General features: G+C 45.3%; 1 protein-coding gene across 3 annotated transcripts; it reads left to right on the forward strand.

Annotated features, from left to right (window-relative positions):
* Positions 1 to 4,520: 4,520 nt before the first annotated feature.
* Positions 4,521 to 55,258, forward strand: TMOD4 (tropomodulin 4). Of its 3 annotated transcripts, none has more exons than XM_077259398.1 (10): positions 4,521 to 4,642; positions 27,133 to 27,286; positions 36,489 to 36,645; positions 41,214 to 41,336; positions 43,862 to 43,951; positions 44,373 to 44,503; positions 44,605 to 44,712; positions 52,795 to 52,938; positions 53,705 to 53,849; positions 54,627 to 55,258. In XM_077259398.1, the coding sequence occupies exons 2-10, from the start codon at positions 27,167 to 27,169 to the stop codon at positions 54,650 to 54,652; spliced, it is 1,044 nt and encodes a 347-aa protein (XP_077115513.1). In that variant the 5' UTR covers positions 4,521 to 4,642; positions 27,133 to 27,166; the 3' UTR covers positions 54,653 to 55,258. The 3 variants fall into 3 exon arrangements, with proteins under 3 accessions (XP_077115513.1, XP_077115523.1, XP_077115531.1); XM_077259408.1 differs by lacking the exon at positions 4,521 to 4,642 and adding an exon at positions 5,509 to 5,586; XM_077259416.1 differs by lacking the exon at positions 4,521 to 4,642 and adding an exon at positions 23,602 to 23,738.
* The last annotated feature ends 16,831 nt before the right edge of the window (positions 55,259 to 72,089 follow it).

Below are 72,089 nucleotides of genomic sequence, written 5' to 3' on the forward strand. Positions count from 1 at the left end.
CCAGCCCAAATTGAGTTGAACCTGTCCTACACAAGAACTTTCTTCCCAAGTACGAGGATGCCATCTGCAGGAAGGTGATGATTACTGCAGCCAATGACAGCGTTCACATTGCCAGAAGACGATTGGACATTTGCCACAGACGATACCGGAAGCAAGGGTGGAGTCATGGCTTGTATGTGGGTGTGGATGTGTATTGGTTTAATATATATGTAAGGATCAGTTATGTATCTTCTTCCCACATCCCAGATCCTTCTACCCTCTCCTATTACCCCTTCCCTTTAATTTACCCTTGTCCCTTAGTTAGACTTCCCTTATGTATGTCATTGTAAATACCTTGTTTGTAATAAACCCCCTTTTAAAGATCCAGTAGTTCTTGTTAATTAGTATTAACTGGCACCCCAAAACTCAGCAGATTCTACAGTGTGCAAAGCAGTCATCAAAGCAAAAGGTGGCTACTTTGAAGAACCTAGAATATAGGACATAATTTCAGTTGTTTCACACTTTTTTGTTAAGTATATATTTCCACATGTGTTAATTCATAGTTTTGATGTCTTCAGTGTGAATATACAATTTTCATATCCCAAAACAGAAGAAAGACAGCGCCACAACGGCCAGTGATGAAAATCTTACGTATTTAATCTGCCCCCTGCGGCGAAGTTTCGGTACAATTACCTTTATCAAGCATGCCGCATGAGGCAGATTAAATACGTAAGATTTTCATCACTGGCCGTTGTGGCGCTGTCTTTCTTCTGTTTTGGGATATGGATTTGCAGCCGGGTTGGACCCCTTGGCACTGACTTGCGCCCACATGCGTATGGAAGCTGTATGGACATAGGGTGCGGTTTAACTTTCTTTGGATTTTTGTACAATTTTCATAGTCATGAAAATACAGAAAAATCTTTAAATGAGAAGGTGTGTCCAAACTTTTGGTCTGTACTCAGACGGACCGCAGCAGGACCGCCTCTGCAAAGAAAAAGAAGACTTGAACTCTATAGCGCCACCTGTTGGAAGTAGTGATCTTACAAGTCACAGTCATCCCCTTAACGAGTCTTGTAATATAACTTAGGTTATTTTCACATTTGCGGTTAAGTCCGCAGCGTATCGTCCGCAACCGCAAACATGCAAAAACGTATGCAAACGTCTGATAACGCAGCGTTTTTTTTATCCGCATCAGCTTACACATGATGGTAAAAAAAACGCAGCGTTTGCATGCGTTTTTACATGTGTTTGCGCTTTTTATGCGCATGCATTTGATATTTCCAGAAGGGTGTGTCTTTAATGGGCATGTCTAATCAGTTCCTGTACATGCGCAGTCCGAAGTACGCAAGCGCATCAAAGGCTTGCGTACGCAAAGACGTGTATGCATGCTTTCCCATAGACAGTAATGCTTTTTTTTTTGCCGCATTCCTTGCGCTAACAACCGCATACGTTTCTAGGCGGCAAATTGACGCCTCTAAAATTACTACATGTTGCGTTTACTGTGCCAAACCGCAGACAATGAAACGACGCATGCGTCGTCACACGGCAAAACGTAACCGAACGCAGACACCTGGGTCCCTAATGTTAAATATAGGAATACACAACGCATGCAGATAATTGCGGAAGAAACGCTGCGGACACAACCGCAAATGTGAAACCGGCCTTAGGATAAAAGCTAAATCAGAATCTCAGTTTGCAGACACGGTGTTTCAGACTGTTGGCCCTCATCAGTGCAAAGTATGAGATCTGATTTGGCTAGATGAGAGGCTCTGGAGTGAGGTCTAAGGGTATGTGTCCACGTTCAGGATTGCATCAGGATTTGGTCAGGATTTTACATCAGTATTTGTAGCCAAAACCAGAAGTGGAACAAATAGAGGAAAAGTATAATAGAAACATATCACCACTTCTGCATTTATCACCCACTCCTGGTTTTGGCTACAAATACTGATGTAAAATCCTGACCAAATCCTGATGGAATCCTGAACGTGGACACATACCATTAGGCTATGTGCACACGTTGCAGATTTGCCTGCGGATTTTTCTGCACTTAATCCGCAGCTCTTGGCAGAAAACGCAGGTGCGTTTTTTTATGCGTTTTTTTGCGCGGTTTTTGATGCGTTTTTTAAATGTGTTTTTTGTATGCGTTTTTGAAAGCTAAATAAAGATGTATTATTGAACAAAAAAAAAAGATTTGTGATGTCATGTCTTGTCCAACCTCCTCTTTCACATTTGTCCAACCCACACTCCATTATACACATAGATAGACAGACAGATGGATAGATAGACATAGATAGATAGACAGACAGATAGATGGAATGAGATAGATAGATAGATGTAGATAGATATATGGATAGTAAGGCTACTTTCACACATTAGGTTTTTTCCGTCAGACATAATTCGTCGAGTTTTGAAAAAAACGGATGTTTTTTTTTCTCATAGAGTTGTATTAGCGCCTGATGGCCTCACGTTTCATCCGTTTTTTGCCGAATCTGTAAAAAAAAACTGTTTCCGCCGGATGGAGAAAACGTACAGAGGAAAGTTTTTTTCTGTCCTGCGAAAAATCTCCCAGCGACGGATCCTGCGAAAAACGTATGAAACTGAGATGTGAAATGATGAATCCGGCCTCCGAATCCGGTTTTTCATGCATTTTTCCATTGAAATCATGCACATTTTCCGTTCTCTCTCTCTAAAAAGAAAAACGGATCAGTTGCATCAGTTTTTCACTATTTGCAACGGATCCGTTTTTTCAACAATTCGCCGGATCCTGCCTGATGGAAAAAAACTGATATGTTAAAGTAGCCTAACTAGCCATATATCTATCTATGTATGTAGTATGTTGCATGTATGTTTGTTGCATGTATGTAGTATGTATGTTGCATGTATGTAGTACTGTATGTCATTCCATATCTTGACAACTCGTTGGTGAAAGCTTCATCTGAGAAGGAGTTGAGGAATCATCTCCAGATAACTTCTTATGTCCCATTGGTTTCTGATCAATTAAGCCATGTCCTAGCTCTCGCCCTCAAAGAAGCTAATGTTTCTGGGGTTTATTATCAATTTGCATGACCTATCAATCAGGCTATGCGAAGAAAGAATTCTCAAGCTAAATCATCATAAAGCACATCTGATCCACAGCTCTCAAGTCACCATTTATTTATATATTTATTATGCTTTGCTTACATAGCACTATCATATTCCGCAGCGCTGTACATACATTATCATCACTGTCCCCATTAGGGCTCACAATCTAGATTCCCTATCAGTATGTCTTTGGAGTGTGGGAGGTAACCGGAGTACCCGGAGGAAACCCACGCAAACACGGGGAGAACATACAAACTCCTTGCAGATGTTGTCCTGGCTGGGATTTGAACTCGGGACCCCAGCGCTACAAGGCTGCAGTGCTAACCACTGATCTCACCATGAGATAAGCAGTGAATGTTTTAGGAACCTTAACTTCCACCATAGATGCAGTTCCCTAAACACCAGTTACTAATTCAAATCTGTGAAAATTGGCTATATGCCCACTTAGATGTCCGTTCTGATATCCAGGACCCATTTGGGCTGGAGTGATCTGAATTTGAAATGGAGGGCCCTGATATATCTGTCTGCAGTGTGAGATCAGTGGCCCAAAGTCACTTAACCCTTTCAATAACGCCTTTCGGGGCCCATTTTTGTGCCAGGTTTTTAACTTTTGTAGCTGCTTTTAAGCTTATTCACATCAGGGCGCCTCGCTGCATTGCATTTTATTGTTGTAATTTTTTATTTTTGTCATTCAGCCTGTAAAAAGCAAAAAAAAAAGAAATTGCCAAATAAGAAACCAACTTCAACATCGTTAAGCCTTCAGCAAAAGCGTGCTAGGGCAAGCAGTTGGCTCCTGTTCACTACCCTAAAATAAGATTATTGCTTTACAAACCCCATTATGTAGGACGTCCAGGAAAGTGTAAAACTGAAATGTCCATTCCCTGGGGTCCGCAGGCATGGACATACGTGGTTGTGAGACTCCCTTTATTGTGTAGGATAGGGGAGTGGTCGATTACTTGTGGTTAATTAGTTAAATTAATTAGCTATTACCCCATTATGTGTTGCCTATGGACTCCAGGAAACAAATTTCAGGTGAGCAAATCTTACACTTTTTCCAAATTTATTTTCATTTTAATTTATTAAAACTTAATACAATTTTCTTTTTGAAAAAAAATTAAATTCCAAACTTTTTGATCAATTTTGTTTATTTTATTGTCATTTATTTTCATTTTCATTTATTATATCTCAATACTGTTTTTTTTATTTATTTTTTTTACTCTAGGGTAACTTATTTTATCAAATTATTTTATTGTAAATAATGCAATTTTTTAACCAAATGCACCATGATATAAAAAATTTAATTTGTCTAAAATCTTATTATGTAGCTCTTCTTCACTACAATTCAGACTCAGACATGCAAATCTTCAGAGTCGGTCAAAATGCCTAAGAATATTTTTTTTAGCTGGTCATTGGGTGTGCAGGGTGTTGTTAACAGTAAGCGCCCACTAGGTGTCTGCAGGGGCACATGAAAATTTAGACGCCAGCTGTAGCCTAATGACAGCAGGGTCACACCCCTTCCCAAACTATCCCCTTATGAGGCTTCCTCAGACCCCCCTGACACAGCAGGCAGGAGAGTGACAAGGTAAGCGTGCTCATTTTAGGATCCCAAATTTAGTTTTTTTGCTTCTTATTTTTTCCTGTTTGTGTCTTTCCCCAGTCGCGTTTTTATATTTTACAAGTTTATAATTTGTCGGGTTTTTTATTTATTTTCTTTTAATTATTTTTAGACGATTAAGAAAATCCCTTCAGATCTATGTTGTTCAAAGTTTTTTTCAATTTTTTTGCATTTTATTTTTGGTTTGAGATCTATGAATATGGTGAAATATTAGTGGGGAGTGTGATGCCAAAAATATGGCATTTTTAGGGTCCCGTGACCCCTCTGCGCCACCTTTGACTGATATTCCTGGACCAGAGCTCGTATTTTACCTCCTGAATCCATTACCTATTTTTGTATTTTTTTAATTTCTTTTTATTCTCCCAATATATATATTTTGGGACTTGTACTTCTACAAATGCACCTTAATGGTGTAAATCTTGGTGTATGTCACCGTCCTTACAGTAAAAATCCCTATGTAGCAAGCGCTGGGCTCTCAATGCAGCTGCTGGATTGTCTTACAGGGCCTTGCTCGGGGGATTATTTTTAACAAGGGCCCCCCTCGGGGGATTGGACTCAGACAGGTGGTAATATATACTGCCAGTGTGGGGAGAGATCCCCCTCCATTTATCACTACCGTCTTTAGTTGGCTGTAGCAATCAATCAGAGCTCTGCTTTTAGTTTTAAAATGACCCTGGTAAAATGAAAGCTGCTCTGTGATTGGTTGCTATGGACAGTGTTTGTCACAGTAAAACCCTGCCTTTACCCATTGCAACCAATCAGAGCCCAGCTTACAATTCTTAAAGTGCTCTGCCAAAATGAAACCTGCTGTGTGATTGGTACATTCATCTGTGGCTTTGTCGCAGTGTTGAATCTGCACCGATACATTGTGACGAACTGAGGGAGAGATTTGTGTCGCTGATGTGTTTGGCGTTAGTAGATTTCTGCCACTTTAACGCGTCGTTATCTGAGGGGGCGACAGATGTTGACCATGACACTCAATGGGTTAATAGTCGGGGGGGTGACCTCTTTGGACGCAGCGGTGCAGATGGAAAGTGATAATCTCCAGCTCTGGGCAGCATGTCCCGGGTAATTCACCCAGCAGCCATATCCTCAGACCTGACTGATAAATGGCGGCATCCCCGTCACTTCTGTAAAGCTCCTCCAACGGTATCCCACATGATGGGATTAGATACACGGCTCAGCCAACGGTATCCCACATGATGGGATTAGATACACGGCTCAGCCAACGGTATCCCACATGATGGGATTAGATACATGGCTCAGCCAACGGTATCCCACATGATGGGATTAGATACACGGCTCAGCCAACGGTATCCCACATGATGGGATTAGATACATGGCTCAGCCAACGGTATCCCACATGATGGGATTAGATACACGGCTCAGCCAACGGTATCCCACATGATGGGATTAGATACACAGCTCAGCCAACGGTATCCCACATGATGGGATTAGATACACAGCTCAGCCAACGGTATCCCACGTGATAGGATTAGATGCTCAGCAGACAGTATCACACAGGATAGGATTAGATACACAGCTCAGCAGTCAGTATCACACAGGATGGGATTAGATACACGGCTCAGCAGACAGTATCACACATGATGGGATTAAATACACAGCTCAGCAGACAGTATCACACAGGATAGGATTAGATACACAGCTCAGCAGTATCACACAGGATTGGATTAGATACACAGCTCAGCAGTATCACACAGGATTGGATTAGATACACAGCTCAGCAGACTGTATCACACAGGAGAGGATTAGATACACAGCTCAGCAGGCAGTATCACACAGGATAGGAATAGATACACAGCTCAGCGGACAGTATCACACAGGATAGGATTAAATACGTGGTACATAACATTTAATTGGAGTGATAGTTGACCCACAGCCGGGTATTATGAATAAGCCTGGTCGGGGGGCACTTGCAGGGTCTCAGAAGCCCTCTTGCGGTGGGTGCTGGGGGTTATATGACTGACAGGTGCTGCTGTGGCTGTCGCTCCTTTGCTCCGTTCAGTTCTTTCCGTCCTGCACATTGTGTGTCCACAAAGCTTCACAACCCCCTTGTGAGGTGAAACTGGGGGCAAACCCTAAAATATCCCACTAACCTTCTGTGATGGTAAAAGCTGATGCCTCCCTGTGGGGCCACAAAGTGCGGGGCCTGGGATTTCCTTAGATTAGTGGAGAGGATATAATAGATGATGGTGTGGCTTATTACAGTCCTGTAGTTGGGGAGTCCCGCTGCCATGTCACATCCGCATGGTGCCAAAACACAACTATGTCCAGCAGAGCCTTGTCCTATCACACTGTCCCTGATGGATAGCCTTCTGATAGGGTCTTGTGCCATCTCAGAGGGGTATGGAGAACAAAAGGATAGAGCAGTATAAACTGACATCCAATCCAGAGCTAACTTGTTGCCACATGAGTCTCCTTTGTTCAGCTGAAAACTATTTTATGTGTTTCGGCTCCGTTACACTTGCCCGTTTTTTTCTGAGTCCAATACATGTACTTAAAGAACTGAGATACCCCTGTGCAGTACCACTTCTCCTGTCCCGTATACTGGGTGTAATTCTCAGTATCTGTATTATTCTGTATATATACACTGCACAGTACCACTTCTCCTGTCCTGTATACTGGGTGTAATTCTCAGTATCTGTATTATTCTGTATATATATACTGCACAGTACCACTTCTCCTGTCCTGTATACTGGGTGTAATTCTCAGTATCTGTATTATTCTGTATATATACACTGCACAGTACCACTTCTCCTGTCCTGTATACTGGGTGTAATTCTCAGTATCTGTATTATTCTGTATATATACACACTGCACAGTACCACTTCTCCTGTCCTGTATACTGGGTGTAATTCTCAGTATCTGTATTATTCTGTATATATACACTGCACAGTACCACTTCTCCTGTCCTGTATACTGGGTGTAATTCTCAGTATCTGTATTATTCTGTATATATACACTGCACAGTACCACTTCTCCTGTCCCGTATACTGGGTGTAATTCTCAGTATCTGTATTATTCTGTATATACACACTGCACAGTACCACTTCTCCTGTCCTGTATACTGGGTGTAATTCTCAGTATCTGTATTATTCTGTATATATACACTGCACAGTACCACTTCTCCTGTCCTGTATACTGGGTGTAATTCTCAGTATCTGTATTATTCTGTATATATACACTGCACAGTACCACTTCTCCTGTCCCGTATACTGGGTGTAATTCTCAGTATCTGTATTATTCTGTATATACACACTGCACAGTACCACTTCTCCTGTCCTGTATACTGGGTGTAATTCTCAGTATCTGTATTATTCTGTATATACACACACTGCACAGTACCACTTCTCCTGTCCTGTATACTGGGTGTAATTCTCAGTATCTGTATTATTCTGTATATATACACTGCACAGTACCACTCCTCCTGTCCTGTATACTGGGTGTAATTCTCAGTATCTGTATTATTCTATATATATACACTGCACAGTACCACTTCTCCTGTCCTGTATACTGGGTGTAATTCTCAGTATCTGTATTATTCTATATATATACACTGCACAATACCACTTCTCCTGTCCTGTATACTGGGTGTAATTCTCAGTATATGTATTATTCTGTATATATACACTGCACAGTACCACTTCTCCTGTCCTGTATACTGGGTGTAATTCTCAGTATCTGTATTATTCTGTATATATACACACTGCACAGTACCAGTTCTCCTGTCCTGTATACTGGGTGTAATTCTCAGTATCTGTATTATTCTGTATATATACACTGCACAGTACCACTTCTCCTGTCCTGTATACTGGGTGTAATTCTCAGTATCTGTATTATTCTGTATATATACACTGCACAGTACCACTTCTCCTGTCCTGTATACTGGGTGTAATTCTCAGTATCTGTATTATTCTGTATATATACACTGCACAGTACCACTTCTCCTGTCCTGTATACTGGGTGTAATTCTCAGTATCTGTATTATTCTGTATATATACACTGCACAGTACCACTTCTCCTGTCCTGTATACTGGGTGTAATTCTCAGTATCTGTATTATTCTGTATATATACACTGCACAGTACCACTCCTCCTGTCCTGTATACTGGGTGTAATTCTCAGTATCTGTATTATTCTGTATACAGTGGGGCAAAAAAGTATTTAGTCAGTCAGCAATAGTGCAAGTTCCACCACTTAAAAAGATGAGAGGCGTCTGTAATTTACATCATAGGTAGACCTCAACTATGGGAGACAAACTGAGAAAAAAAAATCCAGAAAATCACATTGTCTGTTTTTTTTAATCATTTTATTTGCATTTTATGGTGGAAAATAAGTATTTGGTCAGAAACAAACAATCAAGATTTCTGGCTCTCACAGACCTGTAACTTCTTCTTTAAGAGTCTCCTCTTTCCTCCACTCATTACCTGTAGTAATGGCACCTGTTTAAACTTGTTATCAGTATAAAAAGACACCTGTGCACACCCTCAAACAGTCTGACTCCAAACTCCACTATGGTGAAGACCAAAGAGCTGTCAAAGGACACCAGAAACAAAATTGTAGCCCTGCACCAGGCTGGGAAGACTGAATCTGCAATAGCCAACCAGCTTGGAGTGAAGAAATCAACAGTGGGAGCAATAATTAGAAAATGGAAGACATTCAAGACCACTGATAATCTCCCTCGATCTGGGGCTCCACGCAAAATCCCACCCCGTGGGGTCAGAATGATCACAAGAACGGTGAGCAAAAATCCCAGAACCATGCGGGGGGACCTAGCGAATGAACTGCAGAGAGCTGGGACCAATGTAACAAGGCCTACCATAAGTAACACACTACGCCACCATGGACTCAGATCCTGCAGTGCCAGACGTGTCCCACTGCTTAAGCCAGTACATGTCCAGGCCCGTCTGAAGTTTGCTAGAGAGCATTTGGATGATCCAGAGGAGTTTTGGGAGAATGTCCTATGGTCTGATGAAACCAAACTGGAACTGTTTGGTAGAAACACAACTTGTCGTGTTTGGAGGAAAAAGAATACTGAGTTGCATCCATCAAACACCATACCTACTGTAAAGCATGGTGGTGGAAACATCATGCTTTGGGGCTGTTTCTCTGCAAAGGGGCCAGGACGACTGATCCGGGTACATGAAAGAATGAATGGGGCCATATATCGTGAGATTTTGAGTGCAAACCTCCTTCCATCAGCAAGGGCATTGAAGATGAAACGTGGCTGGGTCTTTCAACATGACAATGATCCAAAGCACACCGCCAGGGCAACGAAGGCGTGGCTTCGTAAGAAGCATTTCAAGGTCCTGGAGTGGCCTAGCCAGTCTCCAGATCTCAACCCTATAGAAAACCTTTGGAGGGAGTTGAAAGTCCGTGTTGCCAAGCGAAAAGCCAAAAACATCACTGCACTAGAGGAGATCTGCATGGAGGAATGGGCCAACATACCAACAACAGTGTGTGGCAACCTTGTGAAGACTTACAGAAAACGTTTGACCTCTGTCATTGCCAACAAAGGATATATTACAAAGTATTGAGATGAAATTTTGTTTCTGACCAAATACTTATTTTCCACCATAAAATGCAAATAAAATGATAAAAAAAACAGACAATGTGATTTTCTGGATTTTTTTTCTCAGTTTGTCTCCCATAGTTGAGGTCTACCTATGATGTAAATTACAGACGCCTCTCATCTTTTTAAGTGGTGGAACTTGCACTATTGCTGACTGACTAAATACTTTTTTGCCCCACTGTATATACACTGCACAGTACCACTTCTCCTGTCCTGTATACTGGGTGTAATTCTCAGTATCTGTATTATTCTGTATATATACACTGCACAGTACCACTTCTCCTGTCCTGTATACTGGGTGTAATTCTCAGTATCTGTATTATTCTGTATATATACACTGCACAGTGCCACTTCTCCTGTCCTGTATACTGGGTGTAATTCTCAGTATCTGTATTATTCTGTATATATACACTGCACAGTACCACTTCTCCTGTCCTGTATACTGGGTGTAATTCTCAGCATCTGTATTATTCTGTATATATACACTGCACAGTACCACTTCTCCTGTCCTGTATACTGGGTGTAATTCTCAGTATCTGTATTATTCTGTATATATATATACACTGCACAGTACCACTTCTCCTGTCCTGTATACTGGGTGTAATTCTCAGTATCTGTATTATTCTGTATATATACACTGCACAGTACCACTTCTCCTGTCCTGTATACTGGGTGTAATTCTCAGTATCTGTATTATTCTGTATATATATATACACTGCACAGTACCACTTCTCCTGTCCTGTATACTGGGTGTAATTCTCAGTATCTGTATTATTCTGTATATATATATATACACTGCACAGTGCCACTTCTCCTGTCCTGTATACTGGGTGTAATTCTCAGTATCTGTATTATTCTGTATATATACACTGCACAGTACCACTTCTCCTGTCCTGTATACTGGGTGTAATTCTCAGTATCTGTATTATTCTGTATATATACACTGCACAGTACCACTTCTCCTGTCCTGTATACTGGGTGTAATTCTCAGTATCTGTATTATTCTGTATATATACACTGCACAGTACCACTTCTCCTGTCCTGTATAATGGGTGTAATTCTCAGTATCTGTATTATCTATATATATAATTGTCTAAGGGTTTTTCCGTCTGTCTGTCTTTCTGTCTGTCTGTCTTTCTGTCTGTCTGTCCTGGAAATCCAGTGACTCTGATTGGTCGAGGCCGCCAGGCCTCGACAAATCAGCGACAGGCGCAGCATGGCGACGATGATGTCATAATGGAAAACCCGCGTCTCTGGTCGAGGCCGCCAGGCCTCGACCAATCAGCGACGGGCACAGTATCGACGTAGATGTCATAATGGTTGCCATGGCGACGATGATGTCATAAAGGTTGCCTCGACCAATCAGCGACGGGCACAGTCTGCCGCGAATTCTGGAATCATCATTGTCCATATACTACGGGGACATGCATATTCTAGAATACCCGATGCGTTAGAATCGGGCCACAATCTAGTTCTGTATATATACACTGCACACTACCACTTCTCCTGTCCTGTATACTGGGTGTAATTCTCAGTATTTGTATTATTCTGTATATATACACTGCACAGTACCACTTCTCCTGTCCTGTATACTGGGTGTAATTCTCAGTATCTGTATTATTCTGTATATATACACTGCACAGTACCACTTCTCCTGTCCTGTATACTGGGTGTAATTCTCAGTATCTGCATTATTCTGTATATATACACTGCACAGTACCACTTCTCCTGTCCTGTATACTGGGTGTAATTCTCAGTATCTGTATTATTCTGCATATATACACTGCACAGTACCACTTCTCCTGTCCTGTATACTGGGTGTAATTCTCAGTATATGTATTATTCTGTATATATACCCTGCACAGTACCACTTCTCCTGTCCTGTATACTGGGTGTAATTCTCAGTATCTGTATATATACACTGCACAGTACAACTTCTCCTGTCCTGTATATTGGGTGTAATTCTCAGTATCTGAATTATTCTGTATATATACACTGCACAGTACCACTTCTCCTGTCCTGTATACTGGGTGTAATTCTCAGTATCTGTATTATTCTGCATATATACACTGCACAGTACCACTTCTCCTGTCCTGTATACTGGGTGTAATTCTCAGTATCTGTATTATTCTGTATATATACACTGCACAGTACCACTTCTCCTGTCCTGTATACTGGGTGTAATCCTCAGTATCTGTATTATTCTGTATATATACACACTGCTCAGTACCACTTCTCCTGTCCTGTATACTGGGTGTAATTCTCAGTATCTGTATATATATACACTGCACAGTACCACTTCTCCAGTCCTGTATACTGGGTGTAATTCTCAGTGTCTGTATTATTCTGTATATACACTGCACAGTACCACTTCTCCTGTCCTGTATACTGGGTGTAATTCTCAGTATCTGTATATATACACTGCACAGTACAACTTCTCCTGTCCTGTATATTGGGTGTAATTCTCAGTATCTGAATTATTCTGTATATATACACTGCACAGTACCACTTCTCCTGTCCTGTATACTGGGTGTAATTCTCAGTATCTGTATTATTCTGCATATACACACTGCACAGTACCACTTCTCCTGTCCTGTATACAGGGTGTAATTCTCAGTATCTGTATTATTCTGTATATATATACACTGCACAGTACCACTTCTCCTTTCCTGTATACTGGGTGTAATTCTCAGTATCTGTATTATTCTGTATATATACACTGCACAGTACCACTTCTCCTGTCCTGTATACTGGGTGTAATTCTCAGTATCTGTATTATTCTGCATATACACACTGCACAGTACCACTTCTCCTGTCCTGTATACAGGGTGTAATTCTCAGTATCTGTATTATTCTGTATATATATACACTGCACAGTACCACTTCTCCTGTCCTGTATACTGGGTGTAATCCTCAGTATCTGTATTATTCTGTATATATACACTGCACAGTACCACTTCTCCTGTCCTGTATACTGGGTGTAATTCTCTGTATCTGTGTTATTCTGTATATATACACTGCACAGTACCACTTCTCCTGTCCTGTGTACTGGGTGTAATTCTCAGTATCTGTATTATTCTGTATATATACACTGCACAGTACCACTTCCCCTGTCCTGTATACTGGGTGTAATTCTCTGTATCTGTATTATTCTGTATATATACACTGCACAGTACCACTTCTCCTGTCCTGTATACTGGGTGTAATTCTCTGTATCTGTGTTATTCTGTATATATACACTGCACAGTACCACTTCTCCTGTCCTGTGTACTGGGTGTAATTCTCAGTATCTGTATTATTCTGTATATATACACTGCACAGTACCACTTCTCCTGTCCTGTATACTGGGTGTAATTCTCAGTATCTGTATTATTCTGTATATACACACTGCACAGTACCACTTCTCCTGCCCTGTATACTGGGTGTAATTCTCAGTATCTATATTATTCTGTATATATACACTGCACAGTACCACTTCTCCTGTCCTGTATACTGGGTGTAATTCTCAGTATCTGTATTATTCTGTATATATACACTGCACAGTACCACTTCTCCTGTCCTGTATATTGGGTGTAATCCTCAGTATCTGTATTATTCTGTATATACACTGCACAGTACCACTTCTCCTGTCCTGTATACTGGGTGTAATTCTCAGTATCTGTATTATTCTGTATATATACACTGGACAGTACCACTTCTCCTGTCCTGTATACTGGGTGTAATCCTCAGTATCTGTATTATTCTGTATATATACACTGCACAGTACCACTTCTCCTGTCCTGTATACTGGGTGTAATTCTCAGTATCTGTATTATTCTGTATATATACACTGCACAGTACCACTTCTCCTGTCCTGTATATTGGGTGTAATCCTCAGTATCTGTATTATTCTGTATATACACTGCACAGTACCACTTCTCCTGTCCTGTATACTGGGTGTAATTCTCAGTATCTGTATTATTCTGTATATATACACTGCACAGTACCACTTCTCCTGTCCTGTATACTGGGTGTAATCCTCAGTATCTGTATTATTCTGTATATATACACACTGCTCAGTACGACTTCTCCTGTCCTGTATACTGGGTGTAATTCTCAGTATCTGTATTATTCTGTATATATACACTGCACAGTACCACTTCTCCTGTCCTGTATACTGGGTGTAATCCTCAGTATCTGTATTATTCTGTATATATACACACTGCTCAGTACCACTTCTCCTGTCCTGTATACTGGGTGTAATTCTCAGTATCTGTATTATTCTGTATATACACACTGCACAGTACCACTTCTCCTGTCCTGTATACTGGGTGTAATTCTCATTATCTGTATTATTCTGTATATATACACTGCACAGTACCACTTCTCCTGTCCTGTATACTGGGTGTAATCCTCAGTATCTGTATTATTCTGTATATATACACACTGTTCAGTACCACATCTCCTGTCCTGTATACTGGGTGTAATTCTCAGTATCTGTATTATTCTGCACAGTACCACTTCTCCTGCCCTGTATACTGGGTGTAATTCTCAGTATCTGTATTATTCTGTATATATACACTGCACAGTACCACTTCTCCTGCCCTGTATACTGGGTGTAATTCTCAGTATCTGTATTATTCTGTATATATACACTGCACAGTACCACTTCTCCTGTCCTGTATACTGGGTGTAATCCTCAGTATCTGTATTATTCTGTATATATACACACTGTTCAGTACCACATCTCCTGTCCTGTATACTGGGTGTAATTCTCAGTATCTGTATTATTCTGTATATATATTCTGCACAGTACCACTTCTCCTGCCCTGTATACTGGGTGTAATTCTCAGTACCTGTATTATTCTGTATATATACACTGCACAGTACCACTTCTCCTGTCCTGTATACTGGGTGTAATTCTCAGTATCTGTATTATTCTGTATATACACACTGCACAGTACCACTTCTCCTGTCCTGTATATTGGGTGTAATCCTCAGTATCTGTATTATTCTGTATATATACACTGCACAGTACCACTTCTCCTGTCCTGTATATTGGGTGTAATCCTCAGTATCTGTATTATTCTGTATATACACTGCACAGTACCACTTCTCCTGTCCTGTATACTGGGTGTAATTCTCAGTATCTGTATTATTCTGTATATATACACTGCACAGTACCACTTCTCCTGTCCTGTATACTGGGTGTAATTCTCAGTATCTGTATTATTCTGTATATATACACTGCACAGTACCACTTCTCCTGTCCTGTATATTGGGTGTAATCCTCAGTATCTGTATTATTCTGTATATATACACTGCACAGTACCACTTCTCCTGCCCTGTATACTGGGTGTAATTCTCAGTTACTGTATTATTCTGTATATATATGTAGTGCCCACACTGCCGCAGGGCCGAGGGGTACCCGGTACCGGGCCTCTGAGTCTCTGCTCTGGGGTTGTCACGGTGGCTAGACCCGGTCCGTGACCCTGCTGAGGGGCGTACAGTAATAGATGTGGATAGTGGTGGTGGTACGGTGCAGTAAATAACGAGGACACCAGGTTGCAGTCTCTTTACCTCTTTACTGAAGGTCTCTGGGTCCTCAGTCCGGAATACGGTTCACCAGGCTGCGCAAGTCCGGCCGGTCCGATGGCACCTCCAGAGTTCCTTTTGCAGGTGGAAATCTGTGCCTTCCTGCTAGCGCTATGTGTTGTGGTCCTCCCCTGCTGTGCTTACGGAAAGTCCCCACAACTGTTGTGTCTGTTTCTCGTGTTCCCTCACAACTCGATTAGATGATGTTCTGCTAATCCGTCCCTCCCGGTGTTATGGTTGGGACGCACCCGTATGACGGGTAGGCTCGGAGCTCTTCCGGGACCCTAGAGTCGCCCCTCTCCACAGGTTGCCCCCCAAGTCTGCATAGGTGATTTAGGTGAGACAGCCCGCCTGTGACTGACTGTCCTGCCGTTGGTTTGAAGTATTGCTTGGAGCTAGATATATGAATACTTCCTCGGCGTTCCGGCCGCCGGTTGTGCGCCTCAGTAGGATGTTGCCTTGGTCTTACAGCACGACTCCTACTGGTATTCTCCTTCTTGCTTTGATCTCGTTTCTCACTCAGCACAATATATCTCGCTTCTGATCCTTTCTTTGGGCACCGCCGCTATGCTGAGCAGGCACGGTCCCGTGACGTTCTTTCTGGTAGCCAGGCCACTGTTAGGGTCCCAAACCTGACAGGGACCCTACCGAATCTTCCCCCACAACACCCTCTGCCACAAGGTGTTGCCTGGTTCCAACCCAGTCAGCTTTCTGAACTAACTTCCTGCCTGACCCCCAGTTTACCCACACGGTGAGGAGTGGCCTAATAAATAGCACCCTTAGCTCCCCCTGGAGGCCCGACTGTGAAATGTATTGGTGTATGTGATACCTGGTCAGATGAACTCCTTCAGTGCCATCAGACGTACCATAGCCCCCCTTAGCGGCGGGGCCACAGTACTGCAACGACCAGGACTCTGGGGCGCTGCACTCCCCCCCCCCCCCCCCCCCGGTTAAATCCAGTACTCCGGGACTGGGAAGAAAACAACAATACATGTCAGCAAAAAGACATACAATTTTTGTGAGTGCAATAACAATAAGCATATTTGAACAGAGCTTCCCTTTATGGGAGGTGAGGACACTTAAACGTTTCAAACATGGTTAAATACTTTCAAATAACTTTTCTTACCCAACCGGGTATTCTACTAAGTGCAAAATTTTAAACATTAATTCAACATTGCCTTTAAGGATGTACACTCTGAATCCACTAAAGACCTTCTTATAACACATTATAAGGCTTAAGCAACTGTGCTACATTCTCTTACTTTATGTCTGCAGGACCGCCTGTCCTAACGGCTCCAGACCTACTGCCTCTCCTTTCTATTACAGGACCGCTCCTTTCAGCCCGAGCCTTCTGTCCTTCCACTACTATACACAGTATAGAACATGTTTTTCCTTCAGTTGGAGATTACTGAGCCATCCCTATATGGCTCCTAAGAGGACTCACCACTAACCCCTACGGGTTCACTTCCTGTCCTCATCCTTCTATTAACATTATTGAACATTCCTTACAATTAACTAATGGGTTACATTTAACTTTCACATATCAACATTATTACTTCTTCCTTCAAAGCATCATCATTCCTTAAGTGCTATCGATGAACATCCCCTTTAAGAGGGGACCGAGTCTCTATGAGGTAGTGCAACTTTTCAAGCTGCAAGTCCGTATGCAGCAAGGACTCCAGTACAGGTTCCAATAACCGTATCTTCACAAAGAGTCCGTCTTTTATATAAAACCAGTAGAGAGCACCTTTAAGAAGGTGCAACTATGTACAAGGAGTTTGTATCATGCATTGTTCATGATTCAGCAGTTCTTTGATAACTTGTGCAAATGTAGAAAACAAAAACAATAGGGATCCTGGGTCAACAAAGGGATCCCTTTAAGAGTTAACCCTGAACGGGTTTTAGCAGCAACATAGCAGAGAAAAATAATGAACTATTTACATTGGCAAAGTGCTCAGATATTTACTTAAACCAATCAGGGGGCAGCACCGGCGGAGGCAACCCCTTTGGATATTGCCCGCCGCCTGGTACTGCGTAAGGTGGAGCACTGTCCCATCTGGGGGTTTGTGTACCCACTGTCTTCAGTGCTGGTGCAGCAGAAGCACCACCCACCTGAGGAGGCGCCTCCTTGGCCACAATGGTGGTTGAGGTGACGATGCTGCACGTTGTGGTCTTGACCATAGTGCACGTTGGAGTGACCTCAGTGGTCCTGGTGGTGATGGGCTGGCCACATGGGGGCACCTTTGCTACAGGGGTCAGCTTCACTGGCACCTTAATCGGGGGCGCCACAGGGTTCTGCCTCTTGTGGACGTTCAGGGCAAACCACCCCTTTTCCCCAAAGTGCCTGGTGTAACTAACCCCGTCCCCCGGGTAGAGATCCCGGCCTGGGTGGCCCTCTCTGAGGTGCGACTCAACATCCCTCCGGTTTACAAACACCTCCGCATACAGGCCCGGCTCTTTAATGAAGCCCCAGCCTCCGCGGAGCTTGAAGGTGGTGATGATGCCCTGCCTGCGCGGGGCCTGGTGAGCGGTGGGGTCCTTGCGGGCCCGGTCCTTGACCGCCAGGTCTTTCTGATGGTAGGCCTCCAGCCCGGCCTGGTACTCCTTTTCCTTCTCCTTCCACTGCTGTTCCAGCTGGGCCTGGTATTCCTCCCAGCTCAGGGCCTGCACCATCTCCCCTTCCCGTGTCTTCACCCCGGGGAACCCCATGAGGTCAGATCCTGGGTTCACTCAGCGGTATACCGTGCGCTCCGCACGGGTCTCACACAACAGGGTGGTTGGCGCGATCGGGGCCTTCAGGCGGTGTTCCATGCCCGTTGCCTCCTCCCATGGTAACAGGCGTTGGAGTCTATGGGTCCCAGGGAGAGGGGGTGCCGCAACGGGACCTATTAACAAACCCTCCGCCGGCGGGACAGGGTCAACGGACTCACCAGCCAATGCAGGTTCCTCCTCCGCGGCGGGTCCCGCTGGCGGTGTCCGCGAGGGCCTCAGCAACAACTCCGGTAGTGGTACAGGATCCGATGTCAGAGGACTTCCTTCCGGCGCTACCTGGTGCGGAGCCTGGGCCCCCGTGTTCAGCTGAAGGAGCTGGTGAATCAGGTCTCCCATCTCAGCCTGCAAAAGATCAGCGTTGTCTGTGGAGTAGTGGCTGCAGTACTCATCCGGGTAGTTGGGGGAGACTTCTGCTTCCATCCCACATTCGGGTTCTGAGCTGCTGGCCATGGCGTCCTCCACGTGAGTCACTTCCTGGTTCTTTTCCCGCTCTCTCCTTCGTGGGCGGTTTAGTTTTCGTTGTCTCCGCCCTCCATTGAGAATCAGGAGGCGGATCTCGGCTGCTGACGGACACGTCCTCACGGTACAGAAATATTTAGACTGGGCGGCCATCGTCGTTCGCGCTCTCCAGCTTGTCTACGCCTACTCCACGCCCCTCTTCTTCTCCTGCGCTCTCCTCAGCGCTGTAATGGCGGCGGATTTTGGCAGCAAATGGCGCAGCACAGTCTTTGCAATAAAGTACAGTCCAAGCACAATAAATCACAATTCCAAGGCACACATGACCCGATTCCTCAGGCTTAAGTAGATCCTGTTCGTGACGCCAAGTTGTAGCGCCCCCACTGCCGCAGGGCCGAGGGGTACCCGGTACCGGGCCTCTGAGTCTCTGCTCTGGGGTTGTCACGGTGGCTAGACCCGGTCCGTGACCCTGCTGAGGGGCGTACAGTAATAGATGTGGATAGTGGTGGTGGTGCGGTGCAGTAAATAACGAGGACACCAGGTTGCAGTCTCTTTACCTCTTTACTGAAGGTCTCTGGGTCCTCAGTCCGGAATACGGTTCACCAGGCTGCGCAAGTCCGGCCGGTCCGATGGCACCTCCAGAGTTCCCTTTGCAGGTGGAAATCTGTGCCTTCCTGCTAGCGCTATGTGTTGTGGTCCTCCCCTGCTGTGCTTACGGAAAGTCCCCACAACTGTTTTGTCTGTTTCTCGTGTTCCCTCACAACTCGATTAGATGATGTTCTGCTAATCCGTCCCTCCCGGTGTTATGGTTGGGACGCACCCGTATGACGGGTAGGCTCGGAGCTCTTCCGGGACCCTAGAGTCGCCCCTCTCCACAGGTTGCCCCCCAAGTCTGCATAGGTGATTTAGGTGAGACAGCCCGCCTGTGACTGACTGTCCTGCCGTTGGTTTGAAGTATTGCTTGGAGCTAGATATATGAATACTTCCTCGGCATTCCGGCCGCCGGTTGTGCGCCTCAGTAGGATGTTGCCTCGGTCTTACAGCACGACTCCTACTGGTATTCTCCTTCTTGCTTTGATCTCGTTTCTCACTCAGCACAATATATCTCGCTTCTGATCCTTTCTTTGGGCACCGCCGCTATGCTGAGCAGGCACGGTCCCGTGACGTTCTTTCTGCTGGCCAGGCCACTGTAAGGGTCCCAAACCTGACAGGGACCCTACCGAATCTTCCCACACAACACCCTCTGCCACAAGGTGTTGCCTGGTTCCAACCCAGTCAGCTTTCTGAACTAACTTCCTGCCTGACCCCCAGTTTACCCACACGGTGAGGAGTGGCCTAATAAATAGCACCCTTAGCTCCCCCTGGAGGCCCGACTGTGAAATGTATTGGTGTATGTGATACCTGGTCAGATGAACTCCTTCAGTGCCATCAGACGTACCATAGCCCCCCTTAGCGGCGGAGCCACAGTACTGCAACGACCAGGACTCTGGGGCGCTGCATATACACTGCACAGTACCACTTCTCCTGTCCTGTATACTGGGTGTAATTCTCAGTATCTGTATTATTCTGTATATACACTGCACAGTACCACTTCTCCTGTCCTGTATACTGGGTGTAATTCTCAGTATCTGTATTATTCTGTATATACACTGCACAGTACCACTTCTCCTGTCCTGTATACTGGGTGTAATTCTCAGTATCTGTATTATTCTGCACAGTACCACTTCTCCTGCCCTGTATACTGGGTGTAATTCTCAGTATCTGTATTATTCTGTATATATATTCTGCACAGTACCACTTCTCCTGCCCTGTATTCTGGGTGTAATTCTCAGTACCTGTATTATTCTGTATATATACACTGCACAGTACCACTTCTCCTGTCCTGTATACTGGGTGTAATTCTCGGTATCTGTATTATTCTGTATATACACACTGCACAGTACCACTTCTCCTGTCCTGTATATTGGGTGTAATCCTCAGTATCTGTATTATTCCGTATATATACACTGCACAGTACCACTTCTCCTGCCCTGTATACTGGGTGTAATTCTCAGTATGTGTATTATTCTGTATATATACACTGCACAGTACCACTTCTCCTGTCCTGTATACTGGGTGTAATTCTCAGTATCTGTATTATTCTGTATATATACACTGCACAGTACCACTGCTCCTGTATACCAGGTGTAATTCTCAGTATATGTATTATTCTGTATATATACACTGCACAGTACCAGTTCTCCTGCCCTGTATACTGGGTGTAATTCTCAGTGTCTGTATTATTCTGTATATATACACTGCACAGTACCACTTCTCCTGTCCTGTATATTGGGTGTAATTCTCAGTATCTGTATTATTCTGTATATATACACTGCACAGTACCACTCCTCCTGTCCTGTATACTGGGTGTAATTCTCAGTATCTGTATTATTCTGTATATACACTGCACAGTACCACTTCTCCTGTCCTGTATACTGGGTGTAATTCTCAGTATCTGTATTATTCTGTATATATACACTGCACAGTACCACTTCTCCTGTCCTGTATACTGGGTGTAATTCTCAGTATCTGTATTATTCTGTATATATACACTGCACAGTACCACTTCTCCTGTCCTGTATACTGGGTGTAATTCTCAGTATCTGTATTATTCTGTATATATACACTGCACAGTACCACTTCTCCTGTCCTGTATACTGGGTGTAATTCTCAGTATCTGTATTATCCTGTATATATACACTGCACAGTACCACTTCTGCCCTGTATATTGGGTGTAATCCTCAGTATCTGTATTATTCTGTATATACACTGCACAGTACCACTTCTCCTGCCCTGTATATTGGGTGTAATCCTCAGTATCTGTATTATTCTGTATATACACTGCACAGTACCACTTCTCCTGTCCTGTATACTGGGTGTAATTCTCAGTATCTGTATTATTCTGTATATACACACTGCACAGTACCACTTCTCCTGTCCTGTATGCTGGGTGTAATTCTCAGTATCTGTATTATTCTGTATATATACACTGCACAGTACCACTTCTCCTGTCCTGTATACTGGGTGTAATTCTCAGTATCTGTATTATTCTGTATGTATACACTGCACAGTACCACTTCTCCTGTCCTGTATACTGGGTGTAATTCTCAGTACCTGTATTATTCTGTATATATACACTGCACAGTACCACTTCTCCTGTCCTGTATACTGGGTGTAATTCTCAGTATCTGTATTATTCTGTATAGCTACACTGCACAGTACCACTTCTCCTGTCCTGTACACTGGGTGTAATTCTCAGTATCTGTATTATTCTGTATATACACACTGCACAGTACCACTTCTCCTGTCCTGTATACTGGGTGTAATTCTCAGTATCTGTATTATTCTGTATATATACACTGCACAGTACTACTTCTCCTGTCCTGTATACTGGGTGTAATTCTCAGTATCTGTATTATTCTGTATATATACCCTGCACAGTACCACTTCTCCTGTCCTATATACTGGGTGTAATTCTCAGTATCAGTATTATTCTGTATATACACTGCACAGTACCACTTCTCCTGTCCTGTATACTGGGTGTAATTCTCAGTATCTGTATTATTCTGTATGTATACACTGCACAGTACCACTTCTCCTGCCCTGTATACTGGGTGTAATTCTCAGTATCTGTATTATTCTGTATATATACACTGCACAGTACCACTTCTCCTGTCCTGTATACTGGGTGTAATTCTCAGTATCTGTATTATTCTGTATATATACACTGCACAGTACCACTTCTCCTGTCCTGTATACTGGGTGTAATTCTCAGTATCTCTATTATTCTGTATATATACACTGCACAGTACCACTTCTCCCGTCCTGTATACTGGGTGTAATTCTCAGTATCTGTATTATTCTGTATATATACACTGCACAGTACCACTTCTCCTGTCCTGTATACTGGGTGTAATTCTCAGTATCTGTATTATTCTGTATATATACACTGCACAGTACCACTTCTCCTGTCCTATATACTGGATGTAGTTCTCAGTATCTGTATTATACTGTATATACACTGCACAGTACCACTTCTCCTGTCCTGTATACTGGGTGTAATTCTCAGTATATGTATTATTCTGTATATATACACTGCACAGTACCACTTCTCCTGTCCTGTATACTGGGTGTAATTCTCAGTATCTGTATTATTCTGTATGTATACACTGCACTGTACCACTTCTCCTGTCCTGTATACTGGGTGTAATTCTCAGTATCTGTATTATTCTGTATATATACACTGCACAGTACCACTTCTCCAGTCCTGTATACTGGGTGTAATTCTCAGTATCTGTATTATTCTGTATATACACACTGCACAGTACCACTTCTCCTGTCCTGTTTACTGGGTGTATTTCTCAGTTTCTGTATATATACGCTGCACAGTAAAGCTTCTACTGTATTTTGGGCGTTGTGGGTATCAGTCTTGGCCTTTGGCAGTTTAGATGACTATCTCAGCATGCTTTTGGTGTCCCTTGCTGAGTCAGTGTACTGCCTAGAGACGATTAACTGTTTGCTGCAGACAGATGCAGTTCAATATAATTACAGCGACGTCTGTGCTCGAAATTCTTCATATTTGGAGGATTAATAAGATCTTCCACTCAGGACCCTGCATGTTTCCCGCCTGGTGTGTATATGAAGCTGTACATAATATGGTTAGGCTACTGTTATAGGTTCCTGGAGACTGGGGCCCATTTAAGGTTGTTCTTGCTTCCGTTTTAATGTGCGCTGTGAACCATATGCACCCATGCGTGCTGTATTATTACCTCTTCTTTTGAATGTTTTGTCCTCTAGGGTGTTAAGCATTATATTCTGCTTTTATCAATGTACTGTATTGTAGTTTCCTTTATATGGGGTTATGGATTGCATTTCAGTATTAATGTACTGTATGGTGGTACTCTATGATGTTATGCACGGTACACTGTTATTCATGTACTGTATGGCAGTTTTCTCTCGATGGTCATCTGCACTATGCTGTAAATGCCCACTTCAGTTGGTGCCCATTTATTATTACGGCAGGGACTAACCTCTGCTGCTGCTTCCCTGGATTATAGAGATTTGATGGCAGTGAAACTAAAGTGAAGAGCATTTTCGGCAGTAGATGACTGGAACCATTCCCCTGCCGGGTATAGTGAATTGGACAACTTGATAAGATGGGGCGGAGGTTTGTGTGGTTGTGTATGGTGTATAAAGCCTTGAGGCCACATTCACACGTTCAGTATTTGGTCAGTATTTTACCTCAGTATTTGTAAGCCAAAACCAGGAGTGGAACAATCAGAGAAAAAGTATAATAGAAACACATCACCACTTCTGCATTTATCACCCACTCCTGGTCTTGGCTTACAAATACTGATGCAAAATACTGACCAAATACTGAAGGTGTGAATATGGCCTAAAGGGTCAAATCAAGGATTTATCCTATAACTGAAGGGGTGGAGTTTAAATGTGGGTGACTAAGGTATGGACTACTAATAGGTCTCAGTTGAATGGTGGCCAAAGTCTACGTAGCCTCCACATAGAAATGTCATTGTAAGTTTACTAATGCTGGGATATTCCCGATATGGTGATATATATCAGACACAACCCATTCACAGGGTGAAAGTGTTGTAAACATTTTTGGACCTTCCTTTAAAAGAAGCTGATCCTTTTTTTTTTTTTTGTGACCATCTTTGTAAGGACCAGACCTAGGAGAACATTATATCAGCTGATGTTATAGGGAGGAGGGACTGTATCCTAACTATCATCCATGATTAAGGTGTTTCTTGCAAGAACATTTTTTTGACCATTTTTAGGAGGACCAGACCTGGTAGAACAAGATCTCAGCCGATGTTACACAGTTTCGTAGCTTTGAACTTTGAAGGTAGACATAAGTCAATCGCGTTCAACTTATAGTTGATTGGATAAATCCCATCTTGACCCATAATAAGGTCTTTATTCTAGTGTTTGATCTAGTGTTTTTTGGTGGCAGTGTTTGTGAAGACCAGTCTTGGTAGAACAACATCTCAGCTGATGTTACGTGGTGGTGGAGTTAAGGTACCGTTACACTAAACGACTTACCAACGATCACGACCAGCGATACGACCTGGCCGTGATCGTTGGTAAGTCGTTATGTGGTTGCTGGGGAGCTGTCACACTGACAGCTCTCTCCAGCGACCAACGATCAGGGGAACGCCTTCGGCATAGATGAAACTGTCTTCAATGATGCCGAAGTCCCCCTGCAGCACCCGGGTAACCAGGGTAAACATCTGGTTACTAAGTGCAGGGCCGCGCTTAGTAACCCAATATTTACCCTGGTTACCATTGTAAAAGTTAAAAAAAAAACACTACATACTCACATTCTGATGTCTGTCGCGTCCCCCGCCGGGACAGGGTTAAAACTGCTTTTGGCAAGAGCGCTGCTAATATGCACGCGCTGCTGCCGAGAGCTTCCCTGCACTGAATGTGTCAGCGCCGGCAGTAACAGCGGTGACGTCACCGCTGTGCTCTGCTTTACGGCCGGCGCTGACACAGTCAGGGCAGGGAATCTCTCGGCAGCAGCGCGTGCATATTAGCAGCGCTCCTGCCGAAAGCAGTTTTAACCCTGTGGATGCCGGGGGACGTGACAGACATCAGAATGTGAGTATGTACTGTTTTTTTTTTAACTTTTACAATGGTAACCAGGGTGAATATCGGGTTACTAAGTGCGGCCCTGCGCTTAGTAACCCGATATTTACCCTGGTTACAAGTGAACACATCGCTGGATCGGCGTCACACACGCCGATCCAGCGATGACAGCGGGTGATCAGCGACCAAAAAAAGGTCCTGATAATTCCCATCGACCAACGATCTCCCAGCAGGGGCCTGATCGTTGGTCGCTGTCACACATAACGAGATCGTTCGCGGGATCGTTGCTACGTCACCAAAAGCGTGACGTTGCAACGATATCGTTAACGATATCGTTATGTGTGACTCAGCCTTTAATCCCATCTAGCCCCCATAACGAGACCTTTCTTCTGCTGTTCAAACTACATGCTAATGACTAAAGGCTGAGACACACATAACAATATCGTTAACGATATCGTTGCAACGTCACGCTTTTGGTGACGTAGCAACGATCCCGCTAACGATCTCGTTATGTATGACAGCGACCAACGATCAGGCCCCTGCTGGGAGATTGTTGGTCGATGGGAATGATCAGGACCTTTTTTTGGTCGCTGATCACCCGCTGTGACGCCGATCCAGTGATGTGTTCACTTGTAACCAGGGTATATATTTACCCTGGTTACCATTGTAAAAGTAAAAAAAAAAGCAGTACATACTCACATTCTGATGTCTGTCACGTCCCCCGGCGTCCACAGGGTTAAAACTGCGTTCGGCAGGAGTGCTGCTAATATGCACGCGCTGCTGCCGAGAGCTTCCCTGCCCTGACTGTGTCAGCGCCGGCCGTAAAGCAGAGCACAGCGGTGACGTCACCGCTGTTACTGCCGGCGCTGACACATTCAGTGCAGGGAAGCTCTCGGCAGCAGCGCGTGCATATTAGCAGCGCTCTTGCCAAAAGCAGTTTTAACCCTGTGGACGCCGGCGGGGGACGTGACAGACCTCAGAATGTGAGTATGTAGTGTTTTTTTTTTTTAACTTTTACAATGGTAACCAGGGTAAATATCGGGTTACTAAGCGCGGCCCTGCACTTAGTAACCCGATGTTTACCCTGATTACCCGGGTGCTGCAGGGGGACTTCGGCATCGTTGAAGACAGTTTCAACAATGCCGAAGTCGTTCCCCTGATCGTTGGTCGCTGGAGAGAGCTGTCTGTGTGACAGCTCCCCAGCGACCACACAACGACTTACCAACGATCACGGCCAGGTCGTATCGCTGGTCGTGATCGTTGGTAAGTCGTTTAGTGTAACGGTACCTTAAGATTTGAAAACTTTATGAAGGACCCAAACAACATGAACAGTTATACAGTCCAGTGTTCTCCTTAACTTTGGAGAAACTCCTGTAGTGATTTTTTTTTCGCAAACTTTTTTGCCATTTCTTTTTTAGAAGAGGCTGAAAAGCCACCACTGCCTCCCCCACCATGTCTTACCAGAAGGAGCTGGAGAAATATCGGGACATAGATGAAGATGAGATCATGAAAGGAATGTCAGCTGAGGAGCTGGCCCAACTGGACATTGAGCTGCAAGAGATGGACCCTGAGGTACCGATGGCTAAAAATATGAGAAATGTCCTTCCTGGGGAGCAAACACTTAGAAATTATCCAGACTTCTCAAAAATAGTTGCAGTGTTCAGCGTACTAATGTGATCCCTTCTGTCGGCCTCAATCATGGACCCTTATTTATGGTCCACCAAACTAATTCACTGTCGCCAGGAAAGAGCCCTACCTTTCTCTTTATAGAGGCACCTAAATACATATTAATATTGAAATTAAATTATTAATTGTAATTCCAAATTAATTATGAATTGTAAGTTGTATTCAAATTCTTACATAGGAGCATTATTATAGTAGTTATATTCTTGTACATAGGGGCAGTATTATAGTAGTTATATTCTTGTACATAGGGGCAGTATTATAGTAGTTATATTCTTGTACACAGGAGCAGATTATAGTAGTTGTATTCTTGTACATAGGGGCAGTATTATAGTAGTTATATTCTTGTACATAGGGGCAGTATTATAGTAGTTATATCTTTGTACATTGTGGTCAGTATTATAGTAGTTAGGGGGAAGTATTATCTACTATATAATTGTCTAAGGGTCACTTCCGTCTGTCTGTCCTTCTGTCTGTCATGGGTATTCATTGGTCGTGGCCTCTGTCAGTCATGGAAATCCAAGTCGCTGATTGGTCGTGGCAAAACAGCCTCGACCAATCAGCGACGGGCACAGTCCGGAAGAAAATGGCCGCTCCTTTCTCCCCGCAGGCAGTGCCCGCTCCGTACTCCCCTCCGGTCACAGCGCCCACTCCGTACTCCCCTCCGGTCACAGCGCCCACTCCGTACTCCCCTCCGGTCACAGCGCCCGCTCCGTACTCCCCTCCGGTCACAGCGCCCCCTCCGTACTCCCCTCTGGTCACAGCGCCTGCTCCGTACTCCCCTCCGGTCACAGCGCCCGCTCCGTACTCCCCTCCGGTCAGCGCTCACAAAGGGTTAATGGCAGCGTTGACCGCGGTGTAACGCACTCGGTTAACGCTGCTATTAACCCTGTGTGACCAACTTTTTACTACTGATGCTGCCTATGCAGCATCAATAGTAAAAATATGTAATGTTAAAAATAATTAAAAAATAAAAAATAGTTGCATACTCACCCTCCGGTGGCCCCCCCGGATCGAAGTGGCCAGTTACCGATGCTCCTCGCGACGCCCTGATGACCGCTGCATGCAGTGCGGTCTCGCGAGACCGCTACGTCATCATCTCGCGAGACCGCAATGCAATCTTCAGACCGGAGCGCGCGAGGAGCATCGGTAACCGGACGCTTCGATCCGGAGGCTCCAGAAGGTGAGTATGTAACTATTTTTTATTTTAATTCTTTTTTTTTTAACAGGGATATGGTGCATACTACGTGACTGGCCAATATACTACGTGACTGGCCAATATACTACGTGACTGGCCAATACACTATGTGACTGGCCAATATACTACGTGACTGGGCAGTATACTACGTAGCTCTGTGCTGTATACTACGTGGCTGGGAAATATACTGTGTGACTGGGCAATATACTACATCACTGAGCAATATACTACGTGACTGGGCAATATACTACGTCACTGAGCAATATACTACGTGGCTGGGCAATATACTACGTCACTGAGCAATATACTACGTGGCTGGGCAATATACTATGTGGGCTGCGCAATATAGTACGTGGCTGGGCAATATACTACGTGGCTGGGCAATATACTATGTGGGCTGCGCAATATAGTACGTGGCTGGGCAATATAGTACGTGGCCTGCGCAATATACAACGTGGGCTGCGCAATATACAACGTGGGCTGCGCAATATACAACGTGGGCTGCGCAATATACAACGTGGGCTGCGCAATATACAACGTGGGCTGCGCAATATACTACGTGGGCTGCGCAATATACTACGTGGGCTGCGCAATATACTACGTGGGCTGCGCAATATACAACGTGCGCTGCGCAATGTACTATGTGGACTGGGCAATATACGACGTGGGCTGCGCAATATACAACGTGTACTGTGTGGGCTGCGCAATGTACTGCATGGGCTGTGCTATACACTACGCATACATATTCTAGAATACCCGATGCGTTAGAATCGGGCCACCATCTAGTCTATATATATATATATATATAATTGTCTAAGGGGTACTTCCGTCTGTCTTTCTGTCGGCAACTTCCGTCACGGAAATCCCGTGTCGCTGATTGGTCTCGCCAGCTGTCTGTCATGGCTGCCGCGACCAATCAGCGACGGGCACAGTCCGATTAGTCCTTCCCTACTCCCCTGCAGTCAGTGCCCGGCGCCCGCTCCATACTCCCCTCCGGTCACTGCTCACACAGGGTTAATGCCAGCGGTAACGGACCGCGTTCTGCCGCGGGTAACGCACTCCGTTACCGCTGCTATTAATCCTGTCTGTATGTCCCCAACTTTTTACTATTTATGCTGCCTATGCAGCATCAATAGTAAAAAGACCTAATGTTAAAAATAATAAAAAAACAAAAAACCTGCTATTCTCACCTTCCGTCGTCCGACGATGCGCTCGCGCCTGCCGCCATCTTCCGTTCCCAGAGATCACAGATGAGCCAGAAAAACGCAGTCACAAGTCCAAATTATAAACATACAAAAAACTTTATTTAAATATTTCAGATGTAAAACAGCAGATTGGGAAGTCCCCCTGTGCCATCCATAGCACGTATAGTTGGACAGAGAGAGGAGCACACATATAAATCATGAATAGTAGCGTTGGTACATGGTATATATTAAAGCATACCGTAATTAGTTAGGTAACAGCCAACAGCTACTAGAATGTACTACGATACCCATAATGAACATATACATACCAGTAATGCCGTATCAGAAATATGTGCGCACCAGACGCCGTCCCCCCCCCCCCCCGACGCGAATGAGGCATACCCCTTGAGAAAGGCATTCGCCGAAACGCACGTCGGGGGGGGGGGGGGGGGGTGTTGGGGGTGACGGAGTCTGGTGCACACATATTTCTGATACGGCATTACTGGTATGTATATGTTCATTATGGGTATCGTAGTACATTCTAGTAGCTGTTGGCTGTTACCTAACTAATTATGCTTTAATATATACCATGTACCAACGCATGTACCAACGCATGATTTATATGTGTGCTCTCTCTCTGTCCAACTATACGTGCTACGGATGGCACAGGGGGACTTCCCAATCTGCTGTTTTACATCTGAAATATTTAAATAAAGTTTTTTGTATGTTTATAATTTGGACTTGTGACTGCGTTTTTCTGCCTCATCTGTGTTCTCATTGAATATGCAGTTTGTCCGTTACGGTCCTATCCAGTCTCCTTAAAGGGAACCCGTCACCCCGTTTTTTCAGTATGAGATAAAAATACCATTAAATAGGGCCTGAGCTGTGCTGGACAATAGTGTATTTTGTGTACCCTGATTCCCCACCTATGCTGCTGAAATACTTTACCAAAGTCGCCGTTTTCGCCTGTCAATCAAGGTGGTCTGGCTATCGCTGGCGGCGGCCATCTTCCTGAGGCCGCGCGTGAGCAGATGGAGCGCTCTGCTGCCCGGGGCTTCAGGAAACGCGCGGCATCCCACGGCCATTTTCCTGAAGCCCCGGGCAGCAGAGCGCTCCATCTGCGCACGCGTGGCCTCAGGAAGATGGCCGCCGCCAGCGATAAAGCAGTGAATAGCGCAGATCGCGCTCTTTTTCTTCAGCTGCGCAGTGCATTCCCCTGTTAGGCATGCGCAAACCACTACGCCACCAACGGAAAGATAAGCAAGATCTGAGGGAGAAGAAGCGATTTCACCACGCACATTTGACCAGACCACCTTGATTGACAGGCAAAAACGGCGACTTTGGTAAGGTATTTCAGCAGCATAGGTGGGGAATCAGGGTACACAAAATACACTATTGTCCAGCACAGCTCAGGCCCTATTTAATGGTATTTTTATCTCATACTGAAAAAACGGGGTGACAGGTTCCCTTTAATAATTGATTATTAATCCAGGATTGGGTTTGTGATATGATACTATTGACTGGCATGGTTTCCATTAGGTGTTTTTTGCGTTCCCAGAGATGCATTGCGAAATTACCCAGAAAACTTAGCGGTCTTGCGAGACCGCTAAGTCATCTGGGTAATTTTGCAATGCATCCTGGGAACGGAAGATGGCGGCAGCCGCGCGCGCATCGCCAGAGCTTTGCTGGATCCCGGCCGGGGAGTATAGAACTATTTTTTATTTTAATTATTATTTTTTGAACAGGGATATGGTGCCCACACTGCTATATACTACGTGGGCAGTGTTATATACCGCGTGGCTGCTATATACTACATGGGCAGTGTTATATACTGCGTGGGCTGTGTTATATACTGCGTGGGCTGTGTTATATACTGCGTGGGCTGTGTTATATACTGCGTGGGCTGTGTTATATACTGCATGGGCTGTGCTATATACTACGTGCCCTGTGTTATATACTGCGTGGCCTGTGCTATATACTACGTCGCCTGTGTGCCTGTGTTATATACTGCGTGGCTGCTATATACTGCGTGGGCTGTGTTATATAGTACGTGGGCTGTGTTATATACTGTTTGGGCTGTGTTATATACTGCGTGGCCACTGTTATTTACTGCGTGGCCTGTATTAACGCATCGGCTATTCTACAATATGTATGTATGTATGTATGTATGTATGTATATAGCAGCCACATAGTATATAGCACAGGCCACGTAGTATTTGTCTGCTATATACTACATGGCTCCTATATACTACGTGGCCTGTGCTATATACTATGTGGCTGCTATATACATACATACATACATACATACATACATACATACATACATACATACATACATACATATTCTAGAATACCCGATGCGTTAGAATCGGGACACCATCTAGTAGTAGTTATATTCTTGTGCATAGGAGCAGTATTATAGTATTTTTATTCTTGTACATAGGAGCAGTATTATAGTAGTTATATTCTTGTACATAGGAGCAGTATTATAGTAGTTGTATTCTTGTACATAGGGGCAGTATTATAGTAGGTATATTCTTGTACAAGGGGGCAGTATTATAGTAGTTATATTCTCGTAAATATGGGGGCAGTATTATAGTAGTTATATTCTTGTACATAGGGGCAGTATTATAGTAGTTATATTCTTGTACATAGGAGCAGTATTATAGTAGTTATATTCTTGTACATAGGGACAGTATTATAGTAGTTATATTCTTGTACATAGGAGCAGTATTATAGTAGTTATATTCTTGCACATAGGGGCAGTATTATAGTAGTTATATTCTTGTACATAGGAGCAGTATTATAGTAGTTATATTCTTGCACATAGGAGCAGTATTATAGTAGTTATATTCTTGTACATAGGAGCAGTATTATAGTAGTTATATTCTTGTACAATGGGGCAGTATTATAGTAGTTATATTCTCGTAAATATGGGGACAGTATTATAGTAGTTATATTCTTGTACATAGGCGCAGTATTATAGTAGTTATATTCTCGTAAATATGGGGGTGATAGCAGTTATATTCTTGTACATAGTGGTCAGTATTATAGTAGTTATATTCTTGTACATAGGGGGAAGTATTATAGTAGTTATATTCTTGTACATAGGGGGGCAGTATTATAGTAGTTATATTTTTGAACAAAGGGGCAGTATTATAGTAGTTATGTCTTTGTACATAGTGGTCAGTATTATAGTAGTTATATTCTTGTACATAGGGGGAAGTATTATAGTAGTTATATCTTTGTTACATAGTGGTCAGTATTATAGTAGGTATACTATTGTACATAGGGGGATGTATTATAGTAGTTATATTCATGTAGATAGGGAGCAGTATTATAGTAGTTATATTCTTGCACATAAGAGCAGTATTATAGTACTTATATTCTTGTACAAAGGGGCAGTATTATCATAGTTATATCTTTTGTACATAGTGGTCAGTATAGTAGGTATATTATTGTACATAGGAGCAGTATTATAGTAGTTATATTCTGGCACATAGGGGCAGTATTATAGTAGTATTTTAAATACATGTGAATTTACGACTGGTTTCTCCACCATAGGCAGGTGCTTCCTACAAAATTAGAATATCATCAAAAACTTAATTTATTTCAGTTATTCAGTACAAAAAGTGAAACTCATATATTATATAGAGTCATTGCAAATAGAGTGCTTGTGCACCTTTTTCTACCACACTTTATCCTTTCACTAAACTTTCCCTTAATATGCTTGGATGCAGCACTCAGAGAACAGCAAGCTTCTTTAGCAATGACCTTTTGTGGCTTACCCTCCTTGTGGAGTGTGTCAATGACTGCCTTCTGGACATCTGTCAAGTCAGCAGTCTTCCCCATGATTATGGAGCCTACTGAAACAAACTAAGGGACCTTTTTAAACACTTAGGAAGCCTTTGCAGGTGTTTTTTTTGTTAAATATTTTAATTTATTGAGATACTGACTTTTGGGTTTTCTTTGGCTGTAAGCCATAATCATCAACATTAACAGAAATAAACACTTGAAATAGATCACGCTGTTTGTAATGACTCTATATAATATATGAGTTTCAGTTTTTGTATTGAAGAACTGAAATAAATTACTTTTTGATGATATTCTAATTTTGTTAGAAGCACCTGTAATCTTGCTATCGATGGTGACTGCATTTGCCCTTTATTATTTTAGGAGATTATTGGTGAGATTCTGTCATACAGTGGCATGTAAATATTTGGGCACCCCTGATCAAATTACTGTTATTGTGAAGTTGTTGATGATATGATCTCTAAAAGCCTAAAGTTAGTAATTACTTTTTTAGATTTTAAAAATTAAAAACGTGAAAATGAACAGATGCAAAGATTGTGCACCCTTGGAGATGTGTGTGCTCAGTGAACTTTTTACCAAGCTTTCCGACCTTGATTAGCCTGTTAGGGTCATGGCTTGTTCACTATCATCGTTGGGGAAGGCCAGGTGATTCAAATTTCCAAGCTTCATAAAAGCCCAGCCTCCTCTTACCGTGTACCAAAAACAGCAGTCATGGGTTCTTCTAAGCAGCGGCCTAGCACTCTGAAATGAAAATGATGGAGGCCCACAAAGCAGGAGAAGACTATAAGAAGATAGCAATGCATTTTCAAGTTGCCCTTTCCTCAGTGCGAAATGTAATGAAGAAATGGCAGCTAGCAGGAACAGTGGCGGTCAAGATAAGGTCTGGAAGACCAAGCAAAATTTCAGTGAGATCTGCTCATAGGATTGCTAAAGAGGCAAATCACAACCGCCACTTGACTTCAAAAGACCTTCAGAAAGATTTAGCAGACTCTGGAGTTGTGGTACATTGTGCAGGTGTCTCTGAACAGTACAACAAATATTGCCTTCATGTAAGAGCCATCAGAAGAGAACCTCTCTTGCGTCCTCACCATAAATTTCAGCATCAGAAGTATGCAAAAGAACATCTAAACAAGCCTGATGCATTTTGGAAACTTATCCTGTGGACTGATGAGGTTTAAATAGAACTCTGTGGCCACAATGATCAAAGGTATGTGTGGAGAAAAAAAAGCACAGAATTTCAGGAAAAGAACATCTCGACAACCATTAAGCATGGGGTTGGATCAATAATGCTTTGTGGTTGTGCTGCAGCCTATGGCATGGGGAATATTTCACAGATAGAGGCAAGAGGATGGCTTGTACAAATGGATAATGATCTTAAACAAACATCAAAATCCACAATAGACGACCTCAAAAGGCGCAAGCTGAAGGTTTTACAATGACTCACAGTCGCCTGATCTGAACATGATTGAAAATCAAAAATAGTAGTGCATGCAAGGCGACCACAAAAGAATTGAAAGACTCATGTTTGGCTACAAAAAACATTTACAAGCTTAGACTTGCAAAAGGGGGTGCTACTAGGTACTAACCATGCAGGGTGCCGAAACTTTAGCATCAGCAATTTTTCATTTTTAGAATTTTTAAAATGTAAAAGATGATATATTTTTTTTTTTACTAAACTACAAAGAAAATGTCTCATCTTTAACTTTAGGCCATTTAGAGATTAATTAATCTTCAACTTGCTAAGCTGTTCACAATAACAGTAATTTTAACTAGGGGATGCCCAAATTTTTACATGCTGCTGTACATAGAACACATATAGAGAAATGGCACAATTTTCTTCATAATTTATCAAAATTATTCATTCAGTGTAATATACAAATAATTTTCTAACCATATATTCAACACTGTGAACAATACATCCAGACTGCGATACGGGCTCCAGTGAGCTTCAGATCTGCAGACAGATCTTGGATGTGGGTTGTTCATGTGCACATGAGTGCTTACAGTAATTGAACAGGAGGGCAGAGACACTCACCAACAATGAGGGAAGCACACCTGTGGTGACGTTTCAGGGGACCTCCTTCTTTCTGTGAGGCCTTCTAAAACGTCGCCACAGGTGTGACTGCGGAGACCCGTGTGTCGTAAACAGTGCCTTCCCCCCCTCCCACCAATCCCGAAAAGACAACAAAAACAGGCCTAGATGGGTTGAACAGGTCGGTCACAGTTTATTAATTTGATAAGAAGAGAGGGGCAATTACATTTCGCAACGGGCTCACAGCCGAAGGCCCAGTCTGCGATCGACAGGCGGGCAGCCAATGAGCGGCTATAAACCTTTGCCCTTCTCTACACTTCCGCTGTGACGTAATAACGACAGTATTAATATCATCAATTTTAAATTTCGAGTATTATAAATTTTACATTTATCCGAACAGCACAAGACAACAGAGAATATGTAAGGGAGGGAGGGTGGGACAACAGCTTCCAGGGGGTCAGCCGGGGAGAAAGAGGAAGGTACTGACCCCGGGCACCTGAATTTAACCCTTGTGGGTGTGGCTGGACACCCCTTCCTCTTTCTTCCCGTTGGTCAGCTGGGCGTCCCAATTAGTGCATCACCTGGGGGGAGTAATGGGAGGGGGGAATTGGCACTGCACAGTATCCTACTAGCTTTCCCATAGGGGCTCCGCAGTCAGAGGCACGTTCCCTATGCGGTACTGTGCCTGCCATTCCCTTTATGGAGAGAATGACTTGTTGTGCCGTTTTTCTATATGAACTATAGTCAGGGGGTGTGAGTAACAGTTGTGTGGCCACTAAGAGTTGTGGGACATTTATATTATAAAACCATATTTTTTAATTTTTTTGGAATACATGTAACACATACAGATTTATGATATCCTAGAATATCCTCCTTCCGGCTGGGATGCGCCAAAAAGACCAAACCAAAAAGACCGCAACTGGTCCTCTGGACAGAGAAGCCCTCCTACAACATCTGGAGAAGGAGGCCCTGGATGCAAAGGAGAGAGAAGACCTTGTCCCATACACTGGGGAGAAGAAGGGTAAATAAAGTGCATTCCGTTATCGCACTCGTCTGCAACGTTCTAGTATATCAGTCAAACAAAAATTTGCCGAAGTATTTTTGTACTGTTGTGGAGCGTAGCTTCTGCTCCTTTCCTTCAGTTCCCTTCCCCCTTAGCACTGGGCACGCTTAGACAGGTGCAGGCTATATTCGCACAGTTGATTTTAGTGAACCTTCCCCGCTCCACCAGTTCATGCTGTAATGCAATGACTTTACAGCGTATACAGTGCCTTGCGAAAGTATTCGGCCCCCTGGAACTTTTCAACATTTTCCCACATATCATGCTTCAAACATAAAGATACCAAATGTAAATTTTTGGTGAAGAATCAACAACAAGTGGAACACAATTGTGAAGTTGAACGAAATTTATTGGTTATTTAAAATTTTTGTGGAAATTCAAAAACTGAAAAGTAGGGCGTGCAATATTATTCGGCCCCTTTACTTTCATGCAGCAAACTCACTCCAGAAGTTCATTGTGGATCTCTGAATGATCCAATGTTGTCCTAAATGCCTAATGATGATAAATATAATCCACCTGTGTGTAATCAAGACTCCGTATAAATGCACCTGCTCTGTGATAGTCTCAGGGTTCTGTTTGAAGTACAGAGAGCATCATGAAGACCAAGGAACACAACAGGCAGGTCCGTGATACTGTTGTGGAGAAGTTTAAAGCCGGATTTGGATACAAAAAGATTTCCAAAACTTTAACCATCCCAAGGAGCACTGTGCAAGCGATCATATTGAAATGGAAGGAGTTACATACCACTGCAAATCTACCAAGACCCGGCCGTCCCTCTAAACTTTCATCTCAAACAAGGAGAAGACTGATCAGAGATGCAGCCAAGAGGCCCATGATCACTCTGGATGAACTGCAGAGATCTACAGCTGAGGTGGTGGAGCGCCCCCACACCGCCGCAGGGCCGAGGGGTACCCGGAGCCGGGCCTCTGGGTCTCAGTCCTGGGGTTGTCACGGTGGCTAGACCCGGTCCGTGGCCCTGTCTGTCAGTGGGGGACGTCCGGTGCAATAAGTCGTGTTGTAACGGTGCAGTTGTGGGGTGCAGGTCGCGATAAATAACGAGGACACCAGGTTGCAGTCTCTTTACCTCTTTACTGGAGATCTCTGAGTCCTCAGTCCAGAATACGGTTCACCAGGCTGCGCAAGTCCGGCCGGTCCAATGGCACCTCCAGAGTTCACTTCACAGGTGGAAATCGGTGCCTTCCTTCTTAGCGCTATGTGTTGTAGTCCTTCCCTGCTGTGCTTACGGAAAGTACCCCACAACTGTTGTGTCTGTTTCTTAAGTTCCCTCACAACTCGATTAAATGATGTTCTTCTAATCGTCCGTCCCTTCCTGATGTTACAGTTAGAACGGCACCCGTTTGTCGGGTAGGCCTGGAGTTCTTCCGGGACCCTAGAGACGCCCCTCTCCCGCAATTGCCTCCCAAGACTTCATAGGTGATATGTGTTAGACAGCCCGCCTTAAACTGACTGTCCTGCCGCTGTTTAGAGTATTGCTTGAAGCTGAATGTTATAATACTCCCTCGGCATTCCGGCCACCGGTAGTGCGCCTCAGTAGGGTGTTGCTCCGGTCTTACAGCACGACCCCTACTGGAATTCTCCTATTGCTTGATCTCGTTTCTCACTCAGCACAATCTATCTCGCTTCTAGTCCTTTCTTGGGCCCCGCCGCTTCCCGGAGCTGGCGCGGACCCGTTACGTTCTTTCCAATGCCAAGCCTCTGTCAGGATCCCACCCCTGACAGAGACCCTACTGTCTCTTCCTCCACAACACCCTCTGCCACTAGGTGTTGCTTCGTCCAATCCAGTCAGCTTTCTGATCTAACTTCCTGCCTGACCCCCGGTTTACCCACTATGGTGGGGAGTGGCCTAATGAATAGCACCCTTAGCTCCCCCCGGAGGCCCGGCTGTGAAATGTATTGGTGTCTGTGATACCTGATCAGATGAACTCCTTCAGTGCCATCGGACGCACCATGGCTCCCCATAGTGGCGGAGCCACAGTACTGCAACGACCAGGACTCTGGGGCGCTGCAGTGGAACAGTCTGTCCATAGGACAACAATCAGTCGTACACTGCACAAGTCTGGCCTTTATGGAAGAGTGGCAAGAAGAAAGCCATTTCTCACAGATATCCATAAAAAGTGTAACTTAAAGTTTGCAAGAATTTCAGTCTCTTGATGTGCAAAACTGATAGAGACATACCCCAATCAACTTGCAGCTGTAATCGCAGCAAAAGGTGGCTAAGCAACTAAGCAAAGTATTAAGTTAAAGGGCCGAATAATATTGCACGCCCCACTTTTCAGTTTTTGAATTTCCACAAAAATGTAAAATAACCAATACATTTCATTCAACTTCACAATTGTGTTCCACTTGTTGTTGATTCTTCACCAAAAATTTATATTTCGTATCTTTATGTTTGAAGCATGTTATGTGGGAAAAGGTTGAAAAGTTCCAGGGAGCTAAATACTTTCACAAGGCACTGTATCTATGTAATGTATCCAAAATGCCTCCAGAGCTGCATTCAAAACTCTGCTAATTTACTGTTAACTCTCTGGAATGTGCATTTCAATAATATACCCCTTTAAGGCTATGTGCACACGTTCAGGATTTTTAGCATTTTTCATCCCTTTTCCACCGAAAAACCGCTAAAAAAAGCTTACATAAGCATCCCATCATTTTTAATGCATTCCGTATTTTTTGTGCACATGCTGCGTTTTTTCCCGTGGTGGAATCGCATTCCGGAAAAAAACGCAGCATGTTCATTCTTTGTGCGGAATCGCGGGGATTCCTCACACATAGGAATGCATTGATCCGCTTACTTCCCGCATGGGGCTATGCCCACCATAGAAGTTATCGGATCATGTGCAGTTGGTACCCAGGGTGGAGGAGAGGAGACTCTCCTCCAGGCCCTGGGAACCATATACCTGTTAAAAATAAAAGAATTAAAATAATAAATCGTGATATTCTTACCTTCCGGCGTCCCTCGCAGCCTTCCCGCTCCTCGCGATGTTCCCGTTCTCAGTAATGCTTTGCGACAATGACCTGTGATGACGTAGCGGTTTCGTGTGATGCTACGTTATCTGTGGTCATTGTCGCGAGGCATCACTAGGATCGGGAGCTTCCGGGAGCATCGCGAGGAGCGGGAAGGCTGCGGGAGACGCCGGAAGGTGAGAATATCACGATTTTTTACCGTATTTTTCGGACTATAAGACGCACCGGACCATAAGACTCACCCCAAATTTGGGGTGAAAATTGCAAAAAAATAGATTTTTTAATAAGATGGGGGTCCGTCTTATTGTCCGAATTTACAGTATCTTACCTGAGGGCTGGCGGTGGCAGAGCAGGGTCACAGGAGGCATGGTGTCGGCAGAGGTGGGGTGATGCAGTAAGGCGTGCACCTGAGCAGGGTCCCTTTCTGGTGGGTGATGCCATAGCCTGGTGTTCATGGGGGGGTTGCAGCAGTGGTGTGGCGACGGCAGAGGTGCCGTCCACAGGTGAGGTGACGCAGGGGCCCGGTATCCAATGTGAGCAGCAGAGCCGGGTTAATTACCGGTTTCTCGGTGGCGGCGGTCATCTTCCTGAGGCCGCTCGTGCGCAGATGGAGTGCTCTGCTTCCCGGGGCTTCAGGAAAATGGCGGCGGGAGGCCGCGCGTGCGCAGATGGAGATCGCGGCGGCCATTTTCCTGAAGCCGAGATCTAAATCTGCGAACTCGGCTTCAGGAAAATGGCTGCTGCGATCTCCATCTGCGCACGTGCGGCCTCCCGCGGCCATTTTCCTGAAGCCCCGGGAAGCAGAGCACTCCATCTGCGCACGCGCGGCCTAAGGAAGATGGCCGCCACCACCGATAATGGCATGATTCACCGGCTCTGCTGCTTACTGGGCTGCTGCGTCACCTCAACTGTACAAGGGACCCCGCTCACGCCATACCACTCACTGAGCCTCCTCATCCCTGCACATCTGCCGCCACCGCACCTCTGCCGCCGCCACACCAATGCCGGTAAGCCTGTATTCCAACTATAAGACGCACCCCCGATTTTTCCCCCCTTTTTTTGGTAGGAAAAATACAGTAATTTTTAAAATTATTTTTAACATTATATCATATTACTATTGATGCTGCATTGGCAGCATCAGTAGTAAAAAGCTGGTCACACTTGTCAAACATTATGTTTGACAGGTTGGTTACACCTGTCAATCAGTTTTCCAAGCGATGCTACAGATCGCTTGGAAAACCCTAGCATTCTGCTAGCTAATTACGCTTGCAAAACGCTAGTGTTAAGCAGGAAAATGCATGCCAATTCTGCATGCGTATTTCCCACGGCAGGGAGTTGCAGAATTGCCGCCTAAATTTCCGTGGCAATTCTGCAACGTGTGCACATAGCCTTACAGTTTTATATGTCTTCTATAATGCTTTGCATTGTGGGGCCTCAGCTGAATTGGAGAAAGTTGGATTTCATGGAGTCATCAGAATTTTGAAAGCCGCTCCAGAGACTAGTGTCAGACCAAACATCAAGTCTTCCTCTAATTTTCTCAACAGGAAAAGCTTTCATCCCCAAAAATCCAAAAAGAGAAATTCCTAAAGAGGAGCAGATCACTCTAGAACCGGAGCTGGAGGAGGCTTTGGCCAACGCCACCGATGCTGAGATGTGCGACATTGCAGGTAAGATGCCGTGCAGATGACATCGGCTCCTCTGTAAACAGAGATTCTAAATTTCTGTAGCTTTTTTTCCAAACGTGGGGGTGAGGGAATAATGGCATTAGACGTACTTAACGGACTAGGATGCATCGGCCAAGTATGAAGATCATACCAGCACCAGAGCACAGCAGGTGAGATTGGGAGGCAGTATGGACACGTGAGGGGATTTTGGAAAATTAAAAGAAAATATTTCTGTTTAGAATCAATATTCTCATCCTTAATATCTATTGAATTTATAATTTTTGGTGTCCTCTTGAGTTAAATTTGGTGGGAAAATGACAAGTAGCTTCATCCCTTAGTGTGTACAGTGACATAATGTGACCTAAATTCTAGCCAATCATCTATCACAGCCCCACCCCTGCTTAGAGTGATAACCAATTAAGGCTTGACATTATAACAAGACATTGGTTGCCACCTGATGCATGTTAGAAAGGTCACCATCCTAAATTTTGATCAACATCATGTTTTTTCTGTGATCACTTTGGCCTGGGAACATGTTACTCTGCAACATATGGACATCTGTGCTGGATGAGTACATGATATTATTTGAGATGGTGATACAGGAGGTCATAATCCATTTTATGATCCAGCTCTTAAGACTCAAGTGTTACAAGCTTCAGCGTGACCTCATTGAGGAGCTATGTCCATCTCATGAACATCTCATGCAAAACGCTCCCATAGACGATTACATAAATCTTTTACTCACAACATCTGGTGAGAAAAAAGGCAAGTTGGTCATCTGGCACAGGTCAACCTGATCAAAAAGGGGTGATGGTGATGGAGATTTACGCCTAACTATAAAACCAAAACCCTACACTGTATCCTCATCTTCTATCGGCTTTTTCAGAACCAAAATATTGCAGGACTCATGAAAGGGAATATAACAAACTTTGTGACATATCAAAACGGATACTTTGATTCTTTCTCCACTTAAGAGCTACTTCTTCTCCCTTCCCTGCATTCCAAACTCATCATTCATTTTTAAAAACGGCTAAAATTTGTCTGCCACCTCCTTGATGGATCAGATTACAGCTGCCTATTAAAGATTAGGAGGTCGGAGGAGAGGTGCAGAGAGACACAAAAAATACTGGTGCTTTCTAGCAAGTGTTTTATCCCAATACAAAGCTGGATACATGTCTACACTGTTCAGTACTGCTGAATAATTCCCTTTGTGCTGCTGCTTCTTCTAGTATTTATTTCACCACATTGCTAGAAGCACAGATAACCTGTTCAGAATTCATGTATAATGTCCAACACGCTGATGCTTTAGAGCAGTATTTCCCAAACTCCAGTCCTCACGGACCCCAGCAGGTCATGTTTTCAGGATTTCCATAGTGCTGCACAAGTGAGAGAACTCCCGATACTTCCATCACCTGTACAATACTAAGGAAATCCTGAAAACATGACCTGTTGGGGTCCGTGAGGACTGGAGTTTGGGAAACACTGCTTTAGAGTAAATGTTTTATCTTGCCACTGTTTTATCATGCTGGATTCACCGTTACACTGGTTAGTACAGCTACATTTTGATTCCTGTTGCTGATTTCGATTTAAATATTTTATCTCCTCCTAGTGCTGTACCCACAGCTGCACTGCTCAGTACTACTGCATAATGTTCTCCATTGTGATACTGCTATTACGTGTTTTATCTCAATCCAGTGCTGTATTCACACCTACACTGCTCAGCACTGCTATATAATTTCTTCCTTGCTGCTGCTTTCAAGTAAGGCTTTTATCTCAATCCAGTACAAGATTCACAGCTGCACTGCTGAATGCTCCTTTGTAATTTCATCCATGATGCTTGCTGCTTCATGAGCTAGGTAGAGAGAGGGGAGCAGGAATCCCTCATGTTGGTGTGCACTACATATGAGAGACATCTCAATTGCTAGTCTCCACAACTTTCCAAGCTTTCCGTGAGGGATCCAGGCACTTTGGTGGCACATAGGAAATTTGTCAACTCTTCCAGGCAGGCGTAGGATAGTCTTCCTCTTTTTTTTTTTTTTGTCCTCTGGAAACTCCTGTATATTTTATAAGCATGGGTAAGTCAGATTTTTAGTTGTTAGAGGGTTATGTTTCTTCTGCACCAGTAGCTGAACCTGCACCCTTTCCCTCCAGTCAGCAGAACTCCAAGGATTTGGACTTGAGTCAAGTGCTATATTTAGTATAGGAGAGTGAGAGACCGAGGGGCTATCTTCTTACGCTGTGTATCCAAGATGAGGACATGGTATAATAACCATTTTTTTTTGTGCCACCAAGAGGTATAATGTGACCTTCCAGTATATTCCCTAGGAAATCATGGATTCCCAAAGAAGTAGTTACTTTCATATATCAGTCACAGCTACTTAATAGGGTGAGAGATGACAACACTGCTCAATGTAAATCTGAATTTAGTTTTTTCCTGCACTTTGTTACTATATATGGCTTCTAATGTTGGTGGAAATCTCACTATGTAGACCTAGTACTGACTTTCTACATGTATTTTTCTGTCGCAGCCATCTTGGGGATGTATACATTGATGAGTAACAAGCAGTATTACGATGCAATCACTTCTGGAATCATTATTAATAAAGAGGGCATCAACAGTAAGTAGAAGTCATGGTCTCGAAATTTCATTGTCTAGAACACTGTGACAAAATTTACTAGCAAGTCAATTTGCTTCTTACAAAATTGTGGCCACTAATTGTGAGTTCCCATAACTTTTGGACTTTAAGAAGCACCCGAGGCACAGAGGAGAAGGCAGAGATGGTGGCCATGTGGGTGTCTGAGCATCTTCTGCATTGTTTGACAAGAGGTAGGATGTAGGAGTCGGCCAAAAGGGAAGTGGAGTCTGGTGGCAATGGTCTCTTCAGGTCAGGAAGATGTTGTGCGGAGCTCCAAGCCTGCAGGAGAGAGACCTTATGCCATTACAGTTGACCTCATTAACGTAATATGGACCTATTGAATGGGAACTCGTTCCTTTAATATGACCCTTATCAATGTGACATCTGTACCTGTTTCTTACAGGCGTTGTACAACCGGACAAATATAAGACCATCCCCGACGAGCCCCCAAATCCAACCAACGTGGAAGAAACACTGCAGAAGATCAAGAGCAACGCATCAGACCTGGTGGAAGTGAATCTAAATAATATCCATGTAATTACCCCTACACAGAATATCGAGAGATTTAGACCCTAAATTGTGGCATGAATCTAAAGGGAACTCGTTTATGTTTATTTTGTGCCTTTCATTTGCAGGACATTCCCATACCAACATTAAAGGGGATTTGTGAAGCCATGAAAGCAAACACGCATGTAAAGCAACTGAGTTTAGTAGCTACTCGCAGTAATGATCCGGTGGCTTATGTAAGTCTTTGTGAAGTCTCTTCCACCCCATTATGCAGAGCTCGATCCACCCTGGTCCTCTTTCTCTCTGCCAACTCCACCTTCCTCATTTGATTGGCCGGGAGGGGAGAGCATGAGCGGTCATGTGACACTCACTGACAGCACGGGTTTACTGCAAGTCAGGTGACCAGATGCGTTAGCTGCAGAAGAGTACATTTCTTTTTTTTATTAATAAATGTTATTTAGAAAAATGTTTATTATGCCAAGTTTGGATAGTTGGCATAAAGTTTAAAAAAATGAAAAGCCCCCTTTAAGGACCTGTATTATAATTGCGTTACGCCTGCTTCCGTTTGGTCCAATAGACAATTTTTATTGGGTTGATCTGCCTCCCAAAATCAACGCAGTTATACAATTACTTTTCTGTGCATGTGACGAAATCTACAACTTCACCTGCGATACTGAGACACGACCTCTAGATGGCAGCGTAGAACTGCAGCAACACAAAAAGGCGTAAAGCGCAGCACATAACGCATAGCAATGAAAGCATACCTCATGTAATGACCGGAACAAGCTCCGAAAATGGGCCACTTTGTAAATTCCAACCATTATGTACATTAGTCAGCCCATAATGGTGATGTGTTAAGTGTGATCTCTTTCTGTGTCTGAAAGAAAAAGTTGGGTAATTTCAAGATCCATTAGCGCAGTAAGTGACGGTAAATTTACAGAATAACATATTCATATCAAAGGGTCACCAAGTTTATAATGATTTATATAATGTGGAGTGAAGACGTGTAAGGATGTTCTGACAGAAGATAGGAGGAAATATCACAAAAGGAGGAAAAAGAGGCAAAAACCTCCACTATACTAGAAAAAAAAAAAAAACAGGCAAAGGTGCTTACCTGTCCAGGCCTCAAATCAAATGCACTATCATGGTGCAGCGGGCCAAAGTAAAGATGGCGACTGCACAGGTGCGGTAATACCAATGAGACAGCCAGCCTACAATCAGAGATTGGCCGCTTGGCACACCAGTGCAAACAAATAATCTGCAGCAGTGTTCACACAGAGAATGCAAAGCATCTGGATCATAGCCTATTAGTAACGCCCTGTGGCGGGCTGCCCAGTGCTAACTGTAATGCATCCCGTGTGAACAGAGGCCACAGTCTACAAAGCCATCAGCGCCCAACTGCACCTCAACAAGTAAAAATAACAAAAGTGCACAAGAACAGATCAAAATATGTAAGGTATTAGTTAATATCACAATACGTAAGCTGGCAACCCACGTCACGGATCCTCACACTTTCCAGTCCTCACACTTGCCAGTCCTACTCTAACAGCAATGGATAGGAAAATGCTTAGCTTCCTCCATCTGCCAGTGGGCCACATCCACTAGTATAAGAGATTCCTAGATGACCTGTACATTATATGGACAAGTACATCAAAAAAAGCTGAATCCTTTGTAATGGAGCCCAACAATAACTCCTGGGGCCTCAAGTTGTAACACAATTATTCATCATCTAATATCGTATTTTTGGATCTAAACATCTACAAAGGCGATCATGATGACATTCGCACCTCCACTTTTTTTCAAAAGTGTTGCTGTAAACAGTTATCTTGATTTCCATAGTGGCCATTATCCTAAATGGATTCTGGACTATACAGGAGAATACGGAAGAATTGCACCACAAACACAGAATTCCTCAAAGCTAAACGTTACCCCATTAGACTATTGAATGATGCTTTTAAACAAACGTCACGGTTATGCCAGAATGATTGCTTGGGACAACCCAAGAAACGTGCCAGTCCAGTAGGGAAGAAGAGAGAACTAGATAATAAAATCAAACACAGTTTCATCACGACCTATAATCAGTCCCACAACAAGATAAGACAGGTCTTATCTACATTCTGTATGCTTTTGATGAATGATCCAATACTATCGGGGAATATGATCACCCAACCCAACATCATTTTTTGCAGAAACATGAATTTATAAAACCATATAGCACTAAGCAAACCAAGATCCATACAGTCACATTCCTGGTCTCGTTCTAGGTCTTCAAAGACCCCCAGGTGCTACTGGTGCAATACAAGGAGCTGTCTTTGTTGCAGGATGATCACACATGGAGACAAGTCCTTTTCCTCCAACTCTGCGGGAGAAGAGTTTCCCATTAAACATTATGTAGACTTAAACTCTGATTTCGTAATTTACCTAATTGAGTGCAGTTGTAAATAGCACAATAGGATGAACGGGCACAGGCATAAGATCAAAATAGGCAATGTAAGTCATGGCCTAACCAGACATTTCCTTATGGAACACAATAGGCATCCCACCAATCTGAAAATAATTATTCTGGAACAAATTCATGAAAACATCCCCAATGGAATGTAAATATTGATCAATAAAGAGTCTTATTGGATATTCAAATTGGCGACACTCAACCCTGGGGGTTTGTATGAATGTATTGGCAATACGGGTTAGATGAGATCAAGCATCAAAATGTAAACTGTAAAGCAAAACTTATAAAAAGAAACTAAAAAAGCAAACACCACTAGAAGGGGAAAAAAATCCCAGTAAGCTTTTGTGCAACTTGACAGATGATTTTTAGATTATTTGTGTTTTTTTACCCCTATTTTTTGCTACTACTAAGGCAGAGCACAGCATAGGTGGCAGCTAATTTGCCAACCAATCATGAGCTGAATTTGAGAACATTTTAGAGGAGTATATAAATCATGGGTATTCATTGTTAATGTACACCTGCCTGATGAAGGAGCTAGACCGGCTCCTAAACTCGTAGCAAAGATTAAAGTTCTTACTACAATTACCCCAGTGATACATCACCTCATGACCTGTGGTTGTGCTGAACCAAACCACCATCTCTCTCCCTTTCTTAAACTCAACGATGTGGCAGTGGAGCTATCAAGATGGGGAAAGGGCACTAAAATCAGGTCAAAGGTGGTCAAAAATATCAAGACCACTTTTCTATCCCACTGGATAGAGAACCACCTTCTCTCGACACATTTTGGAAAAGTGCAATGTAGCGCCCCCACTGCCGCAGGGCCGAGGGGTACCCGGTACCGGGCCTCTGAGTCTCTGCTCTGGGGTTGTCACGGTGGCTAGGCCCGGTCCGTGACCCTGCTGAGGGGCGTACAGTGATAGATATAATAGATGATGGGAGTGGTGAGGCTGTGGTGGTGCGGTGCAGTAAATAACGAGGACACCAGGTTGCAGTCTCTTTACCTCTTTACTGAAGATCTCTGGGTCCTCAGTCCAGAATCCGGATAACCAGGCTGCGCAAGTCCGGCTGGTCCAATGGCACCTCCAGAGTTCTCTTTACAGGTGGAAATCTGTGCCTTCCTTCTAGCGCTGTGTGTTGCGGTCCTTCCCTGCTGTGCTTACGGAAAGTCCCCACAACTGTTGTGTCCATTTCTTAAGTTCCCTCACAACTCGATTAGATGATGTCCTGCTAATCCTCCGTCCCTCCCGGTGTTATGGTTGGGACAGCACCCGTATGACGGGTAGGCTCGGAGCTCTTCCGGGACCCTAGAGTCGCCCCTCTCCACAAGTTGCCCCCCAAGACTGCATAGGTGATTTTAGTGAGACAGCCCGCCTTAGACTGACTGTCCTGCCGTTGGTTTAGAGTATTGCTTGAAGCTGAGTATTGTAATACTCCCTCGGCGTTCCGGCCGCCGGTTGTGCGCCTCAGTAGGATGTTGCCTCGGTCTTACAGCATGACCCCTTCCAGTCCCTTCTTGGGTACCGCCGCTATACTGAGCAGGCACGGACCCGTTACGTTCGCTCAAGTTGCCAAGCCTCTGTCAGGATCCCACCCCTGACAGAGACCCTACCGAATCTTCTCCTGCAACACCCTCTGCCACAGGATGTTGCCTGGCTCCAACCCAGTCAGCTTCTGTCTAACTTCCTGCCTGACCCCCAGTTTACCCACTATGGTGGGGAGTGGCCTAGTGAATAGAACCCTTAGCTCCCCCTGGTGGCCCAGCTGTGAAATGTATTGGTGTCTGTGATACCTGATCAGATGAACTCCTTCAGTGCCATCAGACGTACCATAGCTCCCCTTAGTGGCGGAGCCACAGTACTGCAACGACCAGGACTCGGGCGCTGCACTCCCCCCGGTTAAATCCAGTACTCCGGGACTGGGAAGAAAACAACAATACAGGTTAGCAAAAAGACATACAATTTTGTTGAGTGCAATAACAATAAGTATATTTAAACAGAGCTTCCCTTTATGGGAGGTGAGGACACTTGAACGTTACAAACATGGTTAATTATCATAGCAACATGCTATAAATAACTTTTCTTACCCAACCGGGTATTCTACTTAGTATAAATTCTTGAACAATAATTTAACATTGCCTTTAAGGATGTACACTCTGAATCCGCTAAAGACCTTCTTATAATCACATTATAAGGCAATCTAACTTTTACATTCTCCTTCTTTAAATCTGCAGGACCGCCTGTCCTAACGGCACCAGACCTACTGCCTCTCCTTTCTTACAGGACCGCTCCTTTCAGCCCGAGCCTTCTGTCTTTTCAACTACTATACATAGTATAGAACATAACATTTCTTTCAGTTTAGGATCAATGAGCCCTTTCTTCAAGGCTCCTAAGAGGACTTACTAACTAACCCCGTACGGGTTCACTCTCTGTCCTCATCTTTCTATCAACATTATCAAACATTTCTCACATTTTAACTTATTAAATACATATAACTGTTACATGTAAGCATCATCATCACTTTTCCTTTTGTTAAGACATTATTGCTATCTCTCAGTCTTAAGGCAATACCATTCTTTAAATGCAACAAGTGAACATCCCCTTTAAGAGGGGACCAAGTCTCTATGAGGTAGCATATCTTCTCAAGCTACCAGTCCATACTCAGCAAAGACTCCGGTGTGGTATCTTCACAAAGAGTCCTTCTTTAAGTAAAACCAGTAGGGAGCACCTTTAAGAAGGTGCAAACTATTTACAGAGTGTTTGTATCATGCACTGTTCATGATTGCGGCAGTTCTGGAAACTTGTGTAAAACTTAGAAAAAGCAAACAAAACAATAGGGATCCCGGGTCAACAAAGGGATCCCTTTAAGAGTTAACCCTAGACGGGTTTAGCAGCAAAACAGTAGAACAGTAACTATTTACATTCTCGTGGTATCGAGGTTTATCCCTCCAAGTCTGGGGGTGGCTTCCGCGAGTACCGCCCTCCTCCTGCCACCACATAAAGGGCGTCTGCACCCTGGATAGGGGTCTGGGTACTCACGGTTCTCCTTGGAGTAATGGTCCGCAAACATTTGGCACACAGGGAGATTGGAGCAATGACCGCTGGTCTCGGTACATCATCGGAGGGTGGTGCGGTCACTTCCGGCTTGTATTTACGCACGTGCAGGGCATACCACCCTTTGTCTCCCCAGTGGCGGGTATACCGAACTCGGTCCCCCGGGTAGAGATCCCGACCTGGGTGTCCCTCAATGAGGTGCGCCTCCACATCCCGCCGATTTACAAACACTTCCAAGGCGAGACCGGGCTCCTTAATGAAGCCCCAACCTCCCTGCAGCCGGAAGGTGCTGATCACGCCATAGCGCTGCGGGCCCCAGTTCTCCTCGGCAGCCTGCCGGATCTGGGCTTTAGCTTGAAGGTCCTTCTCCCGCTCTGCCTGGCGTCGGAGCTCCTTCTTGCGGGCCCACTCCTCTTCCTGCTGGCGCAGCTGCTGACGGTATTCCCTCTGGCGGATGACCTCGATACTCTCCCCTTCCTCCTGGGCGTCCCCTGGGAATCCAATCAGATTGCTGGTGGCCGCGCGGGTCCACTTGAAGGTCACCCATTCTCCCTGGAGCTTCACGGGCTGCTTGGTGGGTCGCAGGGGGCTGTCGGCCGTCTGCAGAGTTTCCCAGGGCCTTTCGCATTCAATGCGGCTACACACCCGTCCGGGTGGTCGTGGTGGTGGTGAGTCCACATCCACCAGCAGGGGCTCTTCGGTCGCCGCGCCAGGATCGGCGCCGTTACCGGCTTCTGGAGCATCTCCGGTGCCGGTCTCCTCCGCTGTCGGCTGCGGGATCGGTGCCTGGTACTGGTACGGCCCCTCGCCGGGGGTGGTCGCTCGCTGGCACAGACTCCGGAGCTGCCGGCACAGCTCCTCCACCTCCGCCCCGAGGATTTCCTGGTCTGCGCAGCCTGGTAAGAGCTCTCTCGGTTCCGATTGGCGGGGCCTGGTACGGGTCTTCTCCCCCTCTCCTGGGTGACTTCCGTGCTCCATGCTGCCAATCAGATTCTGCCTCGTGGCATCCAGAAGTTCTTTCTCCTCCCCGTCCGGAGGTCGGCCTCTCTCTCCTCCACCATCCCACACTAGGAGGCGGGCCCTTCTCATTGATGGGCATATCTTCTGGACATAGTAGTACCTGTGAGGGGCGGGCTCCATCTTCGCGCCACTCTTCCAGGCTACGCCCACGATGACACGCCCCATCCTTCCTGCGCGCCAAATAGTACTGTAATGGCGGCGGTTTTGGCGGGGAATGTCGTAGTACAGTCTTTGCAGCATAATACAGTCCTAGCACAATAAATCACAGTTCCAAGGCACACATGACCTGATTTTTCAGGCTTAAGTAGATCCTGTTTGTGACGCCAAGTTGTAGCGCCCCCACTGCCGCAGGGCCGAGGGGTACCCGGTACCGGGCCTCTGAGTCTCTGCTCTGGGGTTGTCACGGTGGCTAGGCCCGGTCCGTGACCCTGCTGAGGGGCGTACAGTGATAGATATAATAGATGATGGGAGTGGTGAGGCTGTGGTGGTGCGGTGCAGTAAATAACGAGGACACCAGGTTGCAGTCTCTTTACCTCTTTACTGAAGATCTCTGGGTCCTCAGTCCAGAATCCGGATAACCAGGCTGCGCAAGTCCAGCCGGTCCAATGGCACCTCCAGAGTTCTCTTTACAGGTGGAAATCTGTGCCTTCCTTCTAGCGCTGTGTGTTGCGGTCCTTCCCTGCTGTGGTTACGGAAAGTCCCCACAACTGTTGTGTCCGTTTCTTAAGTTCCCTCACAACTCGATTAGATGATGTCCTGCTAATCCTCCGTCCCTCCCGGTGTTATGGTTGGGACGGCACCCGTATGACGGGTAGGCTCGGAGCTCTTCCGGGACCCTAGAGTCGCCCCTCTCCACAAGTTGCCCCCCAAGACTGCATAGGTGATTTTAGTGAGACAGCCCGCCTTAGACTGACTGTCCTGCCGTTGGTTTAGAGTATTGCTTGAAGCTGAATATTGTAATACTCCCTCGGCGTTCCGGCCGCCGGTTGTGCGCCTCAGTAGGATGTTGCCTCGGTCTTACAGCATGACCCCTACTGGTATTCTCCTTGTTGCTTTGATCTCGTTTCTCACTCAGCACAATCTATCTCGCTTCCAGTCCCTTCTTGGGTACCGCCGCTATACTGAGCAGGCACGGACCCGTTACGTTCGCTCAAGTTGCCAAGCCTCTGTCAGGATCCCACCCCTGACAGAGACCCTACCGAATCTTCTCCTGCAACACCCTCTGCCACAGGATGTTGCCTGGCTCCAACCCAGTCAGCTTCTGTCTAACTTCCTGCCTGACCCCCAGTTTACCCACTATGGTGGGGAGTGGCCTAGTGAATAGAACCCTTAGCTCCCCCTGGTGGCCCAGCTGTGAAATGTATTGGTGTCTGTGATACCTGATCAGATGAACTCCTTCAGTGCCATCAGACGTACCATAGCTCCCCTTAGTGGCGGAGCCACAGTACTGCAACGACCCGGACTCTGGGGCGCTGCATGCAACATAAGTGGATACTATAATAGTGATCTCAGTGATCCTAACCTATCCATGTGTCTGCATACTTGATAATGCCCAACTTGAACATCATTACGTTGTAAAATCTGTTTGTGCAGCCTGCAAATTAGAAAAAAATTATTGTAATAATGTGGATAACCTCCAAGTGATTCTCATTTTTTAGTTTATCTCCATATTGACCTGACCCTCAATTGGGACATATTTGGGACTGACTGCAGAGTTGTGTCTACTGTGTTGCACCCAAAAGTGAGAATGTCTGCTCCTTCCATCTACTCTCACCTAACAATGCTCTGGTTCTCCACAGGCTGTGGCTGAGATGATCAAGGAAAATAAGACTCTGGAGACCTTAAACATCGAGTCAAACTTTATCTCTAGTGCAGGAATGTTGGCCGTAATTCAGGCCATGAAAAATAATTCTTCGTTGACTGAACTAAAGGTGGATAACCAGGTAAAACGTTACTCAATTGGTTGTAAATGGTTTTTGAAGCCTGAATCTTTAAGCCTGACCCAAACAAATACTTGTTTTATTCAAATAGTTGAACTGGGTCCCATAACTGAGAAATCGTAAAGTGTTCTGTGGGAAAACATGTTGACGACCTATCCATTCAATAGGTCATTAATGTTTAGTGATGAACCCCCTAATAGTCAACCCCCCCACCAGACAAATAATAGGAGACCCTCAAGACTGGGACCCCAAAGTTTGATTTGTCACGGTTTGACCACCTGAGATTGTTCACTGGACTGATCATTCGTGACTGTGAAGACTAGAACTTTGAGTTGGTGTTTTTTCATCAGAGGTTCTTCATTGGATTGATAATTGATAACTGTCAAGACTAGAACCTCAATGTTTGATTGGGTGATTGACCACCAGAGGTACGTTGCTTGGCTAATCATTGGTGTCCATCAAGACTAATACCCTAAATATTTGAGTGAATGGGTGGCTGACCGGCAGGGGTTCTTCATTGGGTTGATCATTAGTGACCCTCAAGACTGGAACCACAATGTAGAATAGTTGGTTTTCAACCTATGGAGTTCCTTCTCCTGACTAATCTTTGGCTATCCCAAAAACTGACACCCCAACCAATTATACGTTGATGACCTGTTTATGTTCGTTTCTCAAATAACTCATTCAGCAGTTTATATTAATGTCTTGGATGTGGAAAAGTCCTCCTTCACCTCTGATCATGGTCTTTTCTTCTTCCCATTGTCTGCAGCACCAAAATCTTGGAGACAGTGTAGAGATGGAGATGGCTTCCATGCTGGAGAACTGTACTTCTGTTATACGCTTTGGGTACCATTTTACACAACAAGGACCAAGAGCCCGAGCTTCAAATGCCATCACTAGAAATCTGGAGACACGTAAGTTTAATTCTTCTGAAAAGTTTCATTGCTATAACCAATATAAGATAAACCTCCGGAGTCCAGTACAGAAAAAAAAGATTTTTAGGAGTTTCTGGAAGATATAGCACTCAGAATCCTCCTCTCTTGGCAAGAGCTGAGAACAGATATAAAGAGCATCTCTTGCTCTGGATGACTTTTCCTGTCCGTTCTCCAAGAAAAAAACAAAGCAATACCAGTTTCCCTAGTACCAAGTTGTCACATTTTGGTCCGTTGTGCCCATTGGTCATGTCATAGCTCAGTCGTTGGTGTCCAGTGGTCATGCCTCATGTCACTAAGGACCAGTGGTCATGCTTCAGTTCTTAGTGACCAGTGATCATGCTTCAGTCCTTAGTGACAAGTGGTCAAGCTTCAGTCCTTAGGTACCAGTGGTCACGCCTTTGTCCTTAGGGACCAGTGGTCACGCCTCAGTCCTTATTGAACATAGGGACCAGTGGTCACACCTCAGTCCTTAGGGACCAGTGGTCACGCCTCAGTCCTTAGGGACCAGTGGTCACGCCTCAGTCCTTAGGGACCAGTGGTCACGCCTCAGTCCTTAGGGACCAGTGGTCACGCCTCAATCCTTAGGGACCAGTGGTCACACCTCAGTCCTTAGGGACCAGTGGTCACGCCTCAGTCCTTGGTACCCAGTGGTCTCACCTCAGTCACAGTGGTTATTACTTGAAACAATTACTATTTAAAGTGAAAATGTAGCATACCCTGACTGAAAATGTAAAGTTTTCTATTTCCTCTTGACAGGTCGAAAGAAGAAGAAGTCTACCTAATAAATATTATGTGTCCCAAAACCTGGTCCAACCTGGCTCATCCTGTAGGTGGTGTCCATGTCACATTTTTGCCCGCGTTTTTGGGACTTTATTTCTGTACATCTCATCTATGGATCTTTCCCCCTTCCCTATATGTCCTTGTTATATACATCGTTCCTCCGCGTGTGTCTCATAACTCCACTGACCTACTTCTTTGGTAACACTGCCACTGATTGTCTTAAAGTTTACCCCTCATTTACCAAACTATTGGAAAAAAAGCCATTTTGTGGTCCAGTCGACCATTTTTTTTAGCCAGCTTTGGGGTACAACAGCTACTGGTAAACTCTTATATGTATTCCCCTGGTCTGCTTTGTAAACCTCATTTGATCCTCATCAATGGTGACAGGTTTCAAACCTTAGTTTCATATGTGTATATTTGGGACACAGAATGGTGTCTTGGGTGTGTGTGACATCACATGAAATCTCAACTTCTCTACCACCTACCAAAGATCTGACTCCAACTATATATTTCTTGGGGAGATTGGTGACAGAGCGGACAGGAGCCATACTGGAATAAAAGTACAATAATTGTATTCAAATCTGTAAATAAAGTCACTTTGTCCTGTACTGCCAGAGTCGTTCTTTAAATTTATGTGGGCATCTGATTTTGTATCTATTTGTAAATTAGATAAACGCGTGGCACAGACTGAACTCGACCAACTTGGTCCAACTTGTAGGTAATGAACTGTGTCCCATTTTTGCCCTTCCGGGCCTTTATGGTGATGGCATTACCATTTCTGTTGAAGATGGTAACAGGTATTCTGCTCTGAGTGAAAAGAATCCTGACAGTAAAAGAGTTGAACCCAGTAAATAATTATTATTTAAAGTAAAGGTTACAATAAATACAATTATCACACATATATGTACTTAATTAACTATCTGTCCTACCTGTCGGAAATGACACCTTAGACAGCCCATACTTCAGAGTATACGGATAAGCTGTACGGCCATGATATGTCATGGTTGCCCTTTAGTGGCCATTTCATTACTTCAGTGACTCATCTACATTAGCATTGCACATATTCTCTCTTACCTATCTAACTAGATGGCCACAGATGAGCCACAACGCCAGGACCACTCTAGAGTAATCCCCTGTGAAATCACTTTCAGGGCATTGACACTTCATTAATTTCACCTATGGTGCTGCAGGGAAATTGGACGATTCATAATCTGGTTATAGTTAATATGTTTCAAATGACCCTTACAATTGGATAAATGTAACCCATATTTGTGGTGTTAGATAGTCTTACACAAATAAATCTTATTTAGTGTTTTTGGAAGGGTTCCTGGTACCAATCTTCTCTTTGAGAGTATTTCCCATTGTTCGATCAGAATTGCATTAAATCAAAACCTCCAAAGGTGAACCAATATTATCATTTCCTAGTGCCCAGTGGTCATGCCTTAGTCCCTTGTAGCCAGTGGCCATGCCTCAGTCCCTAGTGCCCATTGGTCACGCCTCAGTCCCTTGTGCCCATTGTTCCTGTCTCAGTCCCTTGTGCCCAGTGGTCATTGTGGAGACACAGCATTGTATCTTACACACGTAGTCAAAATTGTTGGTACCCCACGTTTAATCACAGAAGAACCCACAAAGGTCATAGAAATAATTTGAATCTGAGAAAAGTATGCAGCGCCCCAGAGTCCTGGTCGTTGCAGTACTGTGGCTCCGCCACTAAGGGGAGCTATGGTACGTCTGATGGCACTGAAGGAGTTCATCTGATCAGGTATCACAGACACCAATACATTTCACCACCGGGCCTCCAGGGGGAGCTAAGGGTTCTATTCATTAGGCCACTCCTCACACACTGGTAAAACTGGGGGTCAGGCAGGAAGTTAGACAGAAAGCTGACTGGGTTGGAGCCAGGCAACACCTTGTGGCAGAAGGTGTTGCGGGAGAAGATTCGGTAGGGTCTCTGTCAGGGGTGGGATCCTGACAGAGACTTGGCAACTAGAGAGAAAGCAACGGGACCGTGCCTGCTCAGTATAGCGGCGGTGCCCAAGAAGGGATTGGAAGCGAGATAGATTGTGCTGAGTGAGAAACGAGATCAAAGCGGCAAGGAGAATACCAGTAGGGGTCGTGCTGTAAGATCGAGGCAACATTCTACTGAGGCGCACAACCGGCGGCCGGAACGCCGAGGGAGTATTACAATATTCAGCTTCAAGCAATACTCTAAACAGCGGCAGGACAGTCAGTCTAAGGCGGGCTGTCTCACTTAAATCACCTATGCAGTCTTGGGGGGCAACTTGTGGAGAGGGGCGACTCTAGGGTCCCGGAAGAGCTCCGAGCCTACCCGTCAAATGGGTGCCGTTCTAACCGCAACATCAGGGAGGAACGGAGAATTAGCAGAACATCATCTAATTGAGTTGTGAGGGAACTTAAGAAACGGACACAACAGTTGTGGGGTACTATCCCGTAAGCACAGCAGGGAAGGACCGCAACACATAGCGCTAGAAGGAAGGCACAGATTTCCACCTGCTAAGAGAACTCTGGAGGTGCCATTGGACCGGCCGGACTTGCGCAGCCTGGCTATCTGGACTCTGGACTGAGGACCTAGAGATCTTCAGTAAAGAGGTAAAGAGACTGCAACCTGGTGTCCTCGTTATTTACTGCACCGCACCACCACAGCCTCACCACCACCATCAGCTATCCATCCACATCTATCATTCACTGTACGCCCCTCAGCAGGGTCACGGACCGGGTCTAGCCACCGTGACAGCCCCAGCGCAGAGACTCAGAAGCCCGGTACCGGGTACCCCTCGGCCCTGCGGCAGTGGGGGCGCTACAACTTGGCGTCACGAACAGGATCTACTTAAGCCTGAAGAATCAGGTCATGTGTGCCTTGGAACTGTGATTTATTATACTTGGAACTGTGATTTATTGTGCTTGGACTGTACTTTGTTGTAAAGGCTGTGCTGCTCCATTTACCGCCAAAATCCGCCACCATTACAGCACTGAGGAGAGCGCAGGAAGAGAAGAGGGGCGTGGAGTGGGCGTAGACAAACTAAAGAGCGCGAAGGACAATGGCCGCCCAGTCTAAATATTGTTGCATTCTAAGGGCGGGCCCGTCGACAGGAGAGATCCGCCTCTTGATCTTCTATGGCGGGCGGAGACCGAAGAAACGAAACTATGACTCAGATGAGGTGGAACTGGAGACCAGGGAAGGCCTGCAGAAAAGAATGGCCCCGCATCGACCCCCGTCACCAGTGGATTATTCCGATATGCCCCCGCTGGAAGACTTGTATCCTTGGGAGCTGCCGATGGAGCATCCCGTGCTTGAACGGTCCCCGGTTCAGATGCCTTCCACAGGAGAGGGGAGCGGCGCAGGAGGAGCTACCGCAAGTGAAGGTACCCAGTGCCGCGACCCCTGGGGGGGCTATCTCACCCCTGCACACGACCCGGCCACTGCTGCGACCAGTGACGCCCCGGTGCACCCGCCGTCTGGCACCAATGCACCGGGGGGGCATGACCTCGGGCCCTTCCCCTGGGGGGAATATCGAAACCACCTGATCGCAGAGTTCCAGTGAGAAGTGGAGCGGGAGGCGCGCGGAGAGCTGCTGGAGGGCTCCCTGCCGAAGTGGGGCGTCGTGATCGTGTACCTGCCCCAGACGGGAAAGGGCTTCGTGCAGGAGATCGGGACAACCCTGAGAGTCCGCCTCACCCGGGATGAAGTGGAGCCCTACCTGTGCGGAGACGGCGCCAAGTCCTTCCTGAAGCCGGGGGATGTGGTCACGTACCGCCGGCACCTAAAAGGGAGCAGCTGGTGGGCCCGGGATATGCAGCGCTGCACGGCTGTTCTGGCGGTATCCCGAACCGAGGGGGAGGAGCTGGCTGCTGAAGCCGCTGCTGCTGCTGCCGCCGCTTCCAGCATCATCCATCGACCCACGCAGACACGCATCGCAGCGCACGACCTGGTCGTGCAGGAGACCCGAACTCACGGGGTGCACCTGGCCGCAGGAGTGAACTTGGAGTCCGACCTGTCTGGGCCGCAGAGGGCCACCTGCCAGGTGAAGCCTCGGTGGGGGCTACCGAAAAATGAGTAAGACACTGCATTCTATGTAAATAGTTAACTGTTTGTTTCCCTGCTTTTTGCTGCTAAACCCGTTCAGGGTTAACTCTTAAAGGGATCCCTTTGTTGACCCGGGATCCCTATTGTTTTGTTTGTTCTTCTAAGTTTTGCACAAGTTTCCAGAACTGCCGCAATCATGAACAGTGCATGATACAAACTTTCTGTAAATAGTTTGCACCTTATTAAAGGTGCTCCCTACTGGTTTTACTTCAAAAAGGACTCTTTGTGAAGATACCACACTGGAACCTTTGCTGAGTATGGACTGGTAGCTTGAGAAGATATGCTACCTCATAAAGACTTGGTCCCCTCTTAAAGGGGATGTCCATTAGTTACTTTGAGACTGAGAGATAGCAATAATGTCTTGATAAAGAGAAAGTGATGATAACGTTTGCATGAGAAAGTTATATGTATTCGACTACTTAATTGTAAAGAAATGCTGATAATGTTCCCTGAAAGGAAGTGAAAGCTAGAAGAAGGATGCAGTGGGCCCGTAGGGGTAGACGTAGTGTCCAGCATACATGTCAGTAAGAAAGTAATGAGAAGGTTTAATGTTATATAGAAAATGTTTGATAATGTTGATAGACAACGAGGACAGAAGGTGAACCCTGAGTCCTCCTAGGAGCCATATAGAGATGGCTCAGTGCTCTTAAACTGAAAGTAATGTTATGTTCTATACTATGTATAGTAGTTGAAAAGACAGAAGGCTCAGGCTGAAAGGAGCGGTCCTGTAAGAAAGGAGAGGCAGTAGGTCTGGTGCCGTTAGGACAGGCGGTCCTGCAGATTTAAAGAAGGAGAATGTAAAAGTTAGATTGCCTTATAATGTGATTATAAGAAGGTCTTTAGCGGATTCAGAGTGTACATCCTTAAAGGCAATGTTAAATTATTGTTCAAGAATTTGTACTAAGTAGAATACCCGGTTGGGTAAGATAAGTTATTTATAGCATGTTGCTATGATATTTAACTATGTTTGTAACGTTCAAGTGTCCTCACCTCCCATAAAGGGAAGCTCAGTTCAAATATACTTATTGTTATTGCACTCAACAAAATTGTATGTCTTTTTGCTAACTTGTATTGTTGTTTTCTTCCCAGTCCCGGAGTACTGGATTTAACCAGGGGGGAGTGCAGCGCCCCAGAGTCCTGGTCGTTGCAGTACTGTGGCTCCGCCACTAAGGGGAGCTATGGTACGTCTGATGGCACTGAAGGAGTTCATCTGATCAGGTATCACAGACACCAATACATTTCACCACCGGGCCTCCAGGGGGAGCTAAGGGTTCTATTCATTAGGCCACTCCTCACACACTGGTAAAACTGGGGGTCAGGCAGGAAGTTAGACAGAAAGCTGACTGGGTTGGAGCCAGGCAACACCTTGTGGCAGAAGGTGTTGCGGGAGAAGATTCGGTAGGGTCTCTGTCAGGGGTGGGATCCTGACAGAGACTTGGCAACTAGAGAGAAAGCAACGGGACCGTGCCTGCTCAGTATAGCGGCGGTGCCCAAGAAGGGATTGGAAGCGAGATAGATTGTGCTGAGTGAGAAACGAGATCAAAGCGGCAAGGAGAATACCAGTAGGGGTCTTGCTGTAAGATCGAGGCAACATTCTACTGAGGCGCACAACCGGCAGCCGGAACGCCGAGGGAGTATTACAATATTCAGCTTCAAGCAATACTCTAAACAGCGGCAGGACAGTCAGTCTAAGGCGGGCTGTCTCACTTAAATCACCTATGCAGTCTTGGGGGGCAACTTGTGGAGAGGGGCGACTCTAGGGTCCCGGAAGAGCTCCGAGCCTACCCGTCAAACGGGTGCCGTTCTAACCGCAACATCAGGGAGGAACGGAGAATTAGCAGAACATCATCTAATTGAGTTGTGAGGGAACTTAAGAAATGGACACAACAGTTGTGGGGACTTTCCGTAAGCACAGCAGGGAAGGACCGCAACACATAGCGCTAGAAGGAAGGCACAGATTTCCACCTGCTAAGAGAACTCTGGAGGTGCCATTGGACCGGCTGGACTTGCGCAGCCTGGCTATCTGGACTCCGGACTGAGGACCTAGAGATCTTCAGTAAAGAGGTAAAGAGACTGCAACCTGGTGTCCTCGTTATTTACTGCACCGCACCACCACAGCCTCACCACCACCATCAGCTATCCATCCACATCTATCATTCACTGTACGCCCCTCAGCAGGGTCACGGACCGGGTCTAGCCACCGTGACAACCCCAGCGCAGAGACTCAGAGGCCCGGTACCGGGTACCCCTCGGCCCTGCGGCAGTGGGGGCGCTACAACTAATAATAAATAAAAAAAATCTATGAAAATGAACAAATGAAAGTCAGACATTGCTTTTCAACCAAGCTTCCACAGAATTAAAAAAAAAATAAGACTCATGAAATAGGCCTGGACAGAAATGATGGTACCCTTAACTTCATATTTTGCTGTATAACCTTTTGAGGCAATCACTGCAATCAAACGATTCCTGTAACTGTCAATGAGACTTCTGCACCTCTCAACAAGTATTTTGGCCCACTCCTCAAAAGCAAACTGCTCCAGTTGTCTCGTGTTTGAAGGTTGCCTTTTCCAGACGGCATGTTTCAGCTTTTTCCAAAGATGCTCATTAGGATTTAGGTCAGGGCTCATAGAAGGCCTCTTCAGAATAGTCCAATGTTTTCCTCTTAGTCATTCTTGTGTGTCTTTAGCTGTGTGTTTTGGGTCAATATCCTGTTGCAAGACCCATGACCTGTGACTGAAGGTACCTTCACATTAAGCGACGCTGCAGCGATAGCGACAACAATGCCGATCGCTGCAGCGTCGCTGTTTGATCGCTGGAGAGCTGTCACACAGATCGCTCTCCAGCGACCAACGATGCCGAGGTCCCTGGGTAACCAGGGTAAACATCGGGTTACTAAGCGCAGGGCCATGCTTAGTAACCCGATGTTTACCCTGGTTACCAGCGTAAAATGTAAAAAAAAACAAACAGTACATACTTACATTCGCGTCCCCCGGCGTCCGCTTCCTGCGCTGACTGAGCGCCGGCCCTAACAGCAGAGCGGTGACGTCACCGCTGTGCTGTACTTTCACTTTCACTTTACGGCGCTCAGTCAGTGTGGGAAGCGGACGCCGGGGGACGCGAAGGTGAGTATGTACTGTTTGTTTTTTTTACATTTTACACTGGTAACCAGGGTAAACATCGGGTTACTAAGCGCGGCCCTGCGCTTAGTAACCCGATGTTTACCCTGGTTACCAGTGTAAAACATCGCTGGTATCGTTGCTTTTGGTGTCAAACACGACGATACACGGAGATCTGACGACCAAATAAAGTTCTGAACTTTGTTCAACGACCAGCGATATCACAGCAGGATCCTGATCGCTGCTGCGTGTCAAACACAACGATATCGCTATCCAGGACACTGCAACGTCACGGATCGCTAGCGATATCGTTTAGTGTGAAGGTACCTTGAGACCAAGATTTCTGACACTGGGCAGCACATTTCTCTCTAGAATCGCTTGATAGTCTTGAGATTTAATTGTACCCTGCACAGATTCTAGACACCCTGTGCCAGATGCAGCAAAGTACCCCCAGAACATAGTACTGTATGGGAAAAGATATGTACGAATAGGAGATGCTGGAAGCATGTGAAAAATCCTCCCTGTCTTTATATTCGTATGGAGAAAATTATGAGCCCCTCTATATCCCATCTCCAGGAGCTTTTCTGACCTCCTATTCTACGTCTATAGATGTTAATATGGAGTCGGCCCCTCTAGATACAACAGCACAGCTCCTGCTCTTATGGGAAGGATTTCTACAGAATTTTGAAGGGGTTGCTGGGAATTTTTGCCCATTTGTGAAGTCAGACAGTTATGTTGGATGAGATACTGGGCTCACAATCTCCTTTCTTGGATGGGGCCGAGGTCCGGGCTCTGTGCGGCCAGTCAGGTTCTTACAAAAAACTCCCCCAAACATATCTTTATGGACCTTATGCACTGGGCACAGTCATGAGGAATAGAAAAGGGCCTTCCCCAAACTGTTCCCACAAACTTGGAAGCTACAATTGTTCACAATGTCAATAGAATTTTCCTTAACTTGAACAAAGGAGCAGAGGCCGACCCCTGATAGACAACGCCGTAGCATTATCTTCCTCCATCAAACTGTACAGAGGTCACAACGCAGGCAGGTAACATTCTCCTGGCATTCACCAAACCTAGACTTGTCCATCAAAACCCAGATTGAGCAGTGTGATCCATCACTGCACTTCAGTGGTTACGGCTTTACACCACTCAATCCAATGTCTGGCATTGTGCTTTGTGATGTAAAGCTACATGCAGTCGCTTAGCCATAAAGCTCCCAGCAGGGGTATGCAGCGCCCCAGGGTCCTGGTCATTGCAGTAATATCATTCTCCTCTAGGGGGGAGTGATGTTACGTTTGGAGGCAATAAAGGAGATCTCTTTACCAGGTATCACAAACATGCAACACACTTCACACTCCAGTTCACCAGGGGGAGCTATGCTCCTATTTACTAGGGCACTCTTCACAATTCGGTAAAACTGGTGGTCTGGATAGGAAGTTAGGCAGAAGCTGGCTGGGCTTCACCCAGTGAGATGCTATCTGAGCTCCGCTCAGGTAGTGGGTCCCTGACAGGGGTGGGATCCTGTCTGAGGCCTAGACAGAAGGTCACGGAGCTAAACCTGCCCCACGTGCGGCAGTTCCCAAGAAAGAGACACGAACAGCGAACTGTATTGTAGAGGGTGAGCAACGAAGTTGTAGCAAAAGGTGAGTAAACCAGAAGGAGTTCTGTCCTACACAGGCTGCCTCCTTCTGAGGCGCAGGATCCAGTAGTTGGAACACCGAGGGAGCAACAGACCTTTATGCCTTGCTCCAGAGACCGGCAGGACAGCTAATTTCAAGTTACTGATCCGCCCTATATCCAGGAGGCACGGTGGCAACTTGTGGGGGCCGGGGCCTGCTAGAGTTCCTGTAAAAAGCCTCAGGCCACCAGTCATACAGGTTTGTCCTATCCATCTGGGGGACAGAGAAAGAGACATAACATCTAGAACATCTACAACAGTTGTGAGGACCTTATGAGAGGCTCAGCAGTAAGGTACTACAACACCCAGGCGCTAGAGGAAGGCTACTGATTTCCACCTGGATAAGGGGACTCTGGATGTGCCTTCAGACCGGCCGGACTCTGCCTGCCCTGTGATCCGGTGCTCTGGACAGTGGATGCTGAAGCCTTCAGTAAAGGTGAAGAGACTGCAACCTTGTGTCCTCGTTCTTCACTGCGCCTTACATCATCCACCATCTACACACTGGGAAGCCCTGGGGACATACTTTACCTGTGGGAAGGTATACCATCTAGCTGCCATAACATCACGCCAGTGGACCCCTAAGCAGCATCTTTTACCCTGACTGAATACCACAGGTGGTGTCACGAACATTTCCCCTTTAAAGACCTTTCGCCTTTTACAACGGACCTCCCAAGGGTCACTGACCGGGTCAGCCACCGTGACATCCCCCTTGAGAACCGAAGGACCTGGTACCGAGTACCCCACTACCCTACGGGGGCGCTTCAGGTACTATTTTTTGCCCTGTTGTTAATACCAGAGGAGGTCTGAACTCTGCAGATATGGAGGTAGCAGTGCATTGGTGACTTTTCTGTCCTCTGCTCCTAAGCACTTGGTCACCCCCACTCTGTAACTTTATGTGGTCTCCACTTTATGGAGGAATAACATTTTTTAGTACTAACATTCCCAGATGATGGTGGGATATTCAGGAGGAAAGAAATGTCAAGAACTGACTTGTTACCCCTGTTGCTTCTATTACAGGACTGCGCTGGTCTCAGTGAGCTCTTTACCATCAGCCATTCTGTCACATCTTAATAAAGGTAGACGGCATGATGAGGGGACGGATGTTATACACAAGGGCAATTGGAGTGAATGAGAAACCAGAAAACAATGATTAAGATGTATGTGTCAATACTTTTCTCCATATAACGTATGTGGTTGGGTGTTATAATTTTCTGTAGTGTACGTATTTCTTGGGTTTATGCTTATTTTTTATGTTTCTTTCCTCAATTTTCTTCAACAGTGAATTTGAAAATGGCATCTCCATGGAGGTTTGTGACTCCCTTTATATTACCGATCAAAACAATAGCTTCCATAGTAAAATAAGTGACATGTATAATGTATATACAGCAAATAAGAGAGATGAGTGTCTTACCTGCAAGCCGTGCACAGCCTAATCTTTGGAGTAAAGGAAGAGAGCCAAAAAGGATCCTCCTCAAGACAGTTTCTTTTAGTTCCTGTGAGCTAACCCTTTAAGTATTTTATTACTCAGTTATCAAACTATATGGCCATATTTTTACTTGCAAATTATGGTCCTTATGCTGTGTGCCATCAATATTTCCATGGAAAAAAACTTTAATATAATGCCCCCAAATAGAATTCCTGTAAAAAAAAATTCCTCTGTGAATATGGGTTGGTCTTCTCAGCACACTGAAAATAAATTTTGCTTACATAGATGCACACACCGTGCCCATCACTGTACCTTTTTTTGTTAAGGAAAATGGTCTCAGAAAAAAAGTAAAAGCCATAAAAATTTGAGCAGTGAATAAAACAAAATCATTTTGTGCTGTAAATGTTATACTCTTTTACATTCCTGTATTTCCTGGCATTATGTGAATCTGCAATAAAGGTTTTTATATGCATTTGTTGGTGAATACCCTTAATAATGCATGAGTTTGGGACTTGTATGAACCTATTAATAAGGCTGAGAACCACAGATGTTAGCTTCTGCATGAACCTTCCAGCTTGTTGTTCACACAACTTGTATGTGACTAAAAGAAGTGCCAGTGGTTTTCTACTTGTTGGAGTGTGAAGGTTGTCATTTTGTACGCCAGCCTTGATGAAGGGTCTGATGGAGTAAGATGTGCCAAATTAATTATGAATTAATGTAGCACCCCATTCATCTCCTGTCTGCCATTACCAGAATTGTACACCAGTGATTGGAATATACACTCACCGGCCACTTTATTAGGTACACCATGCTAGTTACGGGTTGGACCCCCTTTTGCCTTCAGAACTGCCTCAATTCTTCGTGGCATAGATTCAACAAGGTGCTGGAAGCATTCCTCAGAGATTTTGGTCCATATTGACATGATGGCATCACACAGTTGCCGCAGATTTGTCGGCTGCACATCCCAAAGATGCTCCATACAAGGCAGGATGGATCCATGCTTTCATGTTGTTTACGCCAAATTCTGACCCTACCATCCGAATGTCGCAGCAGAAATCGAGACTCATCAGACCAAGCAATGTTTTTCCAATCTTCTACTGTCCAATTTCGATGAGCTTGTACAAATTGTAGCCTCAGTTTCCTGTTCTTAGCTGAAAGGAGTGGTACCCGGTGTGGTCTTCTGCTGCTGTAGCCCATCTGCCTCAAAGTTCGACGCACTGTGCGTTCAGAGATGCTCTTAGGCCTACCTTGGTTGTAACGGGTGGCGATTTGAGTCACTGTTGCCTTTCTATCAGCTCGAACCAGTCTGCCCATTCTCCTCTGACCTCTGGCATCAACAAGGCATTTCCGCCCACAGAACTGCCGCTCACTGGATTTTTTTTCTTTTTCGGACCATTCTCTGTAAACCCTAGAGATGGTTGTGCGTGAAAATCCCAGTAGATCAGCAGTTTCTGAAATACTCAGACCAGCCCTTCTGGCACCAACAACCATGCCACGTTCAAAGGCACTCAAATCACCTTTCTTCCCCATACTGATGCTCGGTTTGAACTGCAGGAGATTGTCTTGACCATGTCTACATGCCTAAATGCACTGAGTTGCCGCCATGTGATTGGCTGATTAGAAATTAAGTGTTAACAAGAAGTTGGACAGGTGTACCTAATAAAGTGGCCAGTGAGTGTATATTTATTGTAATTTGCGCCACTTTTATAATGTAAATTTTGATGAATTTGCTGGCCTTGCTTGGACACTCCTCCATTTTCAAAAAGTTGCAGTTGACTGGGATTTCCATAAAAATACCAGAAGTCACACATTTTTTTCAATAGTTCATGCAGTTTTCCACCAGAATCCTTGTCAGCCTTTCTTGTTAGAAAATAAATTCATTTTTAAAAATGTAAAATGAAAATTAAAAATTAAAAAGATAGATTTGTGTAAGTGGGGGCACAAATCATGCCCATCACTGTACCCTTTTAAAGGCAAATGCTATTGGAAAGTAAATGCATTAATACAAAATCAAGCAATGAAAAAGTAAGAAATCATTTTGTGCCCTAAATGTAATACTCTTCGGTCCCAATTCATCAAGATTAACATTTTGTATACCAGTCTTCATTACTAGAGCACTGGTATAAGATGCGCCAAATTTATTAAAAGGCTTGTACCTCTTAGGGTACCGTCACACTCAGCGACGCTGCAGCGATATAGACAACGAGCCGATCGCTGCAGCGTCGCTGTTTAGGTCGCTGGGTAGCTGTCACACAGACAGCTCTCTCCAGCGACCAACGATCAGGGGAACAACTTGGGCATCGTTGAAACTGTCTTCAACTATGCCAAAGTCCCCCTGCAGCACCCGGGTAACCAGGGTAAACATCGGGTTACTAAGTGCAGGGCCACGCTTAGTAACCCGATATTTACCCTGGTTACCATTGTAAAAGTAAAAAAAAACCACGATTTGGATTTTCACCAGGAACAAATCCGGGTTGTATTACAAAGATTGAGGGAGAATTGTTCGTTTGCGAATACTTAGAAATGTGTTTTTTTCTGTTCAGGAGGTTTCATTTTTGGGAGACATTTTCTCGGCTGATGGATTTAAAATGGATCCTGGGAAGGTGCAAGCCATAATAGATTGGGTTCAACCTAGTGACATGAAAGCATTGCAGTGTTTTCTACTCTTCTCCAACTATTTTAGGGGTTTCTCTCAGATTGCTAAACCTCTGACTAACCTCAAACGTAAGGGGGCGAAACTCAAGATTTGGTCACCGGATGCAATTAGGGCTTTTAAAAATTGAAAACATATGTTATATTCGCTCCTGTTTTAATTCAACCCAATCTTCAGGAACCATTCATTGTGGAGGTGGATTATTCAGTCGTCGGGATAAGGGGCACAAACTCTTGACAAATTCGCACATGTGTATTTTTCACAAAAAATTTTGTCTTCTGAAAGAATGTATAATGTTGGGAATCGTGAGTTACTCTTTGTTAAATTAGCCTTTGAGGAATGGAGACATCTTTGGAGGGGGCAGTTCATCAAGTTACTGTGGTCACCGATCATAAGAATTTAGCTCACATTGAATCAGCTAAATGACTAACTCATAGACAGGCCAGAAGGTCCATATTTTTCTCTAGATTCAAGTTCTCCATCGCATTCAGCAAAGAAAAAGAAATCCCGACACTCACGTGTTGATTAATGTTCATTTAATGGAAGTGTAGCGCCCCCACTGCCGCAGGGCCGAGGGGTACCCGGTACCGGGCCTCTGAGTCTCTGCTCTGGGGTTGTCACGGTGGCTAGGCCCGGTCCGTGACCCTGCTGAGGGGCGCACAATGAAAGTGGTGGTATGGGATGTCGTTATGGTGTGGTGAAGTGCCGGTCGCGGTAAATGACGAGGACACCAGGTTGCAGTCTCTTTACCTCTTTACTGAAGGCTTCTGAGTCCTCAATCCGGAATACGGTTAACAGGGCTGCGCAAGTCCGGCCGGTCCGATGGCACCTCCAGAGTTCCCTTTGCAGGTGGAAATCTGTGTCTACCTTCCTGCGCTTGTGTTGTGGTCCTCCCCTGCTGTGCTTACGGGATAGTATAGTACCCCACAACTGTTGTGTCTGTTTCTCGTGTTCCCTCACAACTCGATTCTGATGTTCTCCCTCTACGTCCCCCTGATCTTACGGTTAGGACGCACCCGTATGACGGGAGGCTCGGAGCTCTTCCGGGACTCTTGCGTCGCCCCACTCCTGCTGTTACCCCCCTGGGTCTTCCTGGGTCTGGGTGAGACAGCCCGCCTGTAACTGACTGTCCTGCCGTAGGTTTGAAGTTTGGCTTGGAGCTCTATACTTCCTCGGCGTTCCGGCCACCGGTTATGCGCCTCAATAGGATGTTGCCTCGTCTTACAGCACGACTCCTACTGGTATTCTCCTTGTTGCGTTGATCTCGTTTCTCACTCAGCACAATAAATCTCGCTTCTTATCCTTTCTTGGGGTACCGCCGCTATATCGTGCAGGCGCGGTCCCGTAACATTCTCTCTGTTCGCTAGGCCTCTGTCAGGATCCCACCCCTGACAGGGACCCCTCTGAATCTTCCCCTACAACACCCTCTGCCACAAGGTGGTTCCAACCCAGTCAGCTTTCTGTTCTAACTTCCTGCCTAACCCCCAGTTTTACCAGATTGTGAGGAGTGGCCTAATAAATAGAACCCTTAGCTCCCCCTGGAGGCCAGACTGTGAAATGTATTGGTGTCTGTGATACCTGGTCAGATGAACTCCTTCAGTGCCATCAGACGTACCATAGCCCCCCTTAGCGGCGGAGCCACAGTACTGCAACGACCAGGACTCTGGGGCGCTGCACTCCCCCCCGGTTAAATCCAGTACTCCTGGACTGGGAAGAAAACAACAATACATGTCAGCAAAAAGACATACAATTTTGGAAATGCAAGTACAAGTAAACTTTTCAACAGAGCTTCCCTTTATGGGAGGTGAGGACTCTTGAACGTTACAAACATGGTTAAATACTTTCAATAACAGACTATAAATAACTTCTCTTACCCAACCGGGTATTCTACTAAGTGCAAAATTTGTGAACAATAATTTAACATTGCCTTTAAGGACGTACTCGCTAAATCCACTAAAGACCTTCTTGTATCACATATAAGGCTAATTAACTTTTATGCATTCTCCTTCTTTACATCTGCAGGACCTCCTGTCCTAACTGCTCCAGACCTACTGCCTCTCCTTTCTGTACAGGACCGCCCCTTTCCGTCCGGGCCTACTGTCCTTCCACTACTATACACAGTATAGAACATATCATTTTTCTTTCAGTTCAAGATCACTGAGCCATCTCTGTATGGCTCCTAGGAGGACTCACTAACTAACCCCGTACGGGTTCACTTCCTGTCCTCGTTCTTCTATCAACATCATTAAACATTTCTCACAATCAACTAGTTGGCTACATTTAACTTTCACATATCAGCATTATTACTTTTTCTTTTAGAGCATCATCATTTTCTAAGTACTATCAATGAACATCCCCTTTAAGAGGGGACCAAGTCTCTATGAGGTAGTGCAACTTCTCAAGCTGCAAGTCCGTACGCAATAAGGACTCCGGTAATGTTTTCAAAAACAGTATCTTCGCAAAGAGTCCTTTCTTCATGTAAAACCAGTAGAGAGCACCTTTAAGAAGGTGCAAACTATGTACAAAAAGTTTGTAATCATGCAGTGTTCATGATCCAGCAGTTCTTTCAACAATAATAAAACAGGAACAAAAACAAAAAGCAGAAGAAGGGATCCCGGGTAAACAAAGGGATCCCTTTAAGAATTACCCTAGTCGGGTTTAAAGCAGCAAAGAGCAGGGAAACAAACAGTTAGCTATTTACATATCCATGGCATCGAGGTTTACTCTCGCTCTGGCGGCCGTAGCTCCGCATAGACTTCGCTCGGCAAGGTGATCGGCGAGATCGGGGCCTTTAAGAAGTGCTGCATACCCGTGGCCTGATCCCAGAGTGTAAGGCGCCGGAGTCTATAGGTCCCAGGGTGAGGGGGTACCGCGACGGGGCCTATCAGCAGGTCCTCTGCTGGCGAGGCAGGGTTGTTCTTCATACCTGCTTCAGATGCGGTCCCTCCGGTGCCGATCTGCTCCGTCTCCGCTGGGATCTGGAACGCTGGTTGCAGGGCCTTGCGCTGCGGCGTTGTCATCTCCGTTTGCAGCATCTCGCTTTCCGGCAGAGCCTTGCTTTCTGGCTTCGGAGCGCTGGAACTTCTTTCTGGCTCCGGACCAGACGAGGCTGCCGACAGACGTCTGGTGAGGCTTCCGATGAAGGTCTTCTTCCACCCGGCCTCAGTGCTCAGCTGCGTCCGCAGGAGTTGGTGGATCAGCTCGTCCGCTCCGGTCTGCAGGAGGTCAGCGTCAACTGTGGAGGTCTGGCTGCGGTGCCTCTCCGGGTAGCTGGGGGAGTCCTCGGCTCCGACCCCACACTCCGGCTCCAGGCGGCTGGCCATGGCATCCTCCATGTGGCTCGCTCCTTCTTCCTCGTCCTTTTCCCGCTCTCTCCTTCGTGGGCGGTTTCGCTTTCTTTGCCTCCGCCCTCCACTAAGGATTAGGAGGCGGATCCCGGCTGCTGACGGACACGTACTCAAGGGACCGAAATACTTAGACTGGGCGGCCATTGTCTTTCGCGCTCTTCAGCTTGTCTACGCCCACTTCACGCCCCTCTTCTTCTCCTGCGCTCTCCTTAGCACTGTAATGGCGGCGGCTTTGGCGGGAACTTTTGGCGGCAAGTGGCAATGCACAGTCTTTGCAATAAATCACAGTCCAAGTATAATAAATCACAGTTCCAAGGCACACATGACCTGATTCTTCAGGCTTAAGTAGATCCTGTTCGTGACGCCAAGTGGTAGAGCCCCCACTGCCGCAGGGCCGAGGGGTACCCGGTACCGGGCCTCTGAGTCTCTGCTCTGGGGTTGTCACGGTGGCTAGGCCCGGTCCGTGACCCTGCTGAGGGGCGCACAATGAAAGTGGTGGTATGGGATGTCGTTATGGTGTGGTGAAGTGCCGGTCGCGGTAAATGACGAGGACACCAGGTTGCAGTCTCTTTACCTCTTTACTGAAGGCTTCTGAGTCCTCAATCCGGAATACGGTTAACAGGGCTGCGCAAGTCCGGCCGGTCCGATGGCACCTCCAGAGTTCCCTTTGCAGGTGGAAATCTGTGTCTACCTTCCTGCGCTTGTGTTGTGGTCCTCCCCTGCTGTGCTTACGGGATAGTACCCCACAACTGTTGTGTCTGTTTCTCATGTTCCCTCACAACTCGATTCTGATGTTCTCCCTCTACGTCCCCCTGATCTTACGGTTAGGACGCACCCGTATGACGGGAGGCTCGGAGCTCTTCCGGGACTCTTGCGTCGCCCCACTCCTGTTGTTACCCCCCCTGGGTCTTCCTGGGTCTGGGTGAGACAGCCCGCCTGTAACTGACTGTCCTGCCGTAGGTTTGAAGTTTGGCTTGGAGCTCTATACTTCCTCGGCGTTCCGGCCACCGGTTATGCGCCTCAATAGGATGTTGCCTCGTCTTACAGCACGACTCCTACTGGTATTCTCCTTGTTGCGTTGATCTCGTTTATCACTCAGCACAATAAATCTCGC

Source organism: Ranitomeya variabilis, chromosome 1 (assembly GCF_051348905.1).
Source record: "Ranitomeya variabilis isolate aRanVar5 chromosome 1, aRanVar5.hap1, whole genome shotgun sequence".
Taxonomy (NCBI): Eukaryota; Metazoa; Chordata; class Amphibia; order Anura; family Dendrobatidae; genus Ranitomeya; species Ranitomeya variabilis.

Bases quoted from the DNA above. Each gene is read 5' to 3' on its own strand.
- TMOD4 (XM_077259398.1), top strand. From the start codon at position 27,167: ATGTCTTACCAGAAGGAGCTGGAGAAATATCGGGACATAGATGAAGAT. The intron at 44,713-52,794 runs GTAAGTCTTTGT...GGTTCTCCACAG, and splicing joins GTAATGATCCGGTGGCTTAT to GCTGTGGCTGAGATGATCAA. The intron at 53,850-54,626 runs GTAAGTTTAATT...TCCTCTTGACAG, and splicing joins CACTAGAAATCTGGAGACAC to GTCGAAAGAAGAAGAAGTCT.